The sequence below is a fragment of the Porites lutea genome, chromosome 6 (genome assembly GCF_958299795.1).
Source record: "Porites lutea chromosome 6, jaPorLute2.1, whole genome shotgun sequence".
In the NCBI taxonomy this organism is placed as follows: domain Eukaryota; kingdom Metazoa; phylum Cnidaria; class Anthozoa; order Scleractinia; family Poritidae; genus Porites; species Porites lutea.
The window spans coordinates 19,698,699-19,770,787 of NC_133206.1; the positions used below are offsets into that span (position 1 = coordinate 19,698,699).

At 39.4% G+C, this 72,089-nt stretch overlaps 2 protein-coding genes across 4 annotated transcripts; both read left to right on the forward strand.

The window, feature by feature from the left end:
* The first annotated feature begins 184 nt into the window (after positions 1-184).
* On the forward strand, positions 185-12,503 carry LOC140941117 (rho guanine nucleotide exchange factor 39-like). Its single transcript, XM_073390083.1, has 14 exons — positions 185-403; positions 1,589-1,764; positions 2,954-3,169; positions 3,525-3,643; positions 3,723-3,793; positions 4,519-4,650; positions 5,086-5,120; positions 5,938-6,032; positions 7,115-7,223; positions 7,326-7,414; positions 8,131-8,254; positions 9,195-9,599; positions 10,040-10,128; positions 10,932-12,503. Exons 1-14 carry the CDS (start codon positions 361-363, stop codon positions 11,032-11,034), a joined length of 1,806 nt encoding a protein of 601 aa, XP_073246184.1. The 5' UTR covers positions 185-360; the 3' UTR covers positions 11,035-12,503.
* A 7,281-nt stretch (positions 12,504-19,784) lies between these two features.
* LOC140940050 (tumor protein p53-inducible protein 11-like) lies at positions 19,785-48,331 on the forward strand. Of its 3 annotated transcripts, none has more exons than XM_073388926.1 (9): positions 19,785-19,883; positions 24,622-24,854; positions 31,478-31,553; positions 37,259-37,317; positions 37,410-37,458; positions 39,252-39,357; positions 40,818-40,869; positions 42,310-42,356; positions 43,380-48,331. In XM_073388926.1, the coding sequence occupies exons 1-9, from the start codon at positions 19,872-19,874 to the stop codon at positions 43,556-43,558; spliced, it is 813 nt and encodes a 270-aa protein (XP_073245027.1). In that variant the 5' UTR covers positions 19,785-19,871; the 3' UTR covers positions 43,559-48,331. The 3 variants fall into 3 exon arrangements, with proteins under 3 accessions (XP_073245027.1, XP_073245029.1, XP_073245028.1); XM_073388928.1 differs by lacking the exon at positions 19,785-19,883 and adding an exon at positions 22,175-22,314; XM_073388927.1 differs by lacking the exons at positions 19,785-19,883; positions 24,622-24,854 and adding an exon at positions 30,481-30,614.
* The last annotated feature ends 23,758 nt before the right edge of the window (positions 48,332-72,089 follow it).

A 72,089-nucleotide genomic window follows, 5' to 3' on the forward strand; every position in this document is an offset into this window, starting at 1 on the left:
AAATAGAAAAGGTAGCCCCCCTTTATTTTTGTTGTTTGAGATAATTAGTGTATTCTTAAAATAAACCAACCTCGACCCCAGGGTTGTGTCCAGGGTGTCGTCCAGGGTTGACCACTCGCGGGACGTGTGGTCAGCGGGATTAGTCTAGTACCCAGTCCACATTGCGTCAAAGGAGGGTGGGAAGTTTGAACGTTGAGAAACTGTTGATCGTTTTTTTACAATTTTCACAATTTAATGCGTTGCTTCACTGTGCAATTTTCCACTTGATTGACAGTTAAGTATTCAACGATCATCACTACATTTTTAGAACCTATTTGCTTTCCTTCGAGCGCGTTCAACGAGGTTAAACTGGAAAGCGTCATGGCTTCGCTTAACGGTAATGGCAGTCCTTTTCGTCCGAAGTGTGAGTATGAAAACTTTGCCTTTGGAGTATTAAATCGGTAGCTTTTAACAAATGTTTGGTTTTCCTTTTCGTTAATAAGTATTTTCAAGTATGAATTATGCTCTAACGCACATGTATTGAAGGACTAAATTTACTGTAAAGTAAAGACCAAGGATATGTAGCTCTGAATCAGCAACAAATTTGGGTAACGATGCTAACAGACTAAAGTAATCATGAACAGCATATCCTTTTACCTGTACAGTCTAACCTCTCCTTACGGACACCTCTGTAATACGGACACCTATTTATTACGGACCGTTCGTTTGTTCCCAGAAATGCCAGAAATCATACATTCCCTACCTCTATAATACGGACACCTCTGTAAAGCGGACACTTGGTTCTGTCCCTTTGGTGTCCGTATTAAAGAGGTTTGACTGTATTAAGAAATATCTTAGAAACCATACTCATTCACATTTGTTAGAATATATTCATTTTCGTGAAGGAATAATCATGAATCAGATCAGAGGCCAGGTATACTTGTAGAGGGGACTGTGTACGTACATCCCTATATCGATCCTGCTAAATCTTGTTGCATCGACTATTGCATCACACTATTGCTTTGCAAGTTGAGGTTGCCTATGTCTTTTGTGCATAATAAAACCCTATATTATTCCAATCCATTTTGTGCAACACGCAAATTGTATTGCTCTTAGGTAGACCGTAGTTATAAGAGCCAGAGATTGAATCCATTGAATCGTAATCAAAGTGCAATCCAACTTGTTGATTTTATTTCTTGGCCTGAGGGTGGTAATTAGTTGACTACCGCTTCCCTGCATAATCTCAAATGGGTTTGCTTTCCTCTTCGTATCACTTAAATAATGAGAAGGAGTTGATGGTTGCGATCCGTTCAACCCAAATTCAGACCGGTCCGACTGGGAAAAGTGGTCCAGTTTTTTCGAAACTTTTCCAGTTGGACCAAACTGATCCATTGAGTTTTGGACCGAAATTTGCGGAAATTTTGTTTGAATGGATTGCGCACGATGTGTCCAACATCATTTTCTCTACACAATATCCACTAACTGCATCAAGAGAAGAGGTAGTGAGAATTTATAAAATGGTCAACAAAGGGAAAATGTTTTGATCATTATTGATCATGTATGTGGATAATGGACTTCAAGGGTTAACAGCATTTATTTTTTCTAACAGTGCACAATGCCAAGAAATTCCTCTCTCTTCAACTGTCTCAAACAAGCCAAGCAATTTCTGCAGAGTTTAACCACATGCTCCGAACCCAAACTCTAGCTAGGAAAAGGAAGAAGGTCATCAGTGAGATTTTTGCCACAGAAAAGACTTACCAAGAACACTTACATGCCATCACTTCTGTGAGTATGATTATCATTGAGCAGTTTTTAAAAATTAGCTTCAAATGTGTATACTAATATTTTATAAACTTACCTTGCTTTAAGTTTAGTGATTTTAGAAGTTGCAAAGATAGACTTCATTTACATGTAGGGTGTGTTCCATTGGGATGATCTGCATCCGGATCAATGATCAGAGATCACTCGGATCATAGCAGATCAAAAGGAACCTACATTGTATGAATCCACCCTCGGAAAGGATACATCGGATCATTAATTTTGATGTACCTTGATTCCAGTAATCTTGGATCTTCAATCATGATCCAGATCATCCAGATCATCAGCTCAGTTGGTTTGAAATCTGCAATGTACATTAATAATTTGTAGGATGTCAAAGTTCTTTAAACCATAGTTCACCCTGTGAATAACTAGAAACTACTGCAGCTATAGGGAGGAAAAGTGAATACAAATCAAGGCTGGTTTATGCGTAGGCTAGTTTATGCATGATGGTGTTAAGTATGTAGTTGTCTCCCAGTAACACAAACCTTTTACCTGTAAGGGAAATCCTAAAAAAATCACTTTACTGGGAAGTTCAGTGATTGAGGGTAAGTTAAATAGCCTATGGGAAAAAGTGAGGAACTTTAAGTGAAGGGAGTTAAACGTACAGCCTGTATGAGGGATCCTAGTAACTGGCGGTCAACTGCCCAACATTACAGTAACTGTATAGTACAATCCAACCCCATTAATACAGACACTAAAGGGGCTGTAGGGGGTCCATATTACATTGTAAGTGGGTTGAATTTAGGGAAAATTTTCCCTTTTCCTGCAGACCTAGGGAGAAAGCAAACTGTCCGTAATAATGAGGTGTCCATGTTACTAGTAAGCGAGTGTCCATAAAGCGGGCTTTGACTGTTCAGACTTTATCATCACTTTCTGCAACATATGAGGATTAAAATTCCTTGAAGCATGATGATATAAAAGCAAATACATGACAGGTTAAATCCTGTGAACCATGTATGGAAAAGCAAATATTTAATTGGTTTCAATAATTATCGGGAGGTCTGAAAAATTGGGTGTAAAATTACAGTCACTGTGTTTGAATGGTAAAGGAAAGTTTGTTGTGGTTGCAATCTTGAATTTGAAAAAACCAAGGGTTTGAGGAATCAGGATTCTGCTGTACTCAAACTAGGATATTCTCCATTTTTCCTATCAGCTTTTTCTTGAACCTCTACACGTTGCCTGCATCCTTCCACAAAATACCATCAACACCATTTTCTCCAATGTTGAAGCAATCCAGGCAGTCAACAGAGAACTACTGAGTCACATGGAGACACAAGGACTTGGTGATGCCTTTTTGGCCTTGGCACCATTCATCAAACTTTATAGTACCTATGCTAACAACTTTGCTAAAGCACAGTCTGAACTACAGGTGAGTAATCACAGAATAATGCTACTTTGCTCAACAAACATAAATAACTGTGCTAAAAAAAACTTGAATTCAAGCTTGCCCTAACTTGGTCAAGCAGCTCTCACAATTTTCTTGCTTGGGACCACTTCTCACTTTTCTCAGTTAAAGATTTTGTTAGAGGATGACTTGCCTGGACTCATGCCTATTGGGCAAGTGAGTTTTTAGGGATAACATAATAGCAGGACTTGATCTGATCTGGCATGATTCATCTTTTGTCAATAGCCTTAATTTAAAAGAAAAACAGCTGGGTTGCATATATATAGACAACAATAAATGATTGAACATTTCATTTTTCTGTGATTCTTTCTTTTTACAGGAATGGGAAAAGAAGAATAATGATTTTGCAACTTTTAAGAAAGCTCAGGAGATGCGTACTGAATGCAAGGGTTTAAATCTAGGTGCCTTACTTATAACTCCTGTTCAGAGAGTTCCAAGGTAAGGATGTCATTTATTAAAAATAAGTTAAATAATGATGATTATAATAATAAATCATTATATTTTTCATAATTTTTAGGTACAAGTTGTTACTGGAAAGTCTGTTGAACAAAACTCCAAGAGATCATCCTGACTTTGACAAATTGCAAGGTATCTTATAATTCAGAACAATTTTACCATAGCAAGAAAAATAATATATGTAACATAGCAAAAGAGAAAGAAAACCCAACATGATTTCTAAAGAACTGCTTGATCATTCTTTATTTTTGCTCAAAACCCCTGGGGGACTACCCGTGAATTTTTGCCTTAGAAACAGGTATTTGCAACTGAAAAAAAGTATGGGGTCTGGAGTCATAAACAGGGTATACAATTTCTTGGTCTTGTGTCTTAGGGTGTCCAGTTGGGATCTTGTGTAATTTGTGCACCCCTTGGGTGAGTATCAGTCGACACTATCGGCCAATATGTTGGTCAACCAAGTATTGAGGTGCACAAATCACACAAGATCCATTGCTGGGGAGGAGAATTGCATGACAAGACAAGAAATGGTTGCGGGGGAGACTATAGGGTGTCTTTCTGGACCAGAAACCTTGAACATGGGGTGACTGTTTGTGGTGCATTCACCCAAACTTCCAAAAGTGTCCCCCTCCTCCAGACTCAAACTGTCTCCTACTTTGCCTTGATTTCTTCTTCACTTGAGACCCAAACTTTTCACTAATTAAAATTTATTGTTCAGTAAACACTGTACAAGGTGAAGCCTTACATAAATGTTGTCTCTTTTATTTTCATCTACTGGTATATGTTAGTTACATGAATTATTCTATAAATGTAAGCTTTTGACCTCTCTAATTTGACTACTGGATAATTTTTTTTCTCAGAGGCCACAGTTGAAATAAACAAAGTTGCTCATCATATAAATGAAAACATTCGGCAGCGGGAGAATTTCCAGAAAATGTTATCCATTCAGAATGCACTGACTGGAGAAGGTGCTCCAAAAATACTGGCACCAGGTAATTACACTGCAAATTTTTATAAATAAAAGCCTTTTTGTGATGAATGAAGGTAAAGAATACTGTATGCTATACTGACTGAGCCAAAGCTACACACATGTCTGCATATGGTAACACCACTTCAGTTCACTACCTCATAGCAGGTCATACAATGTGTTTACTCCTAAAGTAAGGAGCTATACAATGGAGAAGAGAGGTGTGATGTCACATTACTATGGATGCAAAATTTTTGGATCACAACAATAGAGAGTTTTTGCAACAGCAAAAAAGCAATAGGTTTAGATCAGAAAAAGAACAACTTTGCAAGTGTATCATGCTTTTTGGTACATTTCTTATCCGTTGTTGCACGACTGCAACATGAAACTTCCTAATTTCACTCGCCCGCTTTCTACTCAGTGTTATATAAAGGTAAATGCTGTTTCTCTTTCTTTTTAGGGAGGCTTTTTATAAGAGAGGGGCCATTGTTGAAGGTACAGTTGAATTTACTTGTAATAATAATAACAAATAATAATAAATGTCCTTATTTCGCCCGTCAAAATACATAACAAACGTTACAGAGAGTGAAGTATACTAATCGTTAAAATCGTAGAGATCATTTACAATTATCATATACAACCCGATAAAAAATTGGATATCTATATTGTTAAATTGCTAAGTTGTATTTAAACCTTGCGTGTATCCATCTTTTCTTACTTATCTGTGTTAGTCAAAAATACCCTGTTTTAATCTTATGTGAACAAAATATCATACACCGAGAAACCTAGAAAAGAAAACGAAAAACCTAGCCTGATAATACAGCCGTGACGTCTGGGGAACGACTGGAGAAATTCCATGCTAATGACAACGTGTCATTGCTGAGATTTTGGTAACGTTTCTGATTGGTCGTGCCCTGAGCGAAATTTGTTTCAACCAATCAGAAGCACTTACTGCCCAAACCTGGCTAGTAACACGTCATCGATATGGAATTTCTGTAGTCGTTGCTCAGACATCATTTCGGGTGTGAACCGGTGGTGGCGTCGGAGATGTCGGCTGTTTTCTCAGGCTACTAGAATCCCAGTCAAAACGATAAGATACTCAATAAGATTTTAAATAATGCAGCGGAAAAGCTAGTCCTTGCAAAGGTAGAAGCATATAACCCTGATCGGGGTTATATGCTTCTGGCAAAGGCTATAGGAGTGGATCACAAGAATTGTGAGTGAAATGATCAGTTTACGGAAAACGGAAAGCCGTGTTCTTCCATGTGGTCTTGGGCGTGTTCCTCACTTGACACGTGTTTTTTATCTGCAGGTGTGCAGCCGAGGATCCCAGGAAAGAATGTTTTTCTTGTTCTCGGACATTCTAATTTACGCCAAAATTAGTGGCTCAGTGGAAAAGGAACAAAGGTAGGGCCGTAAGGATGCTACAAACTTCTTTTTTTCTTCTCGTTGGAAGGTTGCATCGTATCTCTAGCTAAATAAACCTCAAAGGCCTTTGTTTTTCCTTGTGCGTAACTTTTATAATGTGGTGATGACGAGGAGAAAGTGCGGTTGAACTTTCAAGATAATTGGAGTCATACTCGCATCGAACACCATTTTGACACTAAAAGAAAACACTTAGAGCAAAATACGGTACACGGTTCAAATATCTACAGTGTTAAAACCTCTTTATTTTGCCTTTACGAAGGAAAGACAGTCGAGACCTTAGGTTGTCTATTCGGGACAATCTAGGATTATACCCCAGACTTTTCATGCTCGGTTTCCGATTTCAGACAAGTCTTTCGGCCTTTGGCCGAAGATCTGTTGGCCTGCATCCGACACCGAAACATCCAGCCGCACGCGAGAAATAAACTTCTGGTACCCACTTCCAGGGGCTTATTTATTTCAAACACTTTTGAGGGGGGACTTAGTTTATTAGAGAGGAGGGGCTTGTTAAATTTACTGAAGATGATCGTGTAAATTCTTCATACAAACTAGGACGCGAATTGGAAAAGCTTAAGCACATAAAGTTGGAGGTCATACAAGTAGCCGAAGATCCAAAACAAATCCGGACTTTCAGAGTTTCAGCACGTGAATAAATCATACCGGATCAGTCCGCGTGAAGTGTTACAGTTGTGATTAATAAACACAGTCTATCGTTCAAGAATAAAGGGGAGGGGAGAAGGCATTAAAAGAGGCGGGGTTGATTACGTTCTTCTCCTGAAAGGGGGGGGGGGGGGGGCTTATTTGAAAGGGGGACTAAATATGGGATTTACGCTATACAGAAAGTACCCTTCACCCTAACCTCAATTCGCTTTGGATTCATGTTTATGAATCACTCATATTTCTTGGGTTAAAACGAACCTTTCGTAATTTTCATGCATTTTTCGATTTAAACTACCGATGCGAGTGCTCACATGATCACATAGTTTTGCACGGGTCCTGTGGTAGAGTATTCTATTGTGTACTTCAGAACAAGATTAATTGTTTTTACTATCCACTGCACACAGCTCCTACCTGTGCCGTCGTGTGTTACCGCTGATCGATTGTGAATTGGAGCAAGTGTTAGGCGGCTCAACAGAGAATGAAGATACTTCCGGTGCTGGGGCTCTCTTCAAGGTAAGCGGTTTTAGACAAACAAGTGACGTAGACTACACCGGAAGTGTGCTTGTTTCCTTGGGGATCGATTATAGTGTTTACCTTTTTTTTATCTCATTACAGATAACATGCAAAGATAAATCTTTGCTTTTGTATTCGAAGTCGAAAATGGAAGCGGTGAATTGGTTTAACTGTATTAGGGATGCCATCAGGTTAGTAAAGCGTTTTTGTACCTTTGCAGACTAAGGCTGCTTTCATGCGGTACCAGACGAATTTTACCCTGGGCACCAGAGGTCTTTTCTCGCGTACGACGAGGAGCTTCGTCGGCCGAAGGCCGAAGACACGAGCGGCGAAGCACGGGCGGGTCACATTTTAAGATTTGACCGAAACCGGAAACCGTGCATAAAAATCCTCTGGCACCCAGGGTAGAAGAATTTTCAACCGGTTGAAAGTTCGTGTGATCATGCCATGTGAACGTAGCCTAATACCAGGGCCTACATCAATAGCATTTTTTTAAAAAAAATTTAACGTGGAATAAAATAATAATAATAGAGAGGTTAAGCATCACGTTTACGTCGAACGGCAAACGCAAATTTGCACCACGTGACCAAGTTTCCTCTTTACTTGTCGTTTACTGTTCACTATTTCTTCGCCTCAATTGGTAGTTTCACGCAATTTTTTATCGGTAAGAATTGTTTTGAGCTGTTTTTGTCTACTCATTTTCTATTTTGAGAGATTCTCAACTTCAATCTGACGTTTACCGTATATAGTCAGGGAGCATACATACGTGAAGCTTCAACTCTAATAATGTTCAATAACACAACTGCTCCAGTTTAACTGTCGTGAAGGAAAGCACGATTAGTCAGTGTGAATATCACTTTGACAGTTTCTTTTCTTTATCTATCTATACTTTCGCTTTGGTTTCCAGCAACCTCAAAACTTGCAGAGCCTCCTTAAGAAAGCCTAAGGATTTTGAATTACCGAAAAGATCCACTCCTCTGACAAGGTCCGCGGCCAAGAAAGCTCGCTTAGGACTGAGTCTGATTCGACAGGTTAGTTAACCACGTGTGAGAGGCTATAGATTGTATAGTGAATATATTTTCAAACTAAGACTTTTCATCTACTGTCAGCAAATGTCTTGGACGGATAATGCTGTCATATAATAGGCGGCTTTCATTTGAATTGCTTCAAATGAGCTCACCCCTAGCCCCGTAATCTAACCCCCCTCCCCCCATCAACTATAGTGTTGCTATTATGTTTCACAGTTTGTGATCACTTGGCGTAAAAACAAAGTCATACTCAGACCGAATCCTGAATGACGAAACAAGCACCCGCTAATGAATCAACTCTCCCATCTAGGCTATGAATTTTCAAAAAAGCGCCCTGGACGCGACATTTGGAGGTTTCAAAGTAATTTAACTCGCAGTTCTCATACCACAAAGTTGAAACTCAAACGTTGTATCCTCTTTGAAACATAATAAATACCACTTCAGGAGTCTTTAGACTAAGAGGTACAGTCGAACCTCGATATAACGAAGAGCCAAGGAACTGGGGACATTTGTTCGCTATAACGAGGTTTCGTTATATCGAGGTTCTTTTCCATATGTTTTACTATTACTGGGGTAAAGAAAATCTTTCGTTATATCGAGGACTTCGTTATATAGAGTTTCGTTATAACGAGGTTTCACTGTTCTGCTCACATCCTACAATTCTACGGTCACTTTGGGATACATATGACACTGGCAAAATTCAGAAACGCGCTGTATTGCATAGCGCTCATCCCAATAAACTAAAGCTTGGTCATAATTACTTAAAATGAAGTGCGTTCAAGTTTCGATCCACAAAGTCAAACGGAGTTTGGAAAACGTGTATTTGAATTAGGGTTAAAGTTCGCAGTTAGAGAAAAAATTTTAGTTATTGGCGTGCATTAAAGTTCGCATGTAACGGGCGGTCCATTTTAATTTTTCTTTTCCTTGTAACTGTGACTTGCAGGATTCAGGCGCGGAATGTTCAAGTCCCGCAGTTTGCATCAAAGATAGTCTGTACCCTTTAAGAAAAGAGATGCTAAACAAATCGATCACGCCCTGGTCCTCCAAAACCAAGGCAAGAAAACCCGTCGGCAGCGGCACACCGGTTAGAAGACCGAACACACGAACACGGAGCAAAGAAACTGTCATCAACTCTCCATGGATCAAGACTGAAACAAACACTACTGCTTGCGCGAGTTCCCTAACAGAACAGGGTGAATGGAATCAGAATAATCGTGAAGAAGCTACCAGTACCGGTGAAACGGTTGCTGAAACCGCAAACAATCAAGATATGACTGCTGGGCATAACGGTGTAAGAACACGGGCTCAGAAAAGAAAAATGTCCTTTAAGGAAAACCGAGAGGTGGAGGTTAGTTTGCTTTTATAAAAAAAGGGTAAAGGCGCACACGAGCCGAAGGCCCAAACGGCTGAGGCTTATCCCGGTTTCTTTAGCATGACGATTACTACTCCCCTCTAGACGGGATGCTAGTCCATCGCAGGGTCCCCTCCCCCCCCACCCCCCCACAACACTATGTCGCCGGAAGCCTTTTAGTAAACACACCTGGGCGAAGAGAAACAAAGTGAAGTAAAGTTTCTTGTCTAAGGAAACAACGCGACGGGCGAGGCTTGAATCCTGGACCTCCAGATGCGGAGTTCGAAGGGTTAACCGCTTTGCTTTTATAGTTTGCCTAGAAATGATATCAACACAGGAGCTTACTAAAACACCTCAGTTATAGAATCACGCTAGTTTCCATGGTTTCTCTGGTAACTAGGTTGTTATTTCTCTCACTCGTGATATCCTTTCTTTAGCTGTTTTCCCCGAAAGGAGCAAAAAAACGTTGCCTTAGACCCAAGCTTGAAGTGTCTTGTGTGCAAGCTGTTCGATCTCCTCTTCAAAGGTATGTCTCAGCTGAAACCTCCAAAAACAGATGTTTTCGTATTTTTCTGTGTGATTCTCTTCATCAGTGTAAGACTTTATCGTGAGAATAAAATTACGACTTAATCCCAGTTTTGTGCCCTCTTTGAGTGTGATTAAAAAATTATCTCTTTAGCGTTTGTAGTTATTTCAAAGCGGCGCGATCGACCTCTTTCGGACAAAACCGGAAGAGGAAACGATTCTCCTTTTACTTTTAAATTTTACTCCAATTTGGTAGTTACTGATCATGCAGCTCTTTCGACTTTAAATTAAGAAAGTTCTTACAGCACGGTATAAGGGAGCTGTATCACGATTTTGTGGCACAAATTTCAAACACTGAAATGAAAGAAGATCCTGAGATAATGGCTCAGTTTTATTTAAAATTACTCTACTGCTGTCTTTGCCTGTCAATGTTCAGGATGGAAAAGTATTGCAACTTGAAAAAAACTGGGCCAAAACGTTTTCAACGAGTAGCTTCTGGCGAAAAAATAGCCAAAAAACCGATTAAACTATGATTTTTCTGTGATAGAATCATATGATATTTTTGCATGTCTTTGCCTGTCAATGTTCAGGATGGAAAAGTATTGCAACTTGAAAAAAAACTGGGCCACAACTTTTTCAACGAGTAGCTTCTGTGTTGGTGAAAAAATAACCAAAAAACCGATTAAACTATGATTTTTCTTTGATAGAATCATATGATATCTGTCGTTCAGAGTTCCAAGTATCCGAAACGATGCCCGAAAAAAGTTGAACTCACCATGACTTAGCTCTGTTAATCTCTTTCAGTGTCTATGACCAAGTAAAGCACACGCCAGCCAAGCTGAGAAAAACTACATACGTAGTAAACGAGGAGGACCCCATGCAGTCCACAACCTGTGCAGTGATGTGATACTACTACTAGCCTGCGAGAAAGCTCTCCATTTGGGGAATGTTGTGAAAAGTAGACACGTGAGAGGCACGCGAGAGGAGACGCGAAAGCGAGGGGCGGGGGAGAGAACCGAGGGGTTCTCGCGCGGCACGCTTCACTCGCCCAAATAGGACAGTTTGCGCGCGGGCTAAACTACTATATGTAGTCGCAGTGGTATTTGCAGATAGTGTAATATATGTGAAAGATCTCTGCACGTTTTGAAGGGAGTTTTAGATCTCTTTGCGCGGGCTAGTGGGGGTTCTTGTTAGGCTGATAAGAGCCGCTGATAGGTGCGCTGTCTGAGTGGGTGACTGTAAATATATAGAACTAGCCATTACGTTTAGAGTTAAACGTATCTTTAGCTTCCCAGATAATACGTACATTTACACAGGAGAACCCAAGAATGGGATGCCTGTGATGTTAATTTAAGTTTTCGCCAGTGTTTGGCAGATGAGAATAACAAAGTAAACCTGATTAGTTCAGCTCTGAAATTATTCAGAATTTGTAGAGGCAATATATTAGAAATTAATAGTTCAAAAGGGCTGGTGGAATATTGTAATATAAAGCAACAGCCAGCTCCTGCTACAGCTTGTTTTCACACAGTTAAATCCCGGTTTTTAAGCCCTGAACTAAAAAGTTGTATCTTTTGACGTTTTAAGCGTTGTTCTTTGTGGTGAGGTTTAGGGTGCTGGCAAGAAAATTAATCATATTTTGGTGGCACAGTCCGATTTTATCCCAATCAGCAGTTAAATCAACCGTGAGCTGCTTAACGTACTACCCCGCGTTTGGGTTCGGCTGCCTGCTATTTGCTTCAGTTCTGATTGCTCCATTGGCCTGTTTGCCACTACTTTAAAAAAATGTTACTCATATTTCAACCTATCTGAAGTTTATTCAATCATCACTTTCTTGCGCGTACTTTCCCTCGCAAGACTTGGCTTCGGCTGCCGGCTATTTGCTTCAAGCCAGTTCTGATTCGTTCATCAGGCTGTTTGCCTCTATTTTGATTGGCTTTGGTTTTTACCGCACTCAGTTGAAAATTCTCCGGAAGAAGGTATAACCGGATTAATGATCTGCTACTTAACTAGCTGGCCTAAAACCGGGATTTAGTCCATCAAAAAATTTAACCTTCCGTGCATCATCTTTGAATTTTTCACTTCTTAACCCAGGAAGTGGCGCAGTTTACCAAGACGCAAAGGTCATATAAGGGCGACATGTTTTACGTTTTGTGTCGTACGCGACGAGCATTCTACTTTGAGACTAGCCACCTTCTATAAAGACAGTATTATAAACAGCCACTGTCTGATACTGTCTCTCTATGCACGCGAGAAAACGTGTAAAACGTGTCCTGCCCTCGCTCTTGTATATATCATCCGCATTTCTAACATTTATGCTGTAAGAAATCTTAACTACGGAAGTGCATTTTCTCAGGTTGATCACATCATACATTTGAATTAAAAAAAAAAAAAAGAAAGATTATCAACCACAGTGTTAATCCTGACGTAGGCCGCTTTTTTTTTTTAGCTACTTTTTACACTAAGAACGAATTTGTGAAAATAATTTCAAGGGTTCTAATAAAATCACAACTATTTTGCTATGTGCACTACTGGTTTTTGTGGTCGTATCCAAGGCTTAAAAACTTACGATAAAATATGCGGCACTTTCCTCACATGCAGCCAATAGCTGAATTGCGGAGAGATCGGACGTCGGCTTTTAAAGGCGTATAATGCAGCTGCTTCAGTCCATGTTTGATCCCACCTCACTCATCCACACACCCACCCAGACCAATGACGGCATAAGTCAGATAGACCATGACACCGGTAACTTAATTCCCCTATTCTTTTCGAAAAACCTCACGGGTTCAAAGTTTCGGGTAGGAGAGAAAGAGAACGAGATGGGATTCGGCTGGGGTCGTGTCCTCCCTACTAGACTTGATGAAACCCTAAGTTTCCTCGAGATACGTTCCGACCCGTTCTCTTAGAGGTTTATAACGATGTATGAATTCAACATGGCGGGCCTTTCGGCTCTGCTAGTTTTATCGAAGAGCGTGAGTTCCAAAACAACCCATTTCATTATGGAATCGATCGCTGACCGTGATAGCTCGGAACGCAGGCTCAGTTTCTTTTCTGGTCTTTAAGGGAGCAACCTCGCTCGCACGCAAAGTAAACACGAGGCACCAGTTTCTAGAAAGGGCCTAAGCGGAAGCACTTATATTTCTCATTATCAAGGTAAACTATGTTTTGTTATATTCCAAATATCAAAATTGGTAGTTATTTCTTGAAACCGTTTACTAGCACTTACTAATAGCTTTCCTGATTATATTTAATAACACAGTTATAGGAAAAAGAAAAAATATGCATGTATATGATAAATTTCTTCGAGTACAGGACAAATTTAAGCTTGCCGGCAATCGCTTTTGTCGCTCGTTATTTAATTTGGCAACGGTAATGAGCTGCGCACTTGAGGAAAAATTACAAAATTAAAAGGAAAAAAAGGTTTTACTTTGGGAAGATGACTAAATACATGTCGGTAAATATCATGCTTATCAACCTGCAATGAGGTCTTATATAGAATTGTTCCTGGTCGAAGCAGCGATTTTTATTTCTATGGGAAATTACAACAGGTCTATTATTATCTGTATTTACCATCTGTCGGTAAAGTCTGAAATTTAAAATTTACAATGGTATTATTTGATGTAGAACTTGGTGTAAAGATAGATTATTCCGTTCCTGATAAGAGATTTGATTTTTGGCCGAGTAATTTTGATCGAACAACCCTAGGAATGAACCATAAGGGTTTTATATGACACAAAGCAGTATTAACATAAAAGAAAATGCGGTATTCAGAAAGGCTACCATCTTTGAAATTACGGATTAGTTGCTTTGGATTAAGAAAAATGCAATTACTGTCTCTTAGCCCTGATTATTCAAAATAATTTTCTTTTCGCCCGCAGCTGTCTTTTTGAAGACGAAATGAGCGCTACAGACAATTTGAGCATCAGGAAATGTGTATTCGGATTAATGTTGCAAATTATTCTCAATTTAACGCAAAGACCATGTTTACCACAGTATATAAATCGGTGTTGCAGACAAACTCTGTTGTCACCTCGCTGTCCTTTTGACCAATCGGAGTTTGGAAGTGCTTGAGCAGTATTAAAATGCAAGCTATTAATTACGAAAGATTCAGGCCATTTGCTTCTGATTTGCGAAGGCAAAATTTATCGAAAAAAGAAACGAACAAACTTTAATTTGCATATGAACATATCTTCCAGTTAAAAATTATTACTATCGCCTTTCAGCTTTACAGGTCGTGATAAATAGTTGTTTTTTTTACTGTTTCCACTCCTTTTTTTATCGCTCGAACGTCCACCATAGAATCGTGATTATGATAGTCGCCAAAGAATCTTTATGTTAGATATCAACGTTCGCCTGACGTTTACCGGTGAAGCTCGATCGTAATGTTTAAGGCAAAATATGAAAGTAAGCAATGAATCTAATGCTTTATCAAAGAAGATTTCGCACTCTAAGCCGGATTATTGATCTTTATGGCTTAAAGCACTTAAATCAGATGAACTGACCCTGGAAAAAGTCATATATCCGATAGAATCCCAATTTCTGGAACTCTCGGTTTCTCGAATCTCTCTTTAATTAATTCGAACCAAACCTTAACTCTAGCTCTGTCCACCCGCAATTTTCCCATTGTCTCCATAATTCGAACCAATGTTCTCCTTATTAATAACTCCCAAAAGACGAGATTCAACTGTACTTGTGGTCAATGGTTTTTGTCATACTTTTTTTAAAATTCCATTTGTGCATAAGTGAACTGTTATCATTCACTATTTACTTCTGTTTGAAAATAATTGACAGCGTTTTGAGATAATTCTGCATAATATCGGTTTGTGTCTTCACGGTAACATGTCAGTCAGGGGCGTAGCCAGGCATTTTTTCCCTTTGATCCCAGGAAGCTAATAAGAATAAGAATAATCATGTTGATGATTAATATTTTGTTTGACACTTTTATATGGCACATTCAAATTTAACGCATTAAAAAACTAACAGCACAGCCTGCGTACTAATGAAGAATTTTGAATAAGTAAGAATACAAAAAAAAATGCTAGCTGGACTGATAAAAGGCTTCTATAAATAGGTTTGTATCAAATTAGCCTTATTCCATATAAAAAAGTCAGATTTAACAAATTCAGCACGAAACAGGCTTGTAAACTAAAAAAGAAACAATTCCAATGTTCAATGTTAAAACTGGATTCAAAACACTTTTTTCCTTATATCAAATTTTTTTTGCCAATGTCCAACGTACACAGTAACTTGCAAAATCTGTCGTTGACCCTGTAAAAGTGCTTTTTTTAATAGAACATTAGCACAAAGAAGGAAGTACAATCTGAATGACTCCTTTCCCTCCAAAAAAATGAATGCTTGAACATCAGTATTAATTATTTACTATCCATCAATAAAATGCAAGTCCACTTGGCTTTTTAGTCGAGCTTGCTTTAGCAGAGCGTGACTCTAAAAACGCAAGAGTTGTTTTCTTCCGCCTATCCGTCGCAAAAAGGAGGGCAAACTTCCAGGCGTTCCTAACGGAGACCGTGGAAACTGGGGATAAGACTTGTGACTACTTTCATTGTATGCAAATAAGTCTTGTGATGAGCATGCGGTTTATTTTCGGCGATGACTGAAATGACGCATGTGAGTTGAACACGTTTTCGTTTTGGCAATGACGTAATTTCCCCAAGTCGAGGCACTTGATTTTCGTGTAATTATGCACGTGTATAAAGAAAAATACCCCGAGTAGGATGAGAAAATACTATTGTGGTGTATTGAGGCGTTACGTTTCTTAGAATTTTGTCGCAATTACTGGAACTCTACGGTACGGTTAAATAGATTCACTTTGTTGTGTGCATTTAATTGATAGATTTTCGCAGTTGTTAAGATGTGAAGTCACGTTGCACTTTATAAAAACTTGAGATATCAATGATTTAACCTTTTAGTACCGTGACTGGAAGCAACTTCATCTACGCGTCTGACGTTACGTATGTGTCACTTATGTGTTTATACGGGTAGCTTTGTACTTGACTATTACGCACTCTATTTGCAGCATTTCATGTCCATAGAATAGAAATCCCATATCGAGTTTTTCCGAAACGGGCCGGTTTACGAATTCTATCGCTTGAAAGCGTTGATTACTTTGGAACAATTGACTTCTTCAGTGGTCGAAAAACAATGACAATCTTAATGAGCAAAACTTACTTAGGTTTACTGGAAAATCAGGAGCGAGGATCGAGAATAAAGAATCGGGGATCGAGGATCGGTTAAAAAAACTTGAAAATAACAGAAATAAATAAATCGTGAATCGTGATGATGTAAACCGCAGACTGTGGGTAAATTTCACAAAGCATAACCCCTTTCGCTGCACTGAGCACTAAATTTAAGTAAACTACTCCGAGTCTGACTGAGTCAGTGATTGTTTTGACGAGAAAGTGAAATTTTCCTGGAAAATGAAACGTTTTATCCCACTGTTTATCCCAATGATATTGTGAAATGTGCACTGAAAGCTCTAAACATTGTACTCTGAGATCGCGTAAACATCAACTGTACGAGGATATTAAAATCAGATACGAAGCAGCCATGGAAAATGTGATAACTTTCACGCAATTTTGCTAACCCGGTTTTCAAAAATGCAGGTACTCAATTTTTTGAGTGTAAAATCCGTGAAAGAGTTCTCCTAACTGGAGCAATATCAATATGCAGAAGGTTTTCAAAGGCTTCACACCGGTGTGAAGCTAAGATGTTCGGCCTGTCTCTCCTTGCAAATTTTACGTTTTTAGCCATACATTATGACATATAACACTCGTTTTGTATTCCAAACGAAAAAGTAACATACCACCACCAGCTGACAATAAAATTAATGTCGAAGCAAGCGAGACTCAGAGCTACTACGAGCGTTCTTGTTTTGTACAAAAAATCTCTGATGACTCTTTTACATGAGTCAATATGCGTACAAAAGGACTAGGATGATAGAGAGTCGATAGACGATGTGATGACACCGAGGATCGCATGTACGTTTTTTGGCTTCACAAGCGTCGTTGTAAATTTCTCATGAAACTTTAAAAGCGTGTAAGAAGAAAAGCAGAGTGCCTGGGATACACGTTCTAAGCAACTTTGAAGTCACTTCCACTGAACTCCGTTGAACTGGTCGAGAGGGGGGCAAAAACGGAACAATTCTAACCAAGGGCCGCAATGCATCATACCACCAGCGCGCAGGCCCAACACGACAGAATTTAAAGGGGGTTTCTTATTTCCCGCGTCAGGGGCCTATTATGTATGCAGTGAGAATAGTATCATGTCAGGTTCGTCCATAAGAATCATTTGGAACAGTTTTTATCCGTCTATTTCCTAATTTGAGAAATTGTCAACTAGAATGTAAAGTTTGCCGTAAACTTGCATTGATTCTTAAACTCACTACTGATCAAAGAGAATTACGAGAGCAGGGGAGGGCTTTGAACAGTCTATAGAAGAGATAACGTGCAGAATCATGATTAGGTGACCGACTGGGGGATCCGGATTGCCCTCGTCATATATGACTTCGATATTTTAGGCGTGTAGCTGAAATTCTGTTTATCCTGGAACTGGCATTTCTTTTACCTGGGAAAATTAACTTCCGAACTATCAATTTAATTTGTTACATTTCAGTGCCGCAGTGTTTAAACATGCAACATGATTCCTTCGTCAAAGACAGAACTTGTTTTGCCAAGCAAGAAGATATCTTGAATATATTCACTTATAAATTTTTCGTGATTCTTCTGGGGATCACAGTTACTGCGTTTGTTTTTGTAAATGCCTTTAAGGGTAGCTAAATTATTCAGCCTGGCTCTTGTGTTTTCATATTACATGTGTTTGATCTTCTTTGTCCATATTGTCAAATCTAGTAAGACGTGTGCAAACACCATATCCAACCTTCTTTGTTTTTTGCATGTAAATTACGTGGGATTAGTAAGGAATAAAGACCTTATCTCGTCGCTTTTGGCAAGTTTCAATCAGTTGGCTGAACCGAAGTTCCGGCTCACTTTAAAGCAATTCAGGATAATTTCTTTCTTTGTGCCTTTACGTTTTACGTTCACAACAGCTGCCAAAAAAGCTTTATATCTCGGGATTTATCAGTTTTGGACTCAGATTGACATTAAGATACGAGTGAACAAAGGTGAGTCTTAAAATTACTTTTGTAGAAAGAATATCAAGTGCTGCCGTTATCTCGGTGTGAAGCTTAAGTGGCCAGCTTAGTTAAAATCGGAGCATTTCTCAGTAGTTCCGAGATTTTCCAACTCCATTGTATTGGGAGAAGTTCTAATCCATGCTGCTCGTTCATTTTCGGACAGAAAGACTTACAATTTTGAAATTTACACAGTAAACGCACTAAAACTTAGAAGTTTATTTTGTGTTTTCAACATTCTGTTTGTTTTTTCGAAAATCAACGCCGATTTCACCATTCACGTTGAAATAAAATTTCGACGCGATGCATTCCACATGACAGAGGTTTTTCTCTTTTAAATCGTTTCAGTTAGGAAACCGCTTTTTCAGTTATAGCCGGGTTTTTTGCTAGCCTCTGTATAATATAAGCTCAATGACTAAGTTAATTTCGGCTTGTCAGGCTTGTAAAATGTATACTTGATAGGAGATTTATTTCAGCGAATTTGTTTAGTAACGAAAGACATAGTTGGAGAAATAAGCTTATAATAACAGCGGTCGCAAAGATACTTCTGTAGCAATTGCCAATGTGCATAAAGGGCGGTATAACGAAGATTGAAAAATTGCAAAATGATATATGTTTTCGTAAAGAAACTGTTTGTTCGTCTTAACTATTTTTATCAGAATGAGGAGCTTTCGATGAAAAGATTTTATTATTTTTTATAACACTAAGTGTACCACGCAAAATAGCCTCGAAGAAAATATCAGCGGCTTTCGTTACGTGCATATGTTAGTTGCACGGAAGCACTTATACCCGGTTAATGAGAAGCATACTGTTCGTCTTCGGAAAATTAATATTTCTATTTACTAGAAGTTTCATCTCTTCAAAAAAAAGGGGGGCAAGCTTTTTTTATTACCTGTTCACAATGCTCAGCTTTTACCTCTTTATTGTGTAAATCAGTGTACCACAAAACGGTAATTTATAGTACTTATCTATCGCCTGCTCTTAATCTACAGACATTTCGTTTGACCACTCTACTTAATGCTACTGTCATTTTTTCACAAAGGCTTTCTGGAATTCGAGTTTCGAATCAAAACAACACTGAATGGAGAGCAAACGAGGTAAGTATTTTAAAGTCTTGATCAAACAGAGCTGACAGCGAGTCGTAGAGTAATGTTACTGTTGTACTTTGAAAGACCCCACAATCGTTTTGCGTGGGTTGGTCCATAAAACACCTTTTAACCTGCAAAAGAAACAATCTTTTTTGCATTTATTTTGCGCTGGAAGAAAGTGGCAGGAAAGGAATCGGTGTTCTCTTGCGTTTCAAGCAAGAAAACAGTTTTCAACCTGAAAAGCCTAAAGCAGCCATATTTTGATCATGTTTTACGTCAGGGAAAGAGAAGAGAAAAATGTGCTTTCGCGCCTTCCCACGCTTATTTTGTTTTCTGACACTGACACTGATTGCGACACGTGGGCACATTCACTGTTTGCCCTGCAGCGTGACACACTCTTTGATATATTTCTTCACTTTTGTTCCAGTCAGAAGATGGGGAATGGTGGTCTGTGATTGCCGACTCTACTGAATTTTATTCGTGCGGAAGACTTTGCGGTGGAAATTTAATTACATGAAGGTCATGGTAAGTTCAGTGCGCATTTTAGTGTTCCAGTCAACACTCATGTCTAATTATCTGGAAGCAAAAGTTTCTTATGCTTTCTCAATTCTTAAAACAAAATTTGGCTTAGTGTTAACGAACGCCCGTTTAAGGTAGAATGAAAAGAATCCAGTGCAAGGGATCAACAGAACCGATCATGTCATCAATGCTAATCTTCAAGATACTGTCACGGCACTTGTCCATTTTGCTTAGCTTGACCAATTACTCGCTAAGACATCTTACGTAATAAGTAGCAAAATAACAGAGCCAACTATTCCTCGCCAGTGCTGTAATTCAAAAAATATATATATATATAAACAAAACAATACTGCAATCTGTTTTGATCTTGTTCAACTTTGTCCTTGGGTGCTTTTTGCTTTGTTATCTCTTTACAATTTTAAGTAGCAACAGTGCAACCGATTTTTTTTCGGGCGAGTGAGTGATCAGTATTGTCTGCAGTCGCCATCTTTAATTTTGAAAGCAGACGAATTTTATATTTCACTCAATTTGGTGCCCAGTTCCCAACAGCAGTATTTGGCTGAGGTGGGTTGGAAGAATCGGAATCATGTTGTTCAGATTTGTTGTTCGTGTTGCGGGATTGGTTATACCAGATTCATTAGATAAACAAGACGCTATGGAGCGTGAACTTCGGCGTCGTGGTTAAGGGTTAATTGTGAATGTGGAGGAATAGTAGGAAATGATATTTTTCCGGATACCCTTCCATGCAAATACCCTTACTTTTCTCCTTTTGTGTTACAGACGTCTTAACTTCTTCACCGGAAGTCTGCTAGGTGCATGGCCCCGTGGCTGTAATCCAATTCGATTATAATTTCTGTCATTGAATAAATTGCGCACGACGTTTCAATCAGTTTCCTATGAGCCCAAAATAACTAATCGTCGCACACTGACTGTTCGGAGTTCTGTAGCAAAACATTAACTTGCTGCTCGCCCAAATTAAAAAAATAAATAAAACCTACAAATCAACCATCCGTTGCTTTTCTGCTACAATCTCGTCTCCGCGATCTAACGGGGCAAAGATAAGTAACTACAAACCGAAGGGCGAGCAAAAAATAATATTTCTTTCTTCCTCAGATAAACTAAACAACTCGAGCAGTGTCCCCCATTAGCTTAGAACTAAAAACATAGACACTTAAGTAAAGTGATTTGTTTTATTATATATATATATATATATATATATATATATATATGTTGAACAACTTTTGGCTTCACTTCGGAAACAAAATGCAAGTTTAGGACATTACTTTGCGCGTCGCCTCAAATAGTTGTTGTAGCCGAAAGAACTAGAAGTGATCTCACGATATCTCTAACCAAAAGCATGCTTCTGTTCCAACTCATTCCTGTGTCACTACGTCAAATACCCAAAACAAGCCGAAAAGTAACAAACTTGCGTGCCGAATCTTTAACAGTACCTCGTGCACAACTTAAGGCTATTTTTCACATCTCAAATTACCTTGCGTCGCAGTGGCGCAATCCGCTAATGGCTAAATTTAGAGTCCTGTATGATCTCACGAGTCACAAGTAAGCCGGTTCAAACCCTGGGCAAGCCAGAAATAATGATTATTTCGTCTTTATTTCTTCCACAAGTAATAATTATTTCTTCCCATAATTATTTCTTTCTTCTGAAAGAGTAAATCAAAGCACTCGAAGACATCTCGAACTAACTCCGAAGCATTTTCGGGATATTCGGAAGCAACTTCGGGACCTCCGAATGTAACTTTTCCTGAGCTGCACGAATCCTTTACTTCGCGCTTCCCCGACTGTAATAAATGTACTTGTTTTAAAAATCTCTACTCGTAAACAATTTGTTTTTATTTATTTATTTTTTTAAATTCTAATTTAATAATAATGTAATTTCTTTCTCTTTTCGCCTTGTTTGCCATTAATTCTTTATTTTTGTCTTTTGTTCTTTTTACTTTTTCATGTAATCCTTTTCTTTTTTTGGCAACCGACCACTAAACTCATGAAAGGGTAAATAATTTTACATTTCCTGTTGTTCTGTTTTTAAAGTTTAATCAAAAATAAATTATTTGGATAATTTTAAGACTGTTTTTGAGCGACGAACTCGCCCTATGACTTTTGGAAAGTCTAGATGACTTTTTATTCACGGTTCATGAATGTCTTTTTTCGAGAAACCAGGCCAGCTTTCCGGTTTAAATTCCCGACAACTTCCCGAATGAGAACCGAAGCTCATTCCGAAAGTTTCCGCGTTCTTACCGAATTGTGCTCGCATGATCGGGCACAGCAACGAGGCATGAAAGGTGTCCCCCGTCCACAAATAATCGATGTCACTGAGGAACAAATACAAAAATAGTACAGCTCACTGACTTCGAACCAGTGACGTTGTACTTACTGGGGTCTTCAAAATTTCTTTGCTAAGCGAAAATTGAGAAGAGAGGTAAGTCTGTTTTGTGACTAATGTTCTCTGTAGAACGTTTGTGAGTTATGATTGCACCACGGATCTTTCAGCTGTTTTTAATACGAAAGCCCAATATGCTAGCCGTCCTAAGTTCAAAACTGGCTTAGGCCGATTTTTTTTTGTGAGTGTCTCCACTTAGCGATTCATGCGTTCGATAACATTTGTTTTCTTAGATGTTATTTCTTGAGAACTTTTATTGAAAGGAAACATAAGTTCGTAACTAGAGTCTCTAAAAGAAATACGTTTCAGTTATTAATGCGGAAAATCTAGCGTGACTCGGAGAGATTGATATTTAGCTTTCACTTTTGACTAGGTTTATTTGTCGTCGTCGCCTAGGGTGGTTGTCTTGTGTCGTTTTATTTTAGTAGCACAGACAGTTGCAATTTGAAGCAGTCAGAATTTTCCTATTTTCAACAAACAACTGGATATTTATTTTTAGTTAATAGGTCAAGACCGCTATTAACCGATCAAGGCAAAATCCGATTACTGGCGTATTACCTGATGAAAGGGCACTGATAACTTTCTCTTAATAAGGCACGAACATACTCCTTCCCTTGAAGGCAGAAAGAAGATGGATTTAAAATGTTAGATTCGTTTTCTTCAGGATTTTTTAAGCCGAAATAAATGACCCACAAAGGTCAGGAACATGTCATTACGTGAATTATTCCCGAGATTTGAATATTAATCGCCCAAAACAGGCCCAATACCGAACGATATTGGCTTAAGTGACAAAGTCACGTCAATAAGTCTGATATCTTTTATCTAATTTCTTTCAAGTGTTTTGTCGTTTCCTTTCACAATGTGGCAAGATTTTTGAATTCCTCTGCAACAAACTTCTGTCAATGATAGATAACTTAAAAGGAAAGAACTTTCTTTTTGAATCCTGGCTTTGAATGGTTGCACTGCGTTCAAGATTACGAGACTGATAGTTCGATTCATCATTTGAAGAGAAATACCACCAACAAAAACTTTGACACCAATACGGTTAACACCTCTTTTTTAAAAAATAGCGACACTCGGACTCAGAAATTAACAGAACCTCTTTGTACAACATGATAAATAGCCTGACCACAGGAAAGAACCGCCAAATGATTGGTCACACCTTTAATAAGGATTTTATTTTATTAAAGGCGTAAAAGTTAGTTAAACCTCGTACAATACGACAAGTAGACTCACAGGAAACCACTGAATACCTTTAATTAGCACAGGCACAGAGTCCAATTTGGAACTAAATTACATGCTTCACTCGTGGTATGAGGTCTTGAAAAATTTTTCAAGTTTGTCATTTGTAATTCATGTTAGTCCCCTTCCTCGTATTAAAGCCACGCTTACCGTTTTGGTCTCTTGTTACCTCTTTTAAAAAGGTTTTTGCCTCTACCATAACTGTACTAAAGTTTTCCGGCTTAAATTTTTATACGTTGCAGAACAGTAACTCAAAGTATCTCATTACCGTGAATCCGAATGGGTAATTTAGTTGGGCTGTAAATAACGCTGCTGTTTTCGTTATATATATATATATATATATATATATATATATATATATATATATATATATATATATATATATATATATATTTTAATATTTCAACCCTCCCTAGATGTTCTCAAGCTTATATTACACGAAAAGGTCTTGTTTTGGAGTTCTGACAGTTTGTACAGTAGAGAAGCGCTCAGGCGTCTCTCCTTCTCGTGTCGTTACCCTGGGTACCAGACGAATTTCCTAGTGTGCGGTGAGATGCTTCGGCACATCTTCGACCGAAGGCCGAAGTGACCGAAAGAAAAAAAAACAATGAAATTTCGCGTGGGTTCACTATATAAAGACCTTGTGTCCGGATCTCGTGTTATTTGTACGCGGGGATCGTTTTTCGCTAGGGACTTGAACGCGGTTATCATCATGGTCATCATCATCATTAGCATTAACAGCAGCAACATCGTACATGATTATGACATTATCTTATCACTCAGCATATGGTTAAGTGGGTAATAGGCTTTGTTCACACTTTACCGGCCGACACGAAAACCTATCCGCCATAGGAGTATAAACACCTATCCGATATGTTACTCTCCACTTTAGGGATCGCGGTGTGGTGCATCGTCGCTCCGTTAGAAATCTTGCAGAATTTACCGTTGTTGTGTGCGAATAGAAGCCCTATCCGGTATGGTTTTGGTGTCGGCACAAAAGCTATCCTTTGAAGAGTTCATATAGCCTTAGTAGACCAGCAAGGAGCTCAGTTCATCTTTATTCAATCAACACCTTTTGTTCACATTTTCTTTACTAAATTACAGGAGGAAAACGCGACCGACGCAAGGCAAATTAATCAAAACGAACATCAGGGAATCCACGACGAACAACAGGATAAACAAGGCGAAGGACAAGGCAAGGAGAAAGAGCAGCAGGAAAACCAAGACGGCGAACAGGTAGACCAAGACGAACAGCAGTACAATCAAGAAGACAGTAATATGGCGGATCCTGTGCGCTTGACTGCCCCGGATGTACACAAAGACTTCACAGTGAGGAGGTAAAGATATGGTTTTCATTTTTTATTAAGAAGATAAATAAAATAAGAATGAAATAACTGTCTTCCTATACATCTCTCGCCTATCCGCGAAACGATAAGGAACTTCCTGTTTTCTAACTGCCTGAGATGAAGCGTGATGGCAGAAAAACGGGCTTGTAAGCTTACTCCACGGGGATTAAGGTATTGAAGTTTGGGTGTGACTGAGGCGTTTGAGCTCTGACCCTGCCTGAAAACTCCTGCCGTTTTAGCTCCTACTCTTACCTTGTTCAATTCGCACGAGTGGAATACTAAACTTTTGTAGTCAGACACTCAAGCAAAGTTTTATGTCCCAGTTCACCTGCCTCTTTCCCAGACGTCTCAAGTGTCTGGTAGAAAACGCGCCTGCGAGCAATCAAGGAGTATATCGCAGTGGTCCGTGGGAACGTCAAGCGTAGGCGCAAAGGACACTGGGAAGGTGTGGGCGAGAAAAATGAGACGTCGCGTTTTTTCTTAGCCTGCGTTGCTGGCGGGATTAGCAGGCGAGTGATGTAGTTTTCTGGCGGCGGAGGCGTGTGAAGATTGGCGCCTTTCCCATCATCCCTTGCACAGAACCATTAGAATCGCTCCAGTCACTCTCGATTACGAAACCGCTAGAACGCGCCTAGGTATAAGGCAGTTAGTTCACGGTATGTATCTCTGTAGTCAAAATAAGGAAGAACAATAAAATTTCCCTCCCCACCCCCCCCCCCCCCCCTCCACTTAACGAACACCTGGTTAAGTTGGTCCCTGCCTTTTTTGTTTCTCTCATTTGACTCTCATTTGACGGTCAATTCTATAAGACGGAAACGAAGTGTCTATCCGAAAGATGTCCGTCTTGGAGGAAGTTGCCTGTGGGTTTGCCAGTCCCACAGATATGCCAATAACGGAGTTGTTCGAGGCTGACTTAAGATAACCCGATGTTAGTGCAAATTCAAATTTAGTTGTGATAGCGTAAAAAACAAATTCTTTTTGCCTACAATTTGATGATTGGATGCTATAAAAAAATAAAGAAAATTATCCGAGAAAATGCGCGTTAGATCCACTGGTAAACTGGGCCGAAGATTGCATGTCAATGATAGACAACATGAAGTGCCCCCCGGCCTAGCCTGCGTAGCCTGGTGGTTTTATCGGGAGTACGGTTTTGTCGGGAGCACGACTGTGCGGCGAAGCGCTCCAATCTCCTGGCGGTTTCTCTGCCCTCGCCCCCCTTTATTACTTAGCGCGCCCAACCAAAACCACCGTGCTACGCGGGCTACCCCTGCTCCTGGCCCTAATTCTCACCTAAACGCAACCAATTCTGTCTACGTGAAGTCATATGGAAATTCCAAATAATTGAAACTAATATGAGGTACTTAAGTTCCTAGTTTTCTTACATTTCTGGAGATAACCGTTAGGGAAGGGTCGGCTGTACTGTTTGGATCCCCTCCCCTAAGCTAACATTAACACTTACTCCTCACTTAGGGCAAAATAATGGCTAAGGGGAGGGGTAGGTAGTCAGTTTTCCAGAAACCTAAATTGATCCTACTGTTTTTTTATTTTCTCTATTAAGTTATTTGTTTTATAAATTATTAATTATATTTCCATGGCTTGTACTCTTATCAGCCATAGAAGTGATGTCAAAATGTTCAAAACTCAAGTGGTTTCACTGCAAAGTTTTGAACATTTTGACGTCATTTCTATGATCGATAAGATTACAGACCATGGAAATTAAAATTGTTGTCGATTTGTCTTTTACAATAGAGAGCTTTAGATCCGGGAATAGAACGACTACAAAGGGCGACATTTATTTTTAAGTTTTCTCGCCTATTCTCTAAAATAGACACCCCGGAAAGCTGCATTGTACTTTTTTTTAACCACAAAAGTTAGTTCGCTTATTTCCGCTGAGGGAGATAAAGCACTCTCGCGATCTCTAAATGATAAAATTGCTAACATTTGATAACTTGTTTTCGCCACTACGACATTCTCGCTAAAACTCGTAGTAGAATGAAGATGGCTTTCACATTTTCCCGCCCAGACGCTGTTTTGCGCGCGTGCACTACTTAGTATTGGGAAAATCTCTTTCTCTTAGTCGTCTTCGTCTTAAAATCTAAAGCTCTCTTAATCTAATAACATTGACGTTCATTTCCGTTAAAGTTTCTCGGAAAATCGCGCGAGAGGAAAAGAGAAAAGCACATTACGCCATCACCACGTCATTTCGATCATTTCCATGGTCTGTGCCCTTACCGAACATAGCTCTCGACCAATCAGTGCCCGAGAAATTGCTCAGTTCTTGTAAAAGGTGTATTAGTGTTTGTCATGCTTGCTTTACAGCAAGCGTTACGTGTGTCTGCACCCTTATAAATATAAGTTAACGACGTTCACCAATCACAGGGCTCACAGTATTCAGTACATTATTGTCTGATAATAACTATGTATAGATGCAAGGTCGCCTGAAAAGGTTAGATCTTGTAATTCGATGTTTGGCTCTCGTATAAAAAATATATATTTACCCATTACTTTCGGCAATCTGTAACACAAGATATAAGTTCATCCCTTACTTTCCGCACAAGGTTTTGTTTGGGGGTGTATCGTTCACTGTTAAAGGATGTAAATATTTCCAAAAGATATTTCTTGCTAGCTTCTTGAGAGTCAGATTGCTTATTGCATCGCGCATCCTTCCTGCGCATAATTTCACACGTGATTAGCGCGTGAACATTTAAAAATGGCGGCTTTTGTCTTAAGGCCGGAACTTGCCAGAGAGGCAGTTCGTCATTTTCTCTTCAACGAGTATGTTGACCTTTCATTTTTTCCCTCTTTTTTAAACTGAGCGTAATTATTATTCTTTAGAATAAAAATAAACCAGTTTCAGTGCAGAAAAAAGCAATCGTTGGAAACGTGTTCAAAGGATGCACTCTTAAATATAATCATATTGATAGTTGTAAGGAAGTACGGCGTATATACAAGTTGCTGCTGTTCCTAAACAAGTAAGGGTACCCCTACGTTTTTATTTCAAAATTTAATGTAAACAAGCAATCGGTAAAGTTTGAAACAATCTCACTTCAGTTTCTATTTTAAAGGAATGACCTTAATGTCGTATCTTTGAATGGCGTTTACTTAGAAAGGCAACTAGTGATTAAAACACCGGATCCTAAAACTAAAATTGTTGGCTTCTCTGCTGCTTCATGAAATAACTAGCGATAAAGCTTCCTTGATATCTGTCACACAGATGCCAGCCTTCTGTCCTTATATATTCAGTACGTAGAAAGTGAAGTGTATCTTGGAATTCTGCCATGGGTTACGACATAACCCCGAGTGAAAATGAAAATATTGTAATGACTATAGCTTTTATCGGAACCCGTGATCAAGTGGGCCTTTTTCTCCTTTTCTTTGCGAAGCCCGTCCTCCTAAAGAACGCATAGCATGGTCACAGGTTATTGAAATTGCTGAAGATGATGATTTCGCGAAAGGTCTCAGTTTGAGGTCCAAAGGTCCGTTGGAGAGTACGCGCCGGACTAAGCTGACATTTCTTGCAGGATAGTAAAAGCCATTGTGACTTTTTTCTGTAATAATAGTGGTCTTGGAAGGGCGCTTTGTAAAAACAATGTTAATAAATCATCTAAAAAACTTGGACTTAATTAAATTATTTAAAAGTGCATGAGTTTGGCAGTTTCCGTTAAAAAGCGAAATAGATCCTCTTCTCCGTTTTCAGCGAAACTGTTAGACGGAGTTTAGCCAGTGTTAAGCAAAACCGGTTTCTAAGCCTTTTTCAGTTTACTACCGGCTTATATCTAAACACCACTTATTGTGAACAGTTTCATGGACGAATAAGCGCGGACTGGAGAAACATTTTTCTTCTTTAAATAAACCACTTAAAAAGAGATCTGGGGGTCCAATGATTTCTTAAACCGTGGTCTAAGTTAGACTTCGTCTAAACAACTTGCCCTTAGTGTTTTTTTCTTTTCTTTTCTTTTTTAATTTTTTGTTGTTGTCGTTTTTGTTTAGAGAATATAGCGCTTTCTTTTGCGAACGGCTCCCCGGTCTACGCATGCGTGAATTTGTCATTACCCTGCTTAGAAATGTAAATTATACACCGGGAAAAATATAAATAAATAAATATAGTCAGGTATGTTAAATAACTCACAGATGGATCGAAAGGTTTTTAATCGCTCGATCGCTAACCAGCGGAGGTTGACTTGTCAAACGTTCTGATAACGTGTTCGAAACGTTGATACGACTGGGAAATTCTGACAGCCGACTGTATTTGTTATTTTCGTGGAGAAACTTTCACTCAAACAGCCCTGCAGCTGGTATTGTGTGTTCACTTTTCTATGCCATTTAATTGACACGTCACATCAAAGCTAAGGAATCATTGAGTAAGCGGCGAATTACAGCGATTTACAAGCTGTCAAACGTTTGCTTGGCAAAACGCGTACGGATGGATAGAAATTGATTAGTTATATTTGGTATTTTTTTTCATTCAGCTTTTCGCCGATTTTAAGACATTCAGTCATGTTGGGAAGGTTAAAGTAAGTTGCAATTTGTTCTCAGCCTTATTGATACGATTTTTTACTTCCTTATCAAGCGATCGCGCCAGCTCGTTTTTCGCTTTTTCTTCTCTGAGTATGAATTTTGGCTCTCGAAAGCCCGCCTGCAGTGACCGCCTATTTAAATTCTAAATCGCAACCGAAGTGTATAAGAAGGTTGCCTTGTATTTTCCGGCAGTTATGTCAGCGCTTAGCCTTGCGACTTGGACTTCCACGTTGGAAGAAACATTTTCGGTAAAGATACAACAGCTTCGCTAAAACTGTGCTTCGCGGTGATGGCAAGAGACTGATTACAAACGTCAAAAAAAGGATTTATGTGAATATTTTACGGTCTTTTCAAAGACTTATAATCAATCCACAGCGATATTATTTATTTCAGGGGTGAACTGAAGCAAATCATAATTTTCTGCACGATGATGTGTTTATTTTCTTGGTTGGCCGCGGGAGGTTCGTGCGGAAATAAATCCATTGCTTTTTTTTCTGTCAACTCATATTCAAATTTCCCCCTTAGCAAGGTAAATACGTGATGAAACAAGGTACCTTTCGATAAAATACGGTCTTTTATCAAGTGGTATGTTGTCGGGATATGTTGCCTCTAAATAGTAACCAGAAATTTTCATGTTACACTAAAATGTTTTTTTTCCAAGGCTATATTATATTACTTTCTAAAGATAATCTCTATTAAGCACTTTTTAAGGTGCAACAAGGTATTTCAAAATCTTCCCTGGAAACTAAAATTATGACACAGATTGTCAGATTTTCTATCAGTGTTAAGACCATTTTATTAAACAATTGCGATTTCACTTTTTAAAAGCATGTTTTACAGCCTTGCACATTATATTTTATTCTGACCTATTATCGGTGGCCGATTACATTTGCTTAATAAAAGTTTAAAATGCTGTTCCGTTTGTGGCGGAGAAATTTGAATAATCACACCATTGAAAGCCACCGAACATTGATGCCCCAGCCCTCCCCCCGTTAGTCACATTCTATTCTCGGGTCAGTTGATATTTAGGTCGGAGCAGAAACGATTTTGCTGTTGTTGTAGCAGAAACCGAGGCGGAAACAGAGAGCCATGTCCACGGACAATAAACGTCCAGCACTCGCAAAGACAGAGAAGTATGGGATACAATATCGAACTAGCTGATTTTGCTGGTTTTCATGGCAGGAATTTAGCGGCTTTTGATCGATTGTTGCATGTTGCGAATATGAGTAATAGGTGATGTCGTTGTTAATCCTTCTTGTCACAGTTGCCTGTTGTTTCGATCCCTGTGACGACAATTCAACCATTAGGCTTACTTCTGTATTTAATAACGACGCTGTAATTCGTTTATGCTTTACCCACTATATTGAGCTTGTCTATCGAGTTGATCGAACTCTCGATCGCCGCTTTTGATCGTTCGAATCAGTGAAGTTTGATCAGTACATATTTTGGATTTGTCCTCGACGGTTCCTGTACCGCATGAATCGCAATCGTTTGGCGTGCAAGACTTAATTTATCAAGTATGTTTTTTATCGCGAAAAGGTACGGCTTAGTATTTATTTATCTCCTGCCGTCGCGGCAATCTGTTCGCTAGCGACTCGCTCTAAATGCAAGCGCAGATAAGGCGAAAATTCGCAGACAATGCTGTCGATATTTTAGCGTAGTACAGTTGATTCTTTCTAGTTGACCTCAAGTTCACGGCGGTGGAGATAAAGTTACATATTTTACCCTCCTCCACGAAAAGTGGTGAATTATTTCTCACTGTGTTTTGTTTTTAAAACAGTAAATGACGAAAATGTGTGAACTTGTATCGCACCATGGCATTTATCCTGCAGTAGTTTCTTTGTAGAGTAATAGTTACAGGTCATTTTTCTCCGATGTGGAGTGCTTTATCTCGAGGCAAATTGATGTTGGCTGTTCTGCTCTGGTATTAGAAACAGGCCAAAACTAGCCGGCTACCTTATTGCGCTGTAAGTTGTTTATCGCGTGCATTAGCAAAACACATCGAAAATCAACTGCGGTGGGATTTTGCCAATGGAACAATATCTGGGATTTAAAAGCTGTTTGTATTCATTTTACTTCTGTTTGCCCACTAACAGGCGTAGCTTCGACGATGCCCAGAGTCGCTTAAAATGCAGAAAACTGCTTGGGATCGGAGGAAAGGAGCCTTCAAAGGTGAGTTTTGGACCAAACGACGAAAAACACGTCAATAACATTGCTGTTTTCGATTGCGCTTTCGACTTCACCGCCAAATTAAATTCCCAAATCGCTTGCTTTTTTTTGCTTTTTCTCATTACAATATTCATATTTGTTCGGTTGTAAATCTTTGACAGAGGTTTTGCTTTGATAATTACTTTTCGAATATTAGCACCAGTGAGCTAAGAGGATGTTTTTTATCCCCATTCAGTTAGAAATTCAAACCAGATTACCCGCTAAAAATCGAGTCATCGAATTTTTTTTTGGTATTATTTTTTTCTTCTCCTCAACTTTACATTTCGGTCGATTCTTTTAAGAGGGAAATTTTGGTTCCGACAGGTTTTATTATTTTTACTGGAAGTATCAACTCAGAGGAAATTTACTGTATGTTTTCCTTTCTGTATAGTAATAAAAATTTTACCTCTTCACTGGCAAGGATTTTTAACAGCAGCTGCGTCTTTTAAAAATTCTTACAGAACTCTTAAAGCTTCAAGACTCGGGTGATTGAATTATTTGTCGTTCGTTAAATTGGAATATTGCTCCTACATCGGTGCCATACGAATAAATTTCGCCAGGAGGTCGCCGAGATCGTTTTATGATTACTCTTTCAAAACTGAAAATTGGACATGACACCGTGTTCCGATCTGTTCTCATTTTCCGTAAACAACGAGCCGTGTGTCGTTTGCCTTTGAATGGGTTGTTGAGTACATTTCCAAGGGGCTTTTGCACGCAATCACACTGTTATACTACCTTGCAACTTTGTTAGGTAAATAGTACCGCACACTCGTCGAAGTTTCCAATAACTCATTAACATAATGTCAAGGTCTCAGAGAGTATTTGAACGCATTTGTGTATGAATAATAACTTTCAATCAACATGGAGTCGATTCCAAAATTGTCTTTCGAATAATCAAAAACAAGAATTAAATACGAAAGAAACCTTTCTTCTCTTGGCTAAAAATACTAACGAACACTCTTTCTTCACATCCTGTTTTTTTTCTTCCTGAAGTATGCAGTCCGCTTTGAAAACATCATTTCGATGGCTTATACACTCTTTTTCGTTTTTTTCCCTTAAAAAACGTAAAGTAGATAACCGTATGTTTATAACATTTGATGTAGCTTTCTAGTGCTTGGCCGTACACTGTTGTTGTATTTGTTGTTTAAAACTAAGATGTTGAAAATGGCAATTGGTGAATGTAACAAAAAGGCAAAAAACGACCGGAAATCAGGTTTGGCTTTTATCTGTCCCTAAGTTAAGTAAAGTTTTTTTTAGTTCAAAAAACAATAAATTGTAAAACCGGCCTACGTTAAATGACGTCTAGTTTTTTTTTTAAATTATTGACAGCTTGTGTTCTTATTTATAATGCAGGGAGGTAGAAAAGGGCCGTTATTCTATTTTTATTATCAGTGGCGGATCCAGGGGAGGGGCCCGGGGGGCCCGCCCCTCCCCCTTATCTAAGGGTGTGGATGACTCCCCCCCCCTTGTCTCAAAGCTATCTGGATCCGGCACTGATTACATCCACGAATATTTTAGAAGCCACCATTTGCCTTCCCTTCCAACGGCTCTTATGTGGTTGTGAAAAATCTCTGTGCTTTTTCAAAGAAACCCCTGCACTTAAAACTTCTTGTACGGTCTTATTGTGATCATAAGGATTTCGATGTGTACACACATAGCACATATTTGTTCTAACCTTGGTCAAGGGGCTTAATTGTTAATGTTGCCTTGATAAGACGTAGAAGTCTCACAACAGGACAGAATAAATTTTGTCTGAAATACTTTTATGAGACCAGACTTCTAAATCTTTTCCTCTTTTCAGACGCCCAAACGACAAATTTCCCTTGCTGAAAAAAAAAAAAAACAAACACACACTCACGCGGCGAAAATGTCATACCATATTTACTCGAGTAAGCGCCCCATTTGCAGTGGGTATTAGAGAGCGGTGCTTATTTGAGGTCGGCGTTTATTTTAAAACTGAAGGCGACAAAGAATTTTTCTTTTGATTCAGTGGTAAATATTTCTTTTTGTATGAAATTTTAATGCAACTAACTGAAGTGTCTTTTGATTGTCACAATTTGTTTCTTAAGGCTGGTTTTCATTAGCCACGGAGTTGGAGTCGTAATGGGAAGCGTAGAACTTTACGATTTAGAAAAAGCGTGGGAACGTGCATTGTGATTGGTTTATCCTTCCGCTTCTGTCCGACTCCAACAATCTGGTAAGCGCCGGAGTCATAAGCGAAGTCGGAAGAAATTGAAAACGTTCTGATTCTTCCGACTCCGATTTCGTCGCGCTTATGGCTTTGCTTACGACTCCGACTCCGACTCCGACTCCGTCGCTAGTGAAACCCAGCCTTTAGAGCACTTTTCAGTTGCATTACTGGTGGTGTCTTCACTGCATTGTGGGAGGGTGGGTCTCTTCTACAGTTGATTGTAGCTGTTCATGGCCGTTTCATCCCGAAGGGCTGAGTAGAAAATTAGCTAATTTGCATACCGCATTAACGTATCCGCAAGACAAAAAATTTCCTGAGGGCAAAACGCAACGAATGGTATAGAAATGAATTTTGGAATTTTTAGTATGAAGGTATATTGAAGTTCTAGAAGTTTGATTCGGCAACAGAAGATGTCATTCGAGTTTTTTTTTAAACGAAGTTCATGGCACCACCCTTCTTGGAAATGTATGCGACGGCTGTTTCCTAAGGGAAAAATTATGAAGATCTTTATGGGAGATTCTCACTTTAAATTGAAACTATCGAACGTTTTTTAATTAAATTTTTTATGCTTTTGACTGGACAAGGTCCGAAATTATCTTTTTACGCAGCTGTCCAATGGTGACCGAATAACATGGCAGTCGCCAAATGGCAAATGTAGGCGCCAAACAAGTATGTGGAGTTTTCGCTTCACACTGCAACAGAAAAGAGAACAAGCTGTCGATAATGAAGTTTCTTTGCTCAAAACAATGGCAGCACAACCGAAAGCAAATAACTACGTGCCGAGTCGGCTGGAAGATCTCCGCCGTGGAAGATAACATTAAAATGTTTTGTTCATTTGCGCCTTAATTCGTTGTGTGTCGGTTGTTCATTGTGAGGTTTTTGTTTTTCTCCAAAGCAACTTCGCGAGTTTTTCGAGGTTTGCTCTGAGTTCCACAGTTTTACCCTCTGTATAACATTTCAAGAACGTATACGCAGAGAAGAATCGATAAACCCAATAATTTGGCTACATCAACAATGGAAAAAATATCAACCAGCCGGTCATAAAGCTTCAGACTGTCAGAACGAGGCTCCAAAATTGGCTATCATTTTATTATGTACGGAAGATTGAACCTCCTCTTATACTTTCATTGGTGAGCTTAGAACGAGGTAGTCCTCGTGACACCAAAGGGCTGCTAATTGCCGATTACCGCTTTGTTGGGAAGAGCTGCTTCCTTGAAAGAATTAGGTGTATTAAATCAAAATGACAAATAGTCCCCTTGTAAATAGTTAGGATACATGTCCTTCTGCACTCTATTTGCGCGTGTTTGTTTAAACAGACAAAATCTCTTGAACTTGTCACTGTCGCGTTTATACTATAAACTTTCTTGAGATACGTTTGTAAACACAGCTGCGGTTGTATCTCAAGAATGCACTAAGCCGGTTGCACTCTTTCTCAGAGGGATCTTTCTAACATGGGCATTGTCGCTAATGCCGTAATAGGCATGACTATTAAGAAAATTCTCGAAACATTACTGCGATCTTTGACAAAACTAGTGGGAAAATTTAGCTTTCTACGCCTTTATCAACCGGATTGACAGACTGTGAGAGTCATCTTTTCACGTAGTTTGCACTTTTTAACGGTTAGCCTGGAAACCCATAGCCCCTTTCAGAATCAACAAAAGGGGTACATGAAAGGTAACTTCAGTTTTATTGGTTGGTTAAAGATGTATATATATTCAGTCTGCTATTTTCTCAAGTAGTTTGGTACCAAGATTGAGATTTCAAAGACGTCTTCATTTAATGAGTAAAATATTGTTCTAACAATGTTGCTCAGGATAAAAAAAAATTTTCAAACCACCTACCCAAAAGTTACAATTAATTTTGAGCAACGGTCGTTTTCCATTTACAAACAGCTCGAATTTCACAAGTCCGCAAAAATTTGCCTGCCTCGCTGACGCTCTAAACCTTCTGTTTAGAGCGGAGTATACAAATGGTCCAGACAATGCTTGGACCGGCAACAACGCAGGCTAGCATAAATTGGAAAGAAGTTTGCCTGTTGTTGTTGTTTTTTTGTTCTATTTTCTTGGTACAAGATTTAGGGGCTGAAATACTATATCAGAGTTTTAAGAAGACTGATCCATGCTCAATATCGTTTAGTCCCTTTGCTTAGCCTACGTGTAGTCGCACCCTCCCCCCGACGAAGAAGAAAAAAACGTTTTTCCTTTGTCAGAGGGAGGGTGTGGCCACACGCAGGCTACCCTTTGCTACGAATTACACATTGTTATGAAAAAGCGGTTATTCATTTGGCATTTTTGCCTCCAAATATCAGGCTTTGCAAAAGGGGACAATGAATTGGGACAACAGGATTACCCTAGTCCTAATTTTTCAACAGGTCAAATGCATTATAGTCTGCTACACAGCCGTTTTTAGAGTCGTCACGCAACGCTCCTCCCCACAAACCCACTTTGTGGGGAGGAGCGTTGCGTGACGACTCTAAAAACGGCTGTGTAGCAGACTATAATGCATTAGTTTTCATCTCTGAACTCAACTGTAAATAGTGAGCTCAAGCAACAAGGACGGCGACGGCTACGAAAACGTGACTTAAAAAGTGAATCCGCGCTGTTTCAAACTTAATCGAGCTCTTTCCATCTCGTTCAGTTCACGAAATGATGTCGAATTTGTTTAGAATTGAATTCTAAAGGACTGCAGCGAAGTTCAGGAAAAGAAGAATGTCGTTGTCTTGTGTTCCCGTCCTCCACAAAACGTGAATTTAGGCACTTTCACGTCGTAGTCGTGCAACGACGGCAAAGAAATGTATCAAAAAGCGTGATACACGTGCAAAGTTGTTGTTTTACCAATCTAAACCTACTGCTTCTTTGCCGTTCTCGTTGCCGTCGCCGTCTTTGTCGAAATGATGTCGAATTTGTTTTTAGAATTGAATTCTAAAGGACTGTAGCGAAGTTCAGGAAAAGAAGAAGAATGTCGTTGTTTTGTGTCCTCGTCCTCCACAAAACGTGAATTTAGGCACTTTCACGTCGTAGTCGGGCAACGACGGCAAAGAAATGTATCAAAAAGCGTGATACACGTGCAAAGTTGTTGTTTGCTAATCTAAACCTATTGCTTTTTTGCCGTTCTCGTCGCCGTCGCCGTCGTCGTTGCTTAAGTTCCCTAGTAGCCTCAGCTTCCAGCTGTGTGGTACTCCCGGGCGCATCGAGACACCCAAGACTACGGCTGGAGACTGAGCTTAACCTGCAATGGCGGATCCAGGGGAGGGGCCTGGGGGGAGGGACCGGGCCCCCCTCTTATTTTAAGACCAAACTGAGGCTCGAAGGGTCGACCCCCCCCCCCCCCTCCTCCATCTTATCTCAAGGTCTGGATCCGGCACTGACCTGTCAAGCGATCGCCTCAAATTCTCGGATCGCATATGTAATTGCCCATTAAGTGGTTACTGTATGGCAGCCATTATAACTCCTTTTGTCGATCTAAATGATTTTTTTAGGTACTTCAAGTCCTGGGAAGCCATGAATCTTACTTCATCTGCATACCTAGAGGTTATGAGTAAGTTAGTGAACATGTTTTTGTTTCATTGTCATTGTTACCTTTGTTAGTTTATTGACTGTTTTAGTTTAACATGTTGTCGTTTTCCTTAGTACATGGCAGATGGTGGTACCAGGATTCCTGTCTGCAGTGTCTATTGTGGTAAGTTTGCACAACACTTTTATAACACTTTCACCTCCAATTTCAGTTCAACAGATTTAATTCAAAAATTCAGTTCATTTTAAATCAAAAGCCATGGGTCTAAAGTTCTTGGCCCAGTTGTTCAAAAGGTGGATAGCGCTATGTGTTTTGTGGATAATTCAGTTGGTTTCCTTAACCCTTTAAGCCCCAATAGAGTACCGAAGTGTGACGTCATAGAAAATGAAATTTGTGAAATTATGGGATTTGTTAAGATATTCCGAAAGAACCACGTCCAAGACGCCTACTCGCCAAAAATTAGCACTTTGGGGCAGATTGTCTCTGAGATATTAACCCAGGTATGCTCCGATTACTCCATACAAATCCTTCTAAATCTTCTTTGGTTCCTAATCTTATGAACCAAGCCAAATTTAGAAGGATTTGTATGGAGTCGTCACAGCATAATTGGGCTAATATCTCAGAGACAATTTGCCCCGAATTGCTAATTTTTGGCGAGTAGGTGTCTTGGACGTTGGTCTTTCAGAATATCTTAACAAATCCCATAATTTCACAAATTTCATTTTTATGACGTCATCACTTCGGTACTCTATATCCACTTACAAATTCTCCAAACTGATCTCCATACATCTCCTTTAACAATTAGTTGAGAGAATTTGATAAAAGATCAAAGCATTTTCTCTATGGTGATCATTTTATTAATTCTCTTAACTTTATCTCTTGACAGTGTATGGATATTGTTAGGAGAAAATTGTTGTTGGTCACTATTGGCACTTAAAGGGTTAATACTTATCCTTACGATCACAGTGTATTATCCCGCGGTGGATAGTGCTATCCCGCGTTTAATCAAGGAAGCCTGCAGATTTATTCGGAGTCATATTAATGGTGTTCTTTTCCCGCCTTTGAAACGTCGACTGTGCTTTGTAATGAGGACCTCGTTTGGCCGAAGGAGCGTCATGTCATACTCATTGATTTAAGGATTGAAACTATGGACATGAACAGTTTCCTAAAGTAAAACGTTCTAAATGCAGGCTGTAAGGGTGACTCACTTTCTTGCCAGCCCAAGTTATAATGTTAGACGTTGCCCAAAGCCTATCGCGATATATCCGTTGATTCTGTAATCCAACTTTATAACGTTAACCCAGACGTTTGCCAGCATAAACATGCAGGTTTCCCGATAATTGCAACTATCCGGACGCAAACTGAAAACAGTCTTATCATACTAAATAATGCAGTGAGCCAATAAGAACGAAAAATAAAGTTATCCAGTCGCAGTGCGAAGAGCGAGAAAAATGCGCGTCCCTGCTATACCTTTAGGGGCCAATGTTTGAGGACAAAAAGGAGGAGGGGATAGAATATCCCGGGTTGTTCAAACGGTGGAAAGCGCTATCCATCGGATAAGTCACTATGCAGCGGATACGTATTAGGGAAACCGATTATGTTATCCACTTGGTAGAAATTTATCCAATGGATAGCACTATCCAACTTTTGAACAACCGGCTGAGGGTTTTTTTTTTCGCGTGCGGTCGGATGCTTTGGCATTGGTCGCAAGGCGATAGATTTTGCCGCCACGAAGCGAAGAACCCGCGTGAAAAACCCTTCCTTTTTACAATGCGCGGGTCACTGTAAAGAATTTCCCAAAACTGTATTTAAAAATCGCTCATAAAAGGTCTCTAGCACCCTGGGTATGGAAGGAATAGCTGCTGTAGGAAAGCGAGGCTAATCCATTGTAATTCCGTAGATTTCTTCAACCGACACGTGCATAGTCTTTAACACCTACTCCGTTTGCTCCTTTACAGCTATTGGTATTTCCAAGCTTCTGTCTACGTGCTTTGGGTGACAGTGCGGAATCTTCTTCTTTCGCTGGATGTCTATGCTGCCGACTCCTTGCGAGTGCATTATTAGGTGAGTATACTAGATTATGAGGGCAGGAAAGGCTGTGGTTACTTCGGTCGCGGTGGCTTCTCCCCCGTTTCAAATTGGGTTGTTCAGAGTAATTTCTAAGGCACTTCAAGAATCCTGAAGTATTTTTCTCACGTGATATTAACAGAACACTTTCCTATGATCAAACATGGGCTTTGGATTTCAAGTACGTTTGAGTCAAGAGATAAAAATACTTTAGGAGCAAAAGTCCGTCAGTAAGCTCAGGTGGAATATCACGGGTCTGCTAAGAGGGAGGCCAGAGTTCAAACCCGGCCGGAGCACCAACTAAGATGTTTAAAAAATTGGTAAGATCATGCGGGCTGTGTTTACGATCATGTCTCAGTTCAGATGATCGCGTGATTGGGCAGTGACGATAAACCGTTGAACTTGCCTTCTTTCTCCTTCCTTCGTTAGTGAACTCTTAAGGGACATTAAAGAACCCACACTACTGTTCTAAAATAGTAGGTGTAGTTTCTCCGGTGATGTGGTCGACCTCTACTTCATTTAAGTTCATACATATCCCAAATGGAGCGATAGCGGCAGCCACTGGCGCCATTTTTTGCTGACCTGTTCCAGGCTCCAAGATAGTAATGTGCTGTGAGGGAAGCGAAAAACGCGTGGGGGCTGGGGAGAGAGAAGGCGGGTTCTTCCATTTTTCCCGCCTCCGCTCTCCTTTCTTAGATCACGCCCGTCCTATTTTTCCTTGACCTTGTTTTCGAGACGTCCCTACTCCTCTCCTGGCCCCGGTTGCTCAAACATATGGATAGCGCTATCCACTGGATAAATCATTATCCAACGGATAAGTTTTAGGGAAAGTTTTAGGGATTGCGTTATCAACTAGATAGATTTTTATCTGTTGATTGCGCTATCCCACGTTTGAACAACCGGGGCCTGAACGAAACGTCCTTAGGTGCGTAACCTGAGATCAGGCCCAATTTTAGCGGTTCTCATACATTCTCTCTTACGGCTACAGCTAAAATCTATTTTCTTTTCGTCTTGCCCGCCGGAATGTTATTTTCAAAGCGAAACGAAAATAGAGCTTGATCTCAAGTTATTTATGGTGCGCAGATAGCGAACGGTCCTTTAGACTGACTGTTGGAAACCTGCGTCCTATCATAACTAACGGCAGGTGGCTAATCTTAGTGCAAAAGTCTGATACCCATCCTCAGCCTCTGAGGTGGCAAATTAATTTAGAGTTTTTTAATCCCACCCTTTAACAACTCGATTACAAATTATGTAGAAAATTACAAGAAAGAATTGAGCGTGGAGGTTTGGTCGGACAGTGAAGATGTTTGAAATGGTCAATACTGATTCTGACACCCTATCACTGCTGCACTACCACCAGCCTTTTTTTACTGAGAGGAATATCCGCCTCTGCTTCTGGGCGTTTATGCGTAGTTTGTTATTCTGATCTGTTGATCTTTTTCTCTATCCTTCTTTAGGAATCGTTTTTGTCTCATGGGGAACAAAACCAACCACGATATCATCTATCAAGTAAGTGACAATTTATTGTTTGTTTTTGATCGAATTCTCGGCCTAGCTCAACAGGACTGGTGATTTATTCTCAATTTTTTTAAACTTCAAGCATTATTTATTGCCTATGTTTAAACGAAACCAGTCTCAAATAGATCGTTCACGGAGGTTAGTTCTCTGAAAGGAGGCACTGTTCGCTCGCGGGAGCGGCCCTGGTAATGGTCCCTTACTGGACTGGCGGTAGCCTGAGTATCAGGCGTTTCTGGGGAAAAGGGGAAAGATGGAAGCGAAAAAGGGAGAGAGGTGAAGGAGAGAAACGCCTGACACAGATGCTTTTACCGGAGCCTTCCACCCCGACACAGCATGATTCGATACCATCCAATCAAAATCACTTCCGGTCATTGGGTTGTCAGCTTCACGTGTCAAAAAGCTCGCCTAAAATAAATCTCACTCAACGGTTTGGCCGAGCTCCGGTGCTTGTGTTGCTACGATTTCGTTTTTTTTAAAACCTCCAATGAGGAGTTTTTGAATACTTGTAATGTAAAACATTACAGGAATTATAACATGTCTTAAAAATTGTGTTAGTGTAAGATCGCCAACGCTCTCGTTCGTAAATAAACGTGCCCCAGAAAATTGTAAATTGCTCTTGTTTACAGAGTTACATCAGGCGCTTGTCTGGCAGCTAAAAAGCTGATGTTATCCCTCGTATCCTCGGGCGGTGGAAAGGAGCTGCAAGAATAAAATCTCCTCTCCCCTAGCCCCTTAGGAAGGCCTGATACTCAGGCTAGACTGGCGGGAAATATAGTGTGTTGGCAAGTCCAGACGTTGAGTTCTTATGTTTAATGGTAATTCAGTACTCCTTAGGCTCGATAACCTCTGGTCGCTGTTCGGAAAAATGAGTCCCCGCCGATCCCCTTCCGACGGAGTGGAGAGATCGGAGGGAATCCTCTCCGCTTCACTTTTTCCTCGACGTTTCGCGGGAAAAGTCCCTAGCGGCGAGGAGCGAGAAAATACGGCTGTATTCGCGGGCTATCAAAACCAGTTCGTTGCTTTATTCACACTATGCAAAACATTTATAGATAATTTGCATTTTAAAAAAAACAAAGAAAAGCACAGCAAAATCATAAAAAGGGTTCATATGTGTGCGGTGTTCAAAGTAGCAAAGGCTCTCTACTTGGACTTACGCAGGACACCCCTGTGGTCAGGTAAATGGCAGCATAAATGTCATGTTAGTTTCCAGTCTCTTTAAGTGACCATTTCTCTCTCTGCTTCGTAAAAGTTCACCAAATCTCTGGCGGGAGTGAATAGTAAACTTTGCTTGTAGATTAAAGGGTAAGGCAGGAAACCAATATCACATTCAAGCCCTCCCTATTAACACCGCCCCTTAAGCTGGTATTTTATTTGGTTACTTGTTTTGTAAAACACAACCGACTTGTTTTAACTTTTGTTTAATCCCTGCAGACGTGTTTTATTGCTTCATTCAACTTATTGCGGAGCAGCAACACTTTGTAAGTATTGCGGAAGGCGGTTGATCATTTCTTTTCCAATATGGTTGTAAGAAACCTTTGAACTGAATTTAAACGATTTAACCTTGTAGCTTTGATAACCAATTAGTCCAAAAGTGGCATCTTCACAGAATCTTTTCACTAATTTAAAGAGGCCATGTCACAAGGATATCGCTGTGTTAGGTCAGTTCTGTTCTAAAGTCATCACTGACATCCATCCCGGGGGGGGGGGGATACTTGGGTTAAAGTTTGCTGAGTATGTGCCGCTGACCTCTCAGAGCCCCTACCCCATTATAGTCTATTCTTTGGTCAATTATAGAAACCATCTTAGCCACTTTTGGGCAAATATGTAATTTTGGCGCTCCCAAATTAGTCACTATCAATTTTTATTAATTGACCCATTTTTTTAGATTGAATAAAGAACACTTTACTTTTCATCTACAGTTCAAACATTCTGGTACGTTTGCTATCCGTAAATATAAAGAACTGTCTGACCCAAAAAATCCGAAAATGCGCGACCCCATTCTATTAACTCTATTGAAAATGCGACCCTATTATAGTCAATCCGGTCGTGAAAATGCAACCCCATCCAGCGGCACATCCCTAGTAACCTCTTATAAGGGAGTACACCCCCCCCCCCCCCCCAGGACCCATGCGCAAAATGCTCCCGTAGAGTTATAAAGAAGTTATCAAACAACTTCCATTAAGGAGCAATAGCCATAATAACTTTTTTGGTGATTTTTGCAGGCATGGCATAAAACTTGAAAAAGTTGGCTCAACTATTTCAAGTTTCAATCCGTGTTCATCCTTTTCATCCATAGCAACAGACGACAGGAATCAGTTTGCATGCCTTAATATAGTCTTAAATAACAAAACTGGACCATTATTTTTAGAAGTCCATTGATGCAAAGACACATTTTAGTTGAAAAAAGATAGCAAATAGCCTAACATAGCTCCTTTAAAGAAAACTTTCAAAACTTTTTTCCATCCTAAATGATCGTTTTCTCTTCTCTCTTCTCCTTATAGTTTTGGGCCTGGCCTGCTTCTCTGTACGCAGCCAATCACTCATCGTTTTGACAAGTCTTCACGGTGTTCTTACCCTGGTCAGCCTGTTCTATTTCGTGGCCGTCCGTCAATTAAACAAACCTACACCCGAGAAACCTAATACAAAGCTTTGCAACTCGGACGAGAATCACGTGAACTAATGGTTGCGCGTGGCCTTCAGGACAGTAATTGATACCGTTGCTCAAAGGAACGGAGTAGCAAGAACTGGAAGACGGGCCCCCAGATTCCATAACGGTCTTAAAATTTTCAAACGGAAGCGATGATAAATGAAGAAGTGACTGTCGCTCTCAATTGGATGAGGTAACTGAGAGTATTTAGTGAGAGAGAAATTGTGACAGGTTGCTACTTTTAAAGCCGAATTTGGCTTTGTTTTGTAGCGTCACGCTGTACGGGTGTGAATAATTAAGACATTGTCAGATTTTTATTGATAGAAGTAAAGAGATTTAAAGTGAATTTAAACGGTCTGATAAAAAAAAAAAATTAGCCTAGTTTTATTTTCATCGTCGACAAATTAAAAAAAAAATACACAGCTTGGTGACCACTCCAGCTAGTGATACTTGTTCTTTATCGTGTAAAAGAGTTATCCGGTATTTTAAGTTAAGGTGGCTGAACACTGTTTTGGCAGTTTGTGAGTATATGTCATTTGCGAAATTATGGCAAGAGAAAGGTTGCAGCTCACAAGCTGAAACTTGGCAAGTGAAAAATATACTGATGAAAGATTTTGATTGACAGGTAAAATTTGACGTTTTCGTAGTTTCCATGGCAACATGAGCGATTGAATACAACCTTAAAATTTCACTTTTGCCCAGTTTTCATAAACTTCGCTCATTAAATTTTTCTATAAACGTACACACAGCTTACTATAATTAATCATTACCATTTGAAACTTATTTGACCAAATTTAACAGAGGGGGGTTTAGATAATCAATAATATAATTGTACTGTAATTATTAATTGTGTCACAAAATTCGTCTGTTCAACTTCCATTTTAAAGTTCTCATTATTTAAAATACGATAAAAGTAAAAATTCTGCCAAATATCACAAATTTTGATGAGTAGATTTTGAGAAATCGTCTTCTGTGTACCACTGCTTATTTTCTAATTTAAAATACGCGCTACCGCTGACCGCCCGCAAAACTGTGTTCAGCCACCTTAAGTTGGTTTTTCTTAAGTCATGTGCCACGACCAAACATTCCGAATCTACAGCCGTCAGTTTCAAGAAGAAATGGCTCAGTTTTTCGTAGTATCACTTTGAGAAGAATCTAAGTTCTACACAGTTAGAATGGTTTGAGACTGCCCCAGGGTAGAAAAATTAGGCCACTCTGTTTTGAATTTTCTTTTTTCAATAGTAATTATGAACAGTAGCCTATTGTAGACATATTAAATTCTGCAAGCAGAATACTGCAATGCTGATCGTACCGAGGTGGGGTGGGTACGAGTCCGTGTATTATGGGGAAAACAACATGAGACCCAAATTGTTAGAAAGAGCACATTGAGGTTAGCCGGGAAAATTCTCAAGTTTGGTGTCAATCAAGCCAATATTAGCAAGATAGGTATTTAAAAACTGGAAAATTTAGTAAGAGATGTATGGACTTCCGATAATGGTCCCCGATTATGGCTCTTGATTTCTATGTAAATATTAGAGTTTTTGAATAGCTGTATCTCGTTCAATATAGGTCCGATAAATACCACTGAAACTTGATGAGAATTTTGCTAATCTTGGTTTCCTCTTTCTGATTGTGTGGGTGTTTGTGCCATAATAAACGGACTCGTACCCAGCTCCCCCTGGTTTGAAATTAGGCAGTGGGCTCCTCTCATAAGCCAGCTTCTGGTTGGCTGAAAGAGTTAGCCGTTCTTTGTTTCGAGTTTGTCGCTAGATATTTAGACCAAAACTGTGCTCAGCTTCGTATTATTTTCATTTGTCATATTTTTGTAACTGATCATGATCTTGAAATAATGAATATATGTTTGAAAACCATATACTAGAACTGCAGGACAAGGAATAAAGTGTGAAAACGATCATCGCTGCTATGATCGCAACTTTTGCAGTTTCGCAAAGAAAGCCCGAAAGATTCAGTCTTGTAAGGGATTGGAACCGTTGACCTCTGCGAGGTCATGATTTTTTGGAGCGTTACATATGTGACTGAAACGTAACAAATGTAACTAAAAACAAACTTAACACAACAGGATGGTTAGGAATTTTAATCTGATTCAACCAAATTGTAGTGTTTTTCTTACTGACAAAGTAAACGTTGTTAGCTGGTGCTATTTTACCGTATAATATGATAACTGTCACTTTTTTCCAACTGTATTTAATCACGGAAGCTTTGCTGTTTGCAATTGGCCATTTTGAATTTGCTCTGAGGGTGCATTTCTTTACTAAAATCATGATTCACAACGGGGGCGCATTCGTTGGATCATATCTAAAACCGGAAACATTGGATACATGATCCGAAGCTTTTTTTTTACTACGGATCCGAAAAGAGTGAATACCACCAGCAGTATCTCGCAACATCATCCATCAGTCGTTTGACTACATTGCTCATTTTAATGGCCATTTTTGAACGATCGATTTTATCCGTTTTTTCGATGTGGTAAAATCGTGATACAAACTGGGAACGCTTACCATTTGTATGGAAAACCCGGAAATTCCGAGGAGAATTCAAATGGAACGTTTCATCCCTGTGGAAATTTTCCGGAAAAAAGTAAGAGGTTTCGAGGTATTACCTTTTCCCGTTTTTACCGAAACGACCAAAATTTTCTGTACCATTTGTTTGGATTACCAGCGCCAGGCTTCAAGTCGAGAGAAGGCAAAAAAATTGACCAGTATTTTGTAAATAATACAACTCAATCCCGTTCCTGTTTTCGGTGCCAAAAAAAGATCCATTACCATTTGACGGACGTTTTTCACCGAAATTTCCGTACAAATGGTAAGCGCTCAGGACCTGCACTGTTCTAGTTCACCAGAACACTGCTTCACCACTTCGCCGCCGGCGCGTGTTGCAAGACTACTTTTCCACACGCTGTTTTTCCAGTACATATCTTATTGCAAGACTCATCTTGCATTTGGTCCGTATAAAGTAGTATCTTTGAGCGAACCATCCAGAATACAATGAAAGATCAGCAAACTTGCAACATTTTCAGTAGCCCAGTTATTCTTTCTCATTGGTGCCGTTGATATTGGGCCGTTTCTATGAAAATGAATGAAAAAATAATCCTTTTAGGCATCGTTTCTTTTTTCAACGGGAAACTCTAACCATCTGAATTTTTTATCTGATCATGGATTTTAGTAAATAAACGCATCCTGAGACTGGGTGGGTGTTTTCTCGAATTGCATTATGACTGTTTAGGGAAACAAATTTTGGGTCGAGCCGCACCTCACTGAGCGGCTCACACAATTGGCTGTGAAAACAATAGAAACGGTGACTTAACAATGCCCCTATCCTTAAAAACATAAGGCAATATTGTTTTAGTCGACCACTCAGGATATTAGAGGTTGATGTGAGGTACTGGGTTACTGCAAATTTTGACCCAGTATCCCGCGCAAACTCGTAATAGTCAATAAAAAGGCGAGAATGTCCTTAAATAAGCCCACAGTGCAATTCGACACTACTCGCGCTCAACTTCAAAATGTCTAATAAGCGTAATTGTGTTAGTCCCCAAGTGGAGAGGTAGTCTAGTTCCTAGGCGTTCTCGGCGCGGTCATCCTGGATTCTACCGTGAGCTGTGACGTCACCGAGAGAGACTTGCCCGCTCTTTCCCAGACTTCGCGCGGACAACGGGTCAAGAGAGAACGCCTGGGGATTAGGCTGATGGAGAGGGTGATTCGTGTAGTTAATTAAAAGTTGAGGCTCGGAATGAAAGAATTCAATTTCTTGCTTTCTTTTTATAACTTCAGTGCCTTTCGTTCATTACCTTGGTTCCAGAGATTTTTATTCTGCTTAATCGTTGGGTTTATTCATTGAGCGCCGTGTTTATAGAGCTGTGTGACTCTCGTTTCTCAATTAGAGGAATTCTTGTCTCTGTACGATGAGAGTTGTACGGACTGAAAACGAAATTTAAGGTTCTGTCTCGTCAACTTTTAATCTGATTAGCCTAACCCAGGCAATACAATTGGCGATGCTAGAATCTTCTTTGCTTTTTTATTTTAAAGTGCACTTTTAATCCTGAATTCAAGAGGAAACTGTATTTAGAGCAAAGGGAAATTTTCGACTCATTCACTGGATGACACGATTCTCGTTGTTTTGGCTGCCTCTCTAAATGTCTGGAAAGCGCAATTAGTTTATTTATTTTTTTGCAAATTCATTGACCATGAAAAGTGGCGATTGTAACGGAAATTGAGGTTTAAACGTCTTTTTCTTTTAAATCCCGATTGTTATCTTACTCACAAATAAGTTGTGTAGGAAAAACGGTTTTTTGTTACTGTGGACTCGTGTGGTACAGTATTCAGTTTGTTCCTTTTTATAATGCGTCAAGTAGACCACAAGTAGTCCCCATTTTTCCTCAGAGATAGTAGAGCAAGGGAAACTGGAGCGCGCGTGAAAATCACCCCACGCGAGAAAGGCGAGACGCGTTTCGCTCGCTCTACTATCCCTTAGGAAAATGGGGACTACTCGTAGTCTGTGTGTCAGCATGCTAGTAGATCGTTGTTACAGGGAGAAAATCTTGCAACGTGGCAGAAATATGTCAAATATCAAAGGATGTTATTCCTTCACAAAAATACGAATATTACATAATGTAGACCTGTCTTAGAATGTTTATATATGAAATTGTGATGAAATGAAGGAATAGTGTATAATTATTCCCTTTGTTTAAATACAGCTCTATAATTGTAGATATAACAAAAAAACCTGATGAGAAATTCAAAATTGTACTGTGTTAATGTATATATTAAACCTGGAAACATCCATTATCTTTTAAGTGTCTCTTATCACAGGGGTACACACACTGTTGGATTCAGTGGTTTTGAGGGGGAAGTTGTGGTGGTGAATATGGCCTAACAGCCATCACATCACACATTGGTAATCATTTTTCTTGACGCCCTGCCCTTAAACCCTACGACCGGCCCTTTCTAGCGCAGCACATGGTACAAAAATGACAGAGATAACATGCTGGAGAGCAAACAGTGAAGTAAGATTTCGAAAGAAGTGAAGTTTAATAGGTTTTTAAATGATTCAATAAAGTTGTTGCTGCCTCACGGCGTCGTATGCTGTCCAGCAAGGTGTATTTCTCGCACGTGACTGTTCAGCTGTTAAGGGTTCATTCGGGAAAGTTTCTTATCGCAAACTAAAGCAACGTGACAAAAAAGAAATGACTGATAAGACGTAACGGAACTGAGGTAAACCTGTACCAAAAATAAAAAATACAATTCGTGTTAACACAGCTGAACAAATTAACCTCGTCCTAGTGACTTCCCGTCACTTATATCGAAAAACAAACCCTGAAATTTAATTGCCAACAAGACGAAAAAGAAACATTTGAGACACAACGGTTAATTTCTCTCCACTCTTTTTTTAAAGTAAGCTACGTAATCTCACCATCTGCTCTCACTTAATTCTGCCATAAAGTAATATCTTCTACATCCATTACTTGAGGAAGAGGTAAGCTGAAGGATCAAAAGAAGCTTATTAAAACAAGATTAGAAGAAATGCCAATTTTCGACAAAAATCATGGGTACGTTAACCCCTTCGCAAAAATCCAAATTTTTCGACCATGTTAAAATTTCATTTTTATCGTCTAAAAAGCCTTGTTTTCTGAGTAGAACATAATCAAACTATATATTTTGGCTATGACGCTTGTCGGAATTTCACCCTAAAATCTTCTTAGTGTCTTATGACTGCTTTCAATGCCACTTTATAGTATGTCCTTTAAGCGCTACTAACAAAAGATGGTGATATGATGATCCTAGCCGCACGCCACACCCTTGGCTCGTTCACTTCCAGTTTTACTCACAATCGATAGATAGGCTGCAAATATAAACTGTAAGCGTTGAATTTTTAGTACGGAGCCGAAATGGACAGTGATTCTCTAATTAGGGCTGAGTTTAAGCAAAGGCGTTTTTGAGTTGAGCACGTCAATAGGAAGTCAGCTCTTTTCCCTTTTAATATGCCACGAGGCTTCCAATGCTACGTGTCTTCAGTTTAATAGAATGCTTCACTCGAACATTTGGGCAAAACTACCGCCCATGCAAAACGTCCACCTCTGGATAACGTGCGTCGCTTAAAATTTCTTGCTTAACTCACCATTTTTTCTCCTGTTCGACCATACGCGCTTACCTCGTTACTTACGCTGAGCCAGGTTCAAAACGAACGAAGTCCGCCTCTCCACTCTAAGGACGAAAGCGCACACAGGTTGCTTCGTGCAAGTCCTGAATGGCGCGTTCCGACTCTCTTACTGCTTGATCGCTCAGACCTGTGGTTAACGTAATGTTTTTCAGAATACAGGTGCCGGGTTGAATGACTATCGGGTGAATAGTGACTGATTGACTGACTGAATAGAAAAGTAACTGAAAGATTGGCTAGCACCGAAATGGCTAACAGAATAGCTGGTGAATCACGGGTTAGTTGACTGGGCGACGGACTGGTCTCTTGGCTAGCTAATGCATGGACTGACTGATAAAAGACTACATAACCGTCGTATCGAGTCGTAGACTGACTGACTGTTGCGGATTTACAACTTAACTTACACGGATCGTGGTCGGCAGTCTCATCTGGGATTCCCCAAGGGGCCATCCTGGGCCCTCCATTTTTTGTAGTTTTTATGAGTGATACCCCCGATTGCATCTCTCCAGGGAATACTATAGCCCTGTATGCTGACGATTGTAAGACCTCTCGGATTATTGATAGCCCTCAGGACCACGTCTTATTTCAACGTGACCCTGATAATCTCTGCAGCTGGAGTCGACTAAACAGTATGGATTTTAATATCAGGAAGTGTAAACTTATGAGGATATCCAAGAAAAAATATCCCTTGAACGCAAACTTTGTTATGTATGACTCATCCCTAGATATTGTTTCAGAGTTCAAGAACCGCAAGAACCTTGGTTTACTTGTGAGTCATAATCTCTCCTGGAATTCCCACGTCAATTGCATAGTTTACAATGCAAACAGAATGCTGGGTTTAATCTCCTTTACATGCAAAGGTCTTATTTGACGTACCCACATTAAAGACTCTTTATTGCTCATTAGTGAGATCCCAGTTGCAGGCCTGGTGACCTTTAGTCTGTCGATGGAACTGCCAAGTCTAGTTCATTTGTCACACTGCACTTGATTGTTTTGCATTTTCAATTGTATATGGGGCGTAACGTTAAAATTAGTTTAATATTTTTAATATGTAAATAGTATCTACGGTGTTGCGCCTTGTGTGGGGTCTTTGGCTCTTTTGGGCAACTCCAATGGCCGCTCTTTTTTTGTTAATATTATTGTTATTATTATTATTTATTTATTTATTTATTATTTTTATTAGTATTATTTGTTGCCAAGAATTGAAATAAAAAGCGGCAGAAATCGAGCCTATGCAACTCTCTGAGCACCGAATACATGATTGGGCAATTGAGTGATTGACTGACTGAATGTACTGACAGACTAACGGACTGGATGGCTGACTAGCTGTAGTATTAATTTATTCAAATGACATGTTACATTGGTTGGAATGAAACAATACAACCTAAACAATTGCAATTAGAAAGAGAAGACGATACCTGTGTTATGGTATTGTTTAAGTAAAAAATCATTTTAACAGATTCCCTTCTTTACTGTCGATTTCCACACCAATTCTTTAGCTGATACACAATTTTACCCGTAAAGGAAACTCCAGAAAGAAGCATTTGATTAACCATTGATTTAGCGAGTGAAAGGTCTTTCGAACACTTTTATCGTCGTACCCTTGAGAAGATTTGCCTCTTTAAGCTGCAACATTTCTCCCAATATCCTTCTGGCATACCATCATGATCCTATCTTGAATTTGCCATCGATGATTTCACAAGCACGCTTGAACTGACGCAGGAGATGAGCTTGAAAGATGGCTGGATCATCACTATAAACTAATGCCTCCCATTTCTCGGTCTCTACTGCCTTTGCATGAACTCCGTAGCTGAAAGATCACGGAGGCTTCGACGGAACATTTCTCTGCAAAAAAGTGCGTGTTATGGTCTTATCCCAGGATTAAGTCGACATTTGAACGGAGGGGCTCGCACGGGCACCAGTCAAACACAAGGATATTCATGGATATTGTTAGAGATCAGGTTAGGGATCACCAAGGAGGACAAGTCTAGGACAGAAGAACGTCAGCTAAGTACTCTTGGGAGCATGACTGTACTTGAAATTCATCTTCTGTTCTAAGGCTCGTGCGGGAAGTCAGTCTGTCAACTTTTCTCGCGGGTTTCTCTTCCACAAAAATAGCAGCTCATCTCTCCCAATAATTTTCCGAAACGAATTCCCACTTTTCGTTTTAAGTTCTAGCTGAGACGCCGTTGTTATTCTAGAGATTTGGGGAAAGTTTGCTTGTTCATGTTCGCCAAATTCTTCATGCAGCTAATTTTCGTTGGAGACTCTGGCCTTGAGGACCATGTGCAACACGCCCTGCACGCCAGACAAGCGTTTTTCCTTCGTTGACGATGCAGCACACTTGTAGACCAATAAGATTTTTGCCTGCATACAACAACATCATGACCACATTTTCACATTTGTGGTATACAACTGGAAGGAAGTCGTACCCGACGTATGATCCCTCCGATAACTTCATGACGTCGTCAAGTCAATTGATTCAACAAGGCGACATTGGAGAATGAATGAATTTTGTCTGTTCGGAAGCTGCGACCTGAAAAGGGCTGAACCCCTTTTTCCTAAACAGGGCCAAAATTGAAGGTGTTCTCCTAAATAGGGTTAGGGTTTCAAACCATTAGCGGCTCACCTATACCCAAAATATTGGGCCAGTACCCCCCCCCCCCCCCCCCCCTTGCGAGGGGCGGCCCTGAAGCATCTCGAAGCACTCGCCGCATGCGAGAAGAAGCCTCTGGTAGCTGGGATAGGGATCCCTATATCATGGTGATTTGGGAACGGGAACGTGAAAACTTAGAACACTGGGCTTCCTGTGTACACAGGCCACCTATGTCACCGTTCTCTGTTAACGTTCTCTGAGTTTTGGTTTTCGGTGGGGGATTGGAAACTAACAAAGATGGCGGCGTGCAAACTTCATTTTAGCTTTCGAAGGTTTGTGGTGATTATTTCGACGGGTTTTCTAGAAGCAATCAAAAGGAATGTCGAAAATAGTGTTCTAGTTTGTTTTAAAGTGCTCGATGTGTATTTTCCAGCAGTCTTCATGGTGGGAAAGAAAGTGTCTACTCTAGGAATGACCACGTTGGACCACGTTACAACTGTATCATCATTTTTGAAGGTAAATCTAAGCTTAAGTTTATATTTCTTACCCTAAATACAGTGAAACCTCTATTAGGCGGACACCTTCGGGACCTTTCCAAGTGTCCGCTTAATAGAGGGTATCTTAATAGAGGTTTGTAAAAATTCCGCAATGTTTAACACTCAACGGTTACAGTCTCTGTACTGTGATTAAGTTCCATGTTGTTCAGGAAACTTTAAAGAAGCTTATGAAGCTGTGTTGTACTTTGTGCAAGACTATAAGGTGAACTTTGATCGTGGATGACAATTGTACTGCCAGATGTCGGTCTAATCGACAATTTATTGACAGCTAAATGTATTGATTTATTTTTATCTTTATTAATCGACTACAGTACGTATTTCAAGGAAGTAATCCAATACTACTATTGTCACTTCAGTTCGGTGCCCACTTAATAGAGGTTTTTAACGATAGAAATTAGCCAAATACGATTTATTTTAAGTGTCTGTGTCCGCTTAAGAGAGGTGTCCGCTGAATAGGGGTTCGTTATAAAGAAAAATATAAGAGGTTAATTTCGGGACCCGGATTAGTGTCCGCTTAATAGAGGGTGTCCACTTAATTGGGGGTCTGCATAATAGAGGTTTCACTGTAATCGCTAAAAGATACTTACATACATTTTGACTGGTAAAAGTTTCTCACAAGTCCAAATATTTATCATTTTATTCATTCTCCTACTCACGCTTCATGTATGTTGTAGTTCAATTAATTTTATCTCCGGTTCAACTTTTAATACCGTAAAATTCCAAAAATAAGCCCCGGGGCTTATATTTTTCAAAGGCCCTGTTTGAGGGGCTTATTTTTGGAGGGGCTTATATTTGGCGGGGCTTACGTACGCGGGGGAATTTGTGTTTCAAAATCGATTGGGCTAGCTTGTAGTGGGAAGGAAATTTACCATTTTTGCTTTGTTTTACTTTGTATTCGAGGGCGAATTCCAAGTACAAGCCCCCCAGGGGGCTTATATTCGGAGGGTCAATTTAACAGAGGGTTTTTTGCGTTACGATTTTGGGGGGGCTTATATTTGGAGGGGCTTATACATGGAGGGGCTTATTTTCGGAATTTTACGGTATGTTCATTTGTTTTTAGCTAAATATACCATAATGATTTTGCAAAAAAGAAAATTAAAATGTTAATCTGGGGTAAAAGTTAACTACAACTAATATTCATGTTTAATTTTTTTTGTTTATGAGGAATACAGCCAGGGGCAGGTGGATTTGGGTTGGGGGTGGGGGGGGGGGGGGTTGGAGTAGGTGTGGAAATAGTTGATATACTATTTATTTTATAAGACTCCAAATAAAAAACATGTATGTATGTATGTGGATATTATGCGGTGGGGATACTCAGTGGAAGAGTTGGGTAGAAGTGTGCTACTGAGCCTTCAAACCTTTACTCTGGTTAACCCTTTCACTACTAAAGCGGCCAAAAGCGGCCGGCCGGAAATGGCCACATTTTTCCTAGAGCGGCCAAAAGCGGCCACGAGAAAAGGGTGCAAAAAAATGCGCTGTATACCCTAGGTAAGGCAGTCTTTGTCAATATTTATTGTTCCATTGTTATGGGTAGGCATAAACCAATCAAATCACAAGAAGTGCGCATACAAAACTATTGCATGAGGCGAGTAGTGAAGGGCCGAAGTTTGCCTTCGCTCCAAGACGTACGTGCTTGAACCTTCTCACGGGATTCGTACACTGGATTTCTCTTATGCCATAAAACAAACCAAAAGCCAGATGGTTGAGCATTTCCTTCTTTTGTCTATTTGATTTTAAAAGAATTTAGTTCGCTAGTTATAATATAATTATAGATATTCAGAAGATTTGAACGTGCTTTAGGCTTGTATTTTATCTTCGTTTGTCAATATGGCAACCGCCGAATCAATGCGATTTTTGGTTCTGACGATGATAGTAAGAGTAATTTAAGTTTTAGTGATGTGAATGTTGATGCAGACTTATCTGACATTGAAGTGTAAGAATTTTCTAAGGAGGAAAGCGGCGAAAGTAAGTCTGAAGACAGTAAAAACGACAACAACTCAACCGCAAGTGATAAACCCGAGAGTTTCAATTTCAGATGTTTACACTTCTCGCATGGGCGGCGTGGATCGTGTTGATCAGCTTCGTTCTATTTATTTGTTTGGGGTAGCGGTCAAAAAAGGGGTATAGATACATATTTTGGTTCCTCTTTTATGTATTTGTTTGTAATGCTTTTTTTCTTGAATCGCAACGCATTGGATCGAAGCGCAAAACACTTGATTTCAAACTTGACCTCGCACACCAACGATCGATGGTTTATTGCAATGAAAGCGAAAGCGTAGATGGAACAAGATTCCAAACTGAACCATGCTGTACCCTCAAATCAATATGTTTCAGCTTGTATGGAGGGCAGAAAAAGGAAATGTGTACAGTGCATAAACAGGGCGAAGAACACTCAAGGGCTACAACACTACAAAGTGGAAACAAGATACGAATGTAGCATTTTGCAACGTGGCACTATGCCGAACAGGCTATGACAATGCCTTAGTCTTACACAGTCATAAAACTGGCTTTGTGAACACAAATCTGGCATATTTGTTATATTCTAACAATTTCCCTTGTTTTGCTGTAAAAAAGTAAGCCATATTGTGATGGATTACAAAGAAATTCTCATTCAAAGTCTGACAATAGGAACTGCAAATGGCGGCAAATTTGAATTTTTTTTCGTTACTTGCGATTTTATCTTAAATATCTTGTGAATGCAGGGATAGTTATCTTTATTAATTGTTTAGACTTATACAATGACTTCTTGGCTTCAAGTCTGTGTAGTTAATTGTGTGAAACAAGGCTCTGAAATCTACTGAGCATGCATGTTTTGATTAAGTATCACAGCCATCTTAGCTCCTTGATAATTGTTCAGGAAGATGGGGGGTTGGGGGCCATTAGCCTGTAGTAGTGAAAGGGTTAAAACAATACAGTTAAAACCTGCAACTAAGAACCCTCTTTTTCCCAAGTTAGCCTAAATAGGTTCTTACATAAATGGTAATAAGGACAAATTTAGGCTATTTAGGTTCTTAAATAGGTTCTTATTTTCTGAAGGAAAAATAAATTGTAGCTAAGAGTATTATGTCAATAGTACAGCATAAAATTTAATGCCAGAAAAATGGATGCAAACGGGAAGTGTTTAAACATTTGAATCATCACTTTTCAGACCTATCTAATCTTTCAGTCCTTTGCATTACCACAAATCATATTCCTGCCGGCACAGCTCATGCTTCAAAACTAAGAGGGATATTGAATTTCACTGCCCTTTGTACATGTAGAAGCAAAACCAAGAGTTTAGAGTCAAGAGTCTGACTCTAAATTTCTTGCTCTTTAAGTCGCTCTTTCTTTCATGACACCACTAGTCATGCAGCTTTTCACATTGCCAGAGATATAAATTTTGCAGCCTGGTACATGCATAACAGGCCAATCCCACTGGTATGTGCATTTAATTTGTTAAAATTTTCACTAGCACTTGCTCAAAAGTACAAGTAAACACTGTGCAAAGAAAAAACAGATACATTTACTTAAGAAACTTTTGAACTCACAAATTTTGCATGAGTCTAGGAAAAACACTGATATGGGATGCTGAGTACTTTGACAAAATAATGGAACCTTACACAGTGTAGCTTCATCACCAAATTTTGCTCCAGCTTCACAGGTTTATGTGGGCCATTATTTTTTTCACATTTTAGCAAAGCTCATAGCATAAGTTTTTGACATTACAAAAATGGAAGAAAAAATCAAAAGCGAGAGTCAGCAAATTTTAAACTATGCTTTTACGTGCAACAACAAGTTTTGGGCTTCCCCTTGGTAGCAGCAATATTTTACTCACTAGTGAGCAAAGCGCAAAATTGACTCTCTTGTACGCAAATTGAGTTTATGTCTATTTTGTCATTACTAAAAATATACTAGGCTCTGGTTTTCAGCTTTATGTAATACACCTGTATAAGTACTGTTTTCTGTGTACACAAAGGAAGCAAAAACCAAAAATGAGATGTCAGCAACCCTTAAACTTTGCTTGATGCTTTTATAAATTGCAACAACAAGTTTTGCTCATATTGATTTGTCACCTGGTTAGAAGTAATATTTTATAATTGCAAAGATCATTGCAGTGAAAGACACAAATCAATATGTAGTTGTTAAATGAAAGCCTGAAAAAATTGATCATGCCAATGCAGCATTCTAATCAACAATGAGCTAGCAAGCCAACAATCTTCTTTGCATTATCTTTTTTCCAGACTGTGAGTAGTCCCCATTTTTCCTCGGTTCTTGGCGCAAAACAGCTGTGAAGAAAATCAGTATCTGGGTTTTCTTTTACTTGCAATAAATATCCCCTGCAGTTTACTGATGACAAAAGCAATAACAGCTGAATGAGAGGAGGAATCCCATTGGATGCACTTAATTTATTTAAAAGGCTATACAAACTTCACACTCCAAAATCAGTCAGCCGTGAAAGGTCAAAAGCTTGGGCTTTGTCTGTAGTCCTTTGTTATTAATATTTTAGATAACGTAATTGGTTTCCCTAATACATATCTGCTGGATAATGATCTATTCATTCAGCTGCATTCAGTAGAGTACAAACAGCACCCATAAAGGATTGTAAATATTCCATGCTATTTGTACTCCAGTTGACTAGTTTTGCAGGTTGTTTACAAACTTGTGCACATAGCAGAAAGTGACCAGTGAGATGAAATTACATAATTTTTTTCCCTTCCGAAATCACTCCAGTATGTTCCAAATTTTGAGAAAATTAAATGCATTTCTGGAAATCTTGTGTTCAGCCTTACAACTGTCAGAATTCCATGTTTTTGTATTCTGCCCCAGAAAATAATAATAATATTAATAATAATAACATATCAAATTGAAAAGTCTCTATTTGCACAATAAAAAAAAATGTGAGCACTGCTTCATATGGCAAAGTTTACAGAATGTGTCACTGAAGTAAGAAATTCTTGTAATTTAAAAAAATGAATTATTGCCCCTGCAGGGATTTCACCCAGAAGGCGAAATCCCGAGAAGGCACTCTACTAACTCGCGTGTATGTTAAGGAAAGTACTTACAGTTGAAATATACAGTCATACAGTCAATATAGAAAAAATCTTGATTTGCTTGAACAGGGGCCACGAGGAATCGATACACAAGTACGAAATGGTTAGGATGACGTAAAACATAAAAAATCCCGAAGGGACCGCTTACAATAAGTAGGTTTTGTGACATTTATTGGGCAGTCATACTTCGATACTCTTTTGCATTAAGTGTTGTGGAGCAATTGTTATGAAAGTTATAGAACCAAAAGACACTCGTTAAGTGCAGATGAACTTATAAGGTGCGAATAACAGTGTATATTTTAACACTAAGTGAGTTTGCCAGACACGTACGAGTTCACAAATCTTTGATTGGAAACCTTGCCAGACACTCTTTCTCTTTCTCTGAATGGAATAAGATTCGGCCCCAAACAAGCAGGAAGAGTGAATGATTCAACGGCTAGCTTATCACTAGCAGAGTGATGGACAATTACAGAAATTTGCCGACCATCAAATTCTGTGCTGACTTATTCCCTGCTCACAGATGTCCTTCCTCTATAAAGTTTAAAATAAGACTAGGATACACGAGGCTTACTTTCCGGCAAATAAAATGAACTAAATGTAAAAAGTGAAATAGAAATAGTGAAAAATTAAACCTCTAATTTAATATTTTCTTATGGTTTAGAATAAACTATTCTCGAAACTGAGAATGTTTTGATCAAAGCTGTGTAAATCGAACCGAAACTGTGCATGGAACCTTGCGTTTATTTCCTGTATTTATCTCACCCATTGTATGGAATATGTGTGAACATCTTCATTATGAATTGGTAATACTATTGACCGACAATATACAGAGCGTGGGCAGTGGTAGTGTCAACTGTTAATAGTCTAATTTGCGTAGAAACCTGGTCTTATTGAACAGAATTTTACATGGCTTAGTCATTTTAATTCCTTCAACAGCTGTCCGATGCTTCAGCAAACAGTTCTTTGTAACACCACAAGTCAATCGAAGAGGAAGGAAAAGAGAAAACATTACAAGTAAGTTATTCATTCCGCACCATTAGGGAAATTGTTGAAATTGCACAGCTCTTATGTTGAGCTCTCTACAAGCTGTACATCCTTGCAGCAAATTTTCTATGATCTTTCCACCTTACTGGGAATATGTCCACCCAGCTATAGTCATCCTTTCCTGTACTAACAGCACGCATTTTTTCTCTGATATGGAGGAGGTTTAGTGTACATAAAAAAAATTATCGTTCCGTAGCATGTATTAGATCCAGGCAAAATGTGGGCCCGAATGACTTTACTGTCTAGAAACTGGCCAACTGACTGAATAATTAAATTTGTAGCTAAATGATTGACTGCCTAACTGACTCTACTGTCCAGGGACTGACCATCGGACTGAATGGTTTATGGCCGATTGATTGACTGACCAATCAATTGACTAAGGGCTTACTGGGTAATACATTGACTCACTAAAATACTATGTGACTGACTCTACTGTCCGAGAACTGACCAACACACTAATATTCATGGTTTACAATTTATGGCTGTTCTGTATGTATGGCAGTTTGATTGACTGAATAACTGACTCTACTGTCAGAAAACTGACAAACACACTGAATGATGTATGGCTGGTTGACTGACTGAATAACTGACCCTACTGTCAATGACTGTCCAACTGACTGAATGACTTATGACTGGTTGATTGTCTGCCTGACTGATTGATTGATTAAGGGCTTACTGGGTATTGCATTTACTTACTAAAATAGTATATGACTGACTCCACCGTCTGAGAAATGACCAACACACTAAATGATTTACAGATGTACATGTACATGTATCTCTGGCTGATTGACTGAATAGGGACCTTTAGCAATGACGACAACAATGGCAGTGAAAACGTTGCTAAAAGAATGAATTTGCATTTTTTCAAACTTAATCGCATCTATTTGGACCCACCCAATATATCAAATGCAGGCGCCTTTTCCTGGAGTTGAATTGTTAAGGATTTTACTCGAGTTCAAAAAGAGGAAGGAAAATTTGTCGTTGTAAGTCGACGTCCTCCATAAAACGTCAAATTAGGAAGTTTCGGTTCGTAGTAGTGCAGTGGACGTCAAAGAGATGTACTAAAAGGCGTGATGTACCTGCACAGCTGTTGTTTTGGTCGTTAAACCTATTGTTTTTTGAAGTTGTTGTTGTCGTCGTTGTTGCTTAAGGTCCCTGATAACTGGCTCTACTCTACGACGACTGATCATCTGAGTGAATAATTAAACACCATGTTGATTGCATGACTAGCTAAATCTACTGTCCAGGGACTAACCAACTAACTGAATGATTTATGGCTGGTTGATTGATTGACCGGCTGACTCTACTGTCAGGGGACTGACCAACTGACTGATTGATTTATGGCTGATTGATTGACTGACTAACTGACTCTACTGTGTAGGGACTTACAAAGTGATTGAATGGTTTGATTGGCTGGTTGATTGACTGAATAACTGACTTTACTGTGAAGGGACTGACCATCTGACTGAATGATTTGTGGGTGATTGATTAACTTATTGACTGACTGATTGACCAACTGCTAACTGGGTAATACATTGAGTCACTGAAAATAATACTATGTGACTGACTCTTCTGTCCGAGAACTGATCAACACACTGAATACTTATACAGCTGATTGACTGACTGAATAACTGACTCTACTGTCAACGACTGACCAACTGATTGAATGACTTATGACTTGTTGATTGACTCCCTGACTGACTAATTGACTAAGGGCTTACTGGGTAATACAGTTGCTCATTAAAATACTATGTGACTGACTCTACTGTCAGAGAACTGACCAACACACTCAATGATTTACTAATGTAGCTCTTTCTGATTGACTGACTAGCTGACTCAACTGTCCAGGGACTGACCAACTGACTGAATGATTTATGGCTGGTTGATTGCGTGACTAGCTAACTGTCCAGTGACTGACCAACTAACTGACCGTTTTATGGCTGGTTGATTGACTTAGTAGCTGACTCTGGTCTACTGTCTGGAGACTGACTAACTGACCAAATGATATGTGACCCTCCACAGGATTTTGGTGCTAAAGGTGAAAGCACGCTCATGACATGCATGAGCTTTAAAACAAGAATTCATTTTAACACACTTTAGCACGCTAGCCATCTTTCCTCATTGTTTCAGAAGACACCTTTGAGACAATTAAGCATGAGCAAGTTGAACAAAAGAGTGTGGTAAAGTTTTAAAACAAGAGCTTGCTTTCGAAATAGCACAACACGCTTTCAGCGTGTGCAAAAGCACACAAGGCGTGTTAATATTATCTAAAGCTACAGTACTGCTCAAAAGTACCCAAAACTTGATTCCCCCCTGTCAGAAGTGAGAATCGTGTCTCAGCTCTTGAAGTACAAAAAACAACACAGAATTTTTGAATATTCATCAGTCAAAAGGATTTCAAGAAAGCAATTTATTTCTTCCCTGCTGCAGAAATTCACACTGCCTGTCAGTGCTTTCATACATGGCACCCCTGAACCCTCATTCTTATCTTACATTTTGAAGAGTAAAAGTTTCACTTCTAGCGGGAAAAAACACAACAATAGGTTGGATTCTGAACTTTTGGACAGTTGTTTCTGTACATTTTTGTATGAAGGCTACCTTGTGAATAATAAAATAAGTTTGTCTTTTGGTGCACAACTTGCATTGGGTTGCGTGATCAGTCATGTTGGTGAAGGAGAAATATGGTCTTGAAGTCTGGAATAGTTGTCAAAATGGTAATGTTTTGCATAACCTTTATAGAAGCTGGATAAAGCTGAGCAGCTAATTTAAAAAATCTACAACTGTACTGTTCAAAGCAAAACATAAAAAGCTGACTTTGAAATTGGTCGAAATTGTGTTTTAAATTAAATTAATACAAATAAATTGCATACATAATTTGAAACCTCTTGATACTTCTACACTCATTGCAACTTTTTACTAAATATAAACAGCTACTTTCTAACCAAACCATGCAGTAAAACAGCGTGATAACCGCAGGTTTCTCCGAGACTATTTCATCATCTTCCAAAGAGATACTTAAACTTTACAGCAGCAGAACTCAAACAGAAGTGAATAAAAAGACAAGTGCTTGTTTGTTTACTTTTTACCAACGACCCCAAATTTTTGTTTTTGTTTCAAAAGCGCCAAGCCAAGCAGGGAAATTGGCGTTGTCAAGGGCTAATTCGCTTCCTGTAATTCTGGGCTAAGTGTTGTATCAGTTAACCGAGTTATTCAGACTCACAGAATCAGGGATCAGTGAACTGCAATGGCTGTATGCAGTGGGTCTAAAATACAGGTCACTTTTCCACAGGTCGGAGTATAGGTCACCATGATATAGACAAGTGAGTAGCATTAAAAAGTGTCTCCTAGCCCTAATCTCTTACGAAAAATTAATGCTGTATTTGATCGAGGGGAGTATGTGTGGTTTGGTAATTTATCAATGGAGCAGTGACGGGTACTCTTGATCTGTGGAATGTGAGTTGTACTTTAGACCCAGCTGGCTGAATGTACACACAAAGCAAAATGTTAAGGTATTAGTGAATTTCATTTTTGTAATCATTTGCTGTTGTAAGTAATCTAATGTGTTTAGCATGTCTAACACTCAAATTGCATGCTAAGTGTGCTCTAAAATGCATGCTTACCATGACCTATAGCATACTACAAGAAACAAAAGATTTGGCATGCTAAGTTTACCAAAACAAAGCCAAGTGTGTCCTTCTTTGTTGTAGCAATTTAGTATGCACATATCCATGATCTAAGACATGCTAAGCATGTCATGCAAGCATGTCATGAGCGTGCTTTCACATTTAGCATCAAAATCATATGGAGGGATACATATATGGCTGGTTGATTGACCGAGTAAGTGACTTTACTGTCCGAGGACTGACCAACTGACTGAATGATTTACTACTGGTTGTTTGAAATAAAAACTGACTCCACTGTCCTGGAATTGACCAAATAACTGAATGATTAATGTGTCGGAACTGCTTCTCCAGACAATAAACTCACGCTCACGATAAAGAACAGAACTGTTTTAATACTTCTAAATCTCTCTCAGTAAAGATCACTAACTCTCGCCATGTGCTTTTTTGCTGATACATCACTTCTTGAAAACGACATCCTATAATATCCATAATCCTAGCTCCCAGGCCCCGACGACCTTAGGATGCGCCTGACTAGTTTACAAAGTAAAAAAACGCGAACGAAACATTCTTAACATCCGAGTATCAACCTACTAATTCTCACAAATGGCAGGAACGTTGACAGAATAACTGACTCTACTGTCAATGACTGACCAACTGACCGAATGACTTATGACTCATTGATCGGCCACTTGCACTAAGAGGTCACATGACCAATGCTTCATTTAAACAATGAGTTGGAATCTTGCTGATGCCAAAAATTGACAGAGCACATAAAAATTCTTACACCCGAAAATTGAGAGGAAACCCATTTAGGGGAGATATTTTATGGCACTTTGATTTTTTGACAAAGTAGTATGATTTGTATTGGCACCATGTTGGAGGGCATACTCTTGCCCTCCAGAACATGGCGACCAAAACTACTTTATGCTTATATCTTGTGAAACTTTTGATAGTTACGTTCATTTGTGCTGTAAACGTCATCACATCATCTTTTCAAAATTTTCCTTGAAGTTTAAGTGCAAAATTTGCATTCCGAAAGAGGTAATTCATAAGTTTGAAAAATCACATTTTGGTCACGTGACCAGCTACAAACTTCCTCATTTTAAGAAAATGGTGCGGGTTTGAAAAACCAAATCACTATAATTTTGTTTAAGATATGACCCAGTAATCGTTTTTCGATGGCAAAATCATATCACTTTCATTTTAATAAAAAACGATGTCACATGACCTCTTAGTGCAAATGGCCTATTGACTCCCTGACTAACTGATCGACTAAGGGCTTACTGGGTAATGCATTGACTCACTAAAATACTATGTGGCTGACTCTACTGTCCGAGAACTGACCAACACACTAAATGATTTACAAATGTATCTCTTTCTGATTGACTGACTAGCTGACTCAGCTGGCCAGGGACTGACCAACTGACTAAATAATTTATGGCTGGTTGATTGTGTCACTAGCTAACTTTACTGTCCGGCAACTGACCAACTCACTGAACGATTTATGGCTGTTTGATTGACTGACTAGCTGACTCTGGTCTACTGTCTGGTGACTGACCAAATGATATATGGCTGGTTGATTGATGGTGTAACTGACTCTACTGTTCGGGGACTGACCAACTGACTGAATGATTTATGGCTGGTTGATTGACAAACTAGCTGACTCTACTTTCTGGGGACTGACCAACAGTGATCGAATGATTTATGGCTGGCTGTTTGAAAGAAAAACTGACTCCACTGTCCTGCAACTGACCAAATAATTGAATGATTTATGGCAGTTTCATTGACAGAATAACAGACTCTGCTGTCAGAACTGACCAACTCAACTGACTCTACTGTCCCGAGACTGACCAACTGGCTGAGTGGTTAATGGTTGGTTGATTGGTAGACTAATTGACTCTACAGTCAGAAGACTGACCAACACACTGAATGATTTATAGCTGGTTGATTGACTGACTCTACTGTCTGAGAACTGACAAACTTACCAAATACTCACTGGGTAATACACTGACCCACTGAAAAACTGTATGACTGACTACACTGTACTGTGTGACTACTGACCAACATACTGAATTATTTATGGCTGATTGATGGAATAACTGACTCTATTGCCTGAGAACTGACCAACTTACGAAATGATTTATGGCTGATTGATTGACTGTCTAACTGGCTCTACTGTCGGAGGAGTGACCAGGTTACTGGCATGGCTTTAATTATAGCTGTTTCATTGACTGACTGACTGGTTTTACTGTCCGAAAACTGACAAACGTACTGAATGCTTACTAGGTAATACATTGACCCACTGAAATACCGTATTACTGATTATATTGTCTGAGGGTCTTTTAGCTGCCTGAATGATTTATAACTAATTAATTGACTGTAGACTTCCCTGCTTAATTTACTCACTGAAATACTGTATGCCTGACTACAGTGTATACTGTCTGGGGACTGATCAACTGACTGAATGATTTATGGCTGCTTAATTGACTGACTCATTGACTCTTCTTTCGGAGGACTGGTTAACTTACGTTTATAGGTGATTGATTGACTTACTGACTCTACTCTCCGAAGTACTGACCAACTGAATGAATGATTTATGACTTACCGACTCTACTACCCGAGGACTGATAAACTTAGTGAATGCTCACTGGGTAATACATTCATTGACCCACTAAAATACTGTAGGACTGACTCCTCTGTCTGAGGGTCTATAAGCTGACAGAATGATTTACAACTAATTGATTGACTGACTGACTGACCGACTAACTTAGCACTCACTTTGTACTAAAGATTAAATCCCCACGCAGGGTAATTTAAAAATTGTAAAATTGATGCTGTTCAAAAGAGTCTTAACCGACATTTCAGCAATGCTGCCTTCTTCAGGGTACAAGACTAAATTAATACCGTTAAAAAGTTTGTTAAAATATTAATTAGCTCACACGTTTGCCGCAGATGTCCCTATGTCAATTCATCATCCACGATTACAACACCCAAAAGGCATGTTAACATCGCGGGACTTTTTTCCTGCATCATGGATAACATGGTTTATTGTCGGTCATGCACCAAATGTCCATTGACAGTGTACATTTGAAAAGGTGTGATGCAGTAGTCTGGGATCAAATTGGTTTGCAAAGGATAGGAAAATTTCACCGACCATTGAGCGCACTAGAAGCACGGAAAGAGTGCTCGTGCCATTCCTACTCTGCATCACACATCACTTGAAGAGCGGAGTGCTTGCGTCATTGCCCACCCTTTTTCCGCGTTGTGTGACAGTGCTTGCCTGTGCCCAAGTAAGCAACAAGTGAGTAATTCACATGAAAAAAAAGAGTCTTGATTAAGGCCACTAGGACCCATAGTCCCATTAAAAAAATTCAAACTTATTTCCTGCTTCTTACTGTATTCCTGGTTGGCTAAGCCTGCATTCAATACACCAGCCTTCATGTCGTCCTGTGTATAATTGGCTTGGTTGAAGTGGGCAGGTACAGGAAGGTGATTTCTCCCATTGCTGACATCTCTGCGGTGCTCTCTAAAATGGTCCGCCAACCTGCATCCAGTCTCTCCCAGTCGATGGACATTTGGTGCGTGACAGACAATAAACCACATTGTTCATGTTGCAACAAAAATTACCCATGATGTTAACATGCCCTTTGGGTGTTGTAATTGTGGATGAGGAATTGACATGGGGACATGTGCAGCAAAGGTGTGAGCTAATTCAACAAACTTTTTAACAGTATTTTAGTCTTGTACCGTGAAGAAGGCAGCATTGCCAAAACGTCAGTTAAGACTCTTTGGAACAGTGTTGATTTTACAACTTTTAAATTAACACTCACTGTGTAATACAGTGACTCACTGAAATACATGTATGACTGACTTTACTGTCCAGGAAATCACCATCTCATGATTTATGGCTGATTGACTGACTGGTTGACTGACTTAGGGCTTACTGTGTAATGCATCAACTCTCTTAAATACTGTATGACTGACTCTACTGTCTGAGGGCTGACAAGCTGACTGAATGATCCAGCACTGACAGGGTGACTGACTTAGAGCTGACCAGCTGATGGGTGGACTCAATGAAAGAATAACTGACCAACTGACTCAAGCGTCGGGAGACTGACAAGCTGACTGAAAGATTTAGAGCTGACTGGCCAAATGAATTAGGGCTTACAGGCTAATGCATTGATGCACTGAAAGACTGACTGGCTAACTCTGCTCTCCAAGGTTTTGTCCTACTGACTCAGTGTCTTGTTGATTTAGCACTGACTGGCTAAATAACCTAAGGCATACTGGCTAAGACTGATTCCTGTAAAACCATCTGGCTGATTCTATTTTCGTAGTGGCTGCATGACTGGTCATAGGGCTTCTTGGCAAACTCATTTACTTTCTTTAACACTTAATGACTGACTCCACTCACTGTCTGGGGTTTGATGATAATTATTTTTTTGACTGATTCATGTAAAGGAGACTTGATTACTGACTAGAGGCTAATGCATGAACTTGAAGAAAACACTTAAAAACTGACTGATTATGATGTTTAGGGCATGATAAGCTGGCCAACTGACTGAATTATGTTGGGCTAACTGGCTGACTGACTGAGTGAAGGCACATTAGCTTACATGTATTCATTTACTTGCTGAAACACTGGATGAGTCCATTGTCTGGGGCAAGACAAGGGGACCCACTGACTCAATAACTTAGGGCTGACCGGCTGATTAATTGAGGGCTCAATATATTTAGCTTAATCATTTCCTTGCTGTAAGACTGACTGGCTGACCTTATTGTGTTCTGCATGGCAATGTGACCCACTGACTGAATCATTTACTTGTGGAACAAAGGACTGACTGACTGGCTGACCACCTGACTAACTCTGCCATTTTGTGGGCTCACAAGCTGACCTGCTTACTGAGGGATTTAGGGGTGACTGGCTAACATACCAAGGGCATATTATTTACTTGCTAAAGGCTGACTGGCTTACTCTAATGTTGAGGGCTAACAAACTGGCTGAACGATTTAGGGCTGTCTGCTGGCTGACTGTCCAAGGGCTCATTATTTACTAGTTGAAAGACTGGCTGGCTGACCCAAATGAACTGACATTGTGCTTTAGTACAATGAAACACCTCCATACTAAAACGTTTACAATTTTTAGGTTCTAAAAAGTGATAAATAAAATAGCAATAGTAATGTTAATGATATGCTTTAAGATTGTTAAATGTGATTTATCTTATGTTATCATTCAATTTTAATTTCAGGTGAGATGTCAGACTCCAGATCAATTAAGATGTCATCATTTTAGGATTAAGAGTTTATCTTCAGTACTGTAAGTGCTGTCCATTTTACTTTGTATTATCCAGCTCTTGAGTGAACTAGATAAACGTTATAGAACTATGTGATTGGCTTGTTCAAAAGACAAATCTAATCTAGGATTGTGCCTGGATTAGTCAAAGTATTATTTGCTTTTGTTCAGTCACAGCACAGTTATGGATAATCATTGAAGCTAAGGGCGCTTTCCAAAAGTCAGAACTGACCGGCCTGATTATGGCTGGACCATAATCACCTTCTTTGTGCCTACCATTTAAGATTTGATTGATCTGGCTGGCCTGGATAGTTTTGATTAAAAGGGAAACAGTTCTCATTGTGATGGGAATGGTCTGGCCTGTCAGTTCTGACAAATGGAAATCGCCCCAAGTTCTGCAAAGCTATAGTTTTAGCAGTTTTACATCATTTTTGTGTACCAATCACATTGCAAAGTAAAAACTCTATTAATGTCAATAACCCAATTAAAATGATGGCAAACTTTCAAATGAACTTCTCGACCCCTATGCCAAAAACTTGAAAGATAATGAAAATAATTAAAAGAGCTGAATGCAATGTTGTGCCACTGTTCAAGCTACCTATAGAAAACAACAAACACCCCAACTTTGAATGAAGGGGAGGGGGAGGGGTGTGGATTCTTTTGTTCTCTGTAGTTGCCCTATTTGAGTACAATGTCTCAACAATTTTGTCGCTGAGTCATTGTCTGAGGCATGACCAGCTGACCCACTGACTGAATCATTTACTCATTGAAGGAGAAAACGACTGGCTGACTGACTGACTGACTGACTGACTAAGGGCTCATTATTTACTCGCTGAAAGACTGACAGGTTGAGTCTAATGTTGAGGGCTAACGAACTGAGATTGTGCTGTAGTACAATGAAACACCTTCGTACTAAAATAAATGGTTTGTTAAAGTGACAAATAAAATAGCAATGGTAATGTCAATGATGTAATTTTAAGATGATTTAATGACATGTACAGTACAGTTGAGACTTGTATCTTATGGTACCATTCAATTTTGTTTTTAGATGAGATGACAGACCCCAGATCAAGACATCAATATGGAAAAGATTTAGCACTTATCTTCAGTACCACAAGTGCTGTAAGTACTTTGTAATCTAGCTCTCGAGTGAACCAGATAAACATTATAGAATACTTATGTATGTGCTGGCTTATTCAAAAGACAATTAATCTGATCTAGGATTGTGCCTGGATTGGTGATAATTAACTTTTGTTCAATCATGGCACAGTTATTGATAATCAATATGAGCTAAGTTCTGCTATAGTTACAGCAGTTTTTCATCATTTCCATATGCCAGTCAGATTGCAAAGTCAAAACCACATTAATGTCAACAACCCAATTAAAATAATGGTATTTACTTTGAAATGAAGTACCCAACCACTGTGCCAAAAGCTCTAATTTGCTGAAAGTTTGACTGATAAGGTTTCTGCAATGAAACATCAACTTACTGATAACAAAAAAAATAATATTAGAGTTTCATACTGTCATCAAATTGAGTCTCTTGAAACTTTCCACAAGGCTCATAGTACATGACTGATTGTAACTTACTGATATTAAAAATATTAAAGTTTCTTATTGTCATCAAATTTAGTCACCTAAAAATGTCCACAAAGCTCTTAGTACATGACTGATTGTACAGCTGCACTTCCTAAAAAGAAAAAATGAAAACAAAAAAATTGAGCCAGGCATTGAACGTAATAGTTTCAAAACTTTAACTCAGCGGCTCAAAAATGTGGAAGTTACAAAAGGTTTATCCGAACTTTCTTTTAACAAGTCCTTTGTTTGCATAGGTGGTTGGGGCCATAATAAGGAACTTAAGTACAGTGTAACTCAAATCACCCTCTGCCTCGATAGTAAAGGAATGTTTTGTTTTAGTCTACAACACATGAGGCTAAATTTTTAAAGAGGTGAATGCAACACCCACCCAATGATAACTTAATTTGTTGATCATTTTTGGTTGATCACCAAAGTCTGGATTCAAAATAATTTTGCAGTCCAATATAACAACATCCATATTCATTATGGCTTAAGGTACAAATTTTGTTGGCACTATGGTTGGGATCTTTGTTCAAAGCTCTTATTTTTACTTGGATGGTTGGCAGCACTCAAAAAATAACTTAAGACATTTGGAACAAGAAATTTACAAATGTATCTTTCTTATTGTTCGAAATGTAACAGCTTTGCAGCATGGCAGTGAAAAGCGATGTGAACTGACTGTAGTTAAGATCAGACATGCAATCTACCTTACTGAGTCATGAATAACTGACTAGCTTACAATAATTATGTTCAAGAAAGTAACTGACATTATAGAATGACTGGGGGTCTTTCTGAGACAGTGATGAGCGGGTCAGTTAACTGTTGCTGACTCACTGAGGGACTAGCAAGCTGCCTTTCTGACTACAAAGTCATTAAAATAATTATTACTCTGCTAGGGTAAAATTCTGTCATGAGACATGGCCATGAAACAATGACATAAAGACAGCTTAAATTAATGGTAACAAATGGCAAACAAATCGGTTGAAAAATATTGCGACGACAAAACCAATAAAAAAATACCGACAGGGTTGTGGCTTCCCTGTCAATACTCCAAACAATGCGTTTGGAAATTCAGACTATGGACATAGGTACCCCACTAGGAGGGTCTCATTACTGGCTCCCTGTTTTGTAGCTGACTGATGAAAGGGAACAGAGTTACATGTTTGACTTGTTGATTGATTGGTAGACTTTGGTAGACTATTAATTGATTGAGTGAATACCTGATTGATTTGAACTGACTGACTGACTTAGAGCTCACCAGTTAAACTGTGGATTCAATTACTGACTGACTGACTCTACTTCTTGTAAACTGACAAGTGGACTGACTTGGAGAGCTGACGAGCTACATGTATTGTGTGGACTCAATGGACTGACTGTAGCTTGCGTAGCACGCACTTGGAAGCAATGGGTGCAAGAAAGAATGGGGCGCGCAAGGGAGACATGTTAGGAGAGAGGGAGTGCCTGCCCGAGGGGCCCATAAGAATCGTTTTTACTCACTTTCTGAGCATGCAGAAAATTTCTATAGGTTTAGAGGCTCCCGAGAGGATTAGAGTTGGCATTAGGCAAGAAAACTGTCAATCAAATAAAATACAAGATCGGTTGTAAACATATAGTACATGGACAAGACAGGGAAGGTCTTATTTTGCACCACTGAATGGTATAATCGAAGTTCAGATCAGTTCATATTTATTACTCCATTGCTTTAAAATCAGATAACCTAGCTGATCTTTATTAGACCGAGGATATAAATGTACAACGCCTTGGCATGCTTTATTTGTGCAAGGTCAATCGTTTTCTGTCAAAAATTTTGACAGATCACGCAGCAACTGCCAGGTAATTGGATAGGGGAGGGAAAAGATTTTCATGGGCCCTTTGGGAGGGCGCTCCCTCTTCCCTCGCGTGTCTCCCTCTTGCGCCCATTACTTCCAGGCGCCTGCTACACAAGCTAGACTGACTAACTTGGCTGAATGAGTGATTTATGACTGATTGAATAATTGTCCGGGGACTAACCAACTGACTGAATGATTAGTGCCAATTGATTGACTGAACAATTGAGTCAGCACTTACTGGGTAATATATTGAATCACTGAAATACTATATGAATGACTCTACTGTCCAGGAACTCACCAACTTATGGACTGATTTATAGCTGGGTGATTGACTGACTAACTGACTCTACTGTCCGGGGACTGACCAACTGACCAAATTATTTATGGCTGGTTGATTGACTAACTGACTCTACAGTCCGGGGACTAAAAAACTGACCAAATTATTTATGGCTGATTGATTGACTGACTAATTCTATTGTCTGGGGACTGACCAACTTATGGAATGATTTATGGCTGGTTGATTGACTAACTGACCCTACTGTCCCGGGACTAACCAACTGACCAAATTATTTATGGCTGGCTGATTGACTAACTGACTCTACTGTCCGGGGACTGACTAACTGACCAAATTATTTTTGGCTGGTTGATTGACTAACTGACTCTACAGTCTGGGGACTGACAAACTTATGTAATGATTTATGGCTAGTTGATTGACTGACTGACTCTACTGTCCGGAGACTGACCAACTTACGGAATGATTTATGGCTGGTTGATTGACTAACTGATCATACTGTCCGGGGACTAACCAACTGACCAAATTATTTATGGCTGGTTGATTGA

Coding starts and splice junctions, on each gene's coding strand:
- LOC140941117 (XM_073390083.1), top strand. CDS start 361: ATGGCTTCGCTTAACGGTAATGGCAGTCCTTTTCGTCCGAAGT. Junction 3,170..3,524: donor AAGCACAGTCTGAACTACAG/GTGAGTAATCAC, acceptor TTCTTTTTACAG/GAATGGGAAAAGAAGAATAA. Junction 10,129..10,931: donor GTTCGATCTCCTCTTCAAAG/GTATGTCTCAGC, acceptor AATCTCTTTCAG/TGTCTATGACCAAGTAAAGC.
- LOC140940050 (XM_073388926.1), top strand. Junction 24,855..31,477: donor AAAGACTTCACAGTGAGGAG/GTAAAGATATGG, acceptor GCCCACTAACAG/GCGTAGCTTCGACGATGCCC. Junction 42,357..43,379: donor TTGCGGAGCAGCAACACTTT/GTAAGTATTGCG, acceptor TTCTCCTTATAG/TTTTGGGCCTGGCCTGCTTC.